The sequence below is a fragment of the Ictidomys tridecemlineatus genome, chromosome 14, assembly GCF_052094955.1.
Source record: "Ictidomys tridecemlineatus isolate mIctTri1 chromosome 14, mIctTri1.hap1, whole genome shotgun sequence".
Lineage (NCBI taxonomy): Eukaryota > Metazoa > Chordata > Mammalia > Rodentia > Sciuridae > Ictidomys > Ictidomys tridecemlineatus.
This window is the reverse complement of record NC_135490.1, coordinates 48,804,282-48,876,370: the sequence shown is the minus strand read 5'-3', so window position 1 is coordinate 48,876,370 and position 72,089 is coordinate 48,804,282. Positions and strand designations below refer to the sequence as shown.

Genomic DNA, 72,089 nt, shown 5'->3' with positions numbered 1-72,089 from the left:
CAAAACAAAATGAATGAGGGACAGATGTAGTTAGTGACATAAATTTAACATAATCTACAGGTATACCTCCAGGGTTGTGGCCAGGTTTGTTACAGATGTAGTAAAAAAATTAATTTGTGGAAAAGAGGACTTTCCCCATCATGGGGGCATGGGATTTCATGCTCTGCCTACTAGTAAGTAGAATATTGTTTTGCCAGTGTTCAAGGTTATTCTCTCAAAGGTTAAATTTCACTTGCAGCCTAAATAGTCCTTTGAACAGAATATTATATAACCTCTCAGGAGAGGGGCTGAGACAATGAGACTATATATATATATTTATATATATTCTTCCTGCTTTATGATAAATAGTTTCTCCTTACAATTTTGAGAAAAAATGGGGCCCATTTGTAAACAGTGTTACAAACTGAGCAGACTTACAGACTTCCCTCTGTGCTCCAAGATGAAAAGTTCTGTCTGGAAATCAGAAGAGTACTTTCATCTGACATGTGCTTCATAACTGCTTTGGGCTTGTATGGCAATGAAAGACCATGAAGAATATTAAAGATATGTAGGTTATTCAAACCCATACCTATCTTTGGGAGAGGGCTTGTGGGAGATTGTGTGTGTGTGTGTGTGTGTGTGTGTGTGTGAGATAGAGAGAGAGAGAGAGAGAGAGAGAGAGAGAGAGAGAGAAGGAGAGAGAGGGAGAGGGGGAGAGATTTGTGGAAGTAAAAACCAAAAATATACAGATTGTCACGTGGTCAATTCCTCTTTAGTGATAGTCCACTAAGGGTGTTAATTTTAAAGCCTCACTTTCCAAAAATGATTTTTTTTTAGAAAAATGGTTTTCAGTTGGTGCATTGTATGTATTGGAAAGAACTTCAAAAATCATCATGCAATACACCTTGGCACTCCTGAATAAAACCTATAGAAAGATATTCTACAAAAACTTTGATGGCATTGATTCACTTGGCAAATGGAAGTGAAAGGGAATCACTCTGGAAAAGCATAGATCCATAAGGTCCTCTTTTACAAAAGAATATTAGGGAATTTTCCTGTTCAATATGATATGTTTTTAAGTACAGAGAACAAAGATGGAGACGAAGTATAGCTGATCTTTCACAGTGAATCAAATGATTCCTTCTGATGGATATGAGACTCACAACCATCGATCTCTGTCCCTTCAATTTAAAATTTGGTGCTCCCAGTTGTAGCAGATAGCAGTGCAACTACACCCCTTTAAAAATGCTTCAAGTCTCTCCTTCTTTGCATCACTGTTGCTCACTTAACATAGCCTGGGCATAGTGGTTTCTGATAGGTTCATGTCAATACTTGTCTATCAGGACGAACTACTGCATGCATAAATTAAGTCCAAACTAAGGATAGAAGAGATTTAAGCAAGCTTCATTCCAATGTTCAGAAGGATATGGGAGTAATAAACTTGGTTAATTCAACCCACCCCTCTTTAAAGCTGAAAAGACCGCATGCTTTTCTATATGTATGAGCAGTGAGAACAGCTGTCCTATGCCAGCACATACAATGGCTAGAAACTGACAACAGTGCCACCTAAAAGGGTCTTCTACCTTCCAGAGGTGGAGTTTGTGTCAAAGCCTTAGCTATTTTTTTAAGTGTTTGCTTACCTATTATAAATGTCCTTATAACTCTTATGCCTACACATATGCATCACGCCATTTCTGACACATTCATTTTTCAGACTTATGGATATTTTAAATGTAGCTTTTTAAAAATAACATCGAATGCTTTCAAAGATTGATTATTCAGCAGTATTTCTTCCTTCCCTCTGTGGTTTTAGCCTACCCTGTGGAGTGTGTTGATGAAAAGTCTTGTAATATAGTGAGCCTTCCCTGAAATTTATTGTCCTTTTTAGATGACACATATAAATATCCTAAATGAAATGTTGGCACTACCATCAAAGTACTAAAATATGTCATCATTCCTATCTAGCAATTTCATATTTTATGTGTGTTTGATATTAACGTGAATGTTATATTCATGCTTAATAAATATATTGTACCCAGAAAGGTAAATGTCAATAGGCTTCTTGAGCCCTTTCATTAAATGGTTGTGTTGCATGAAAATACATCATAAACATAAAAGGCCTTGTAAATCTTGTTCATCAACATTACATAGCTCCATATATTTAAATGATTTATATTTGCATAAATGTGTATTTCCATAGAGAATGAGCTAAAGTTCTAACACAAATTCTTCAAAAATATCTGAAAAGAGGAATAATTTTATGTTAGTGGTTTTGCAACTTTGGTTGCTTCTGATAGTTCACGGTGTAACTTTTTCACTTGCCTTCTTGTTCTGTAAGATTCCATCCAGCAATGGAGAGATCCAACTGGGACCATGTTGGTGATATGATCTGGAGGTTTTGCTACAAATTCTCCTTATCGGAGGATTATGGACAGAGGCAGGGAAGGAGAGCTGGCTGAGGACTGCTATCTCCACAACCAGCATGGTCTACCTAATTATCTGGAGAATTAAAACAGACTCTGATTGAAGTCCTCAGGGCTACATTGAGGCCAGCTGCTTAGTTAACCTGGAAGATCCAACTAGCCAGACTGTAGGTAGGCATCCACTAATTCAGGGGCTGTCATTTTGGCAGCCCTTAGCTCCTTCTGTACTGTTGAACTCAAGAACATATGGAGAAAAAGAAACAAGATGATCTTCTTAGAATGGATATTCCAAAAGACCCTTTACCTCTGGAGTCCCTGGAAGGAGGTAGCCAAGAAGATTTCCAGCCAAGGCTTCCAAGCCCACGGGCATGCTTTTAGAGACCAAAAGATTCTGTGACCTTGTGTAAATCACATTGATAATGGACGTTTTCTCCAAGTTCCTACATTTCTTTCCCTCTGGGTTTCTAACTCCCACTGACTTTAATTGGGCTTCTCCTTGGGCTTGGAGAATCACCCCAGGAGAAAATGCCCCCTAGTTGCAATGGCTGATAGATAAAACTTCAAAGTTTCTCTGGTTACTATCCATTCAATGGCATGAAACAAAATATAGACACTCTTAATGACAGTATTACATCATTAAATTGAGAATGTTTTAATATTAGATATTCCTTTTTAAGTGGGAATCATTAACTTTTCTAAGCAGTGTGTGTGTCTGTGTGTGTGTGTGTGTGTGTGTGTGTCTGTGTGTGTGTCTGTGTGTATGTGTGCGTGTGTGTGTGTGTTGCATATTGATACCTTAAAACCCAATTATAAAAAAAAATTTCCTGGAAAGCCTAACTAGAGTTCTGCATTATGAAGCATAAAAGATAATGAAAACAGAAAAGAAGAAAGAAGGAATGAAATAAAAGCACAGCAGTTTCTTGTCCACCTCCGAACGTGTAGCCTGCAAACCCAGCCATTGTCATTGCATTCTCTGACAAGAAAGTTAGAGCTCCTCAGACTTCCTTATCCTTTCGGTTGCTGGGATTTTGCTGCCTAGTTAAGTTCATGTAACAAAAATACTTTATTGAATAAGAATCTAATTAAAATCTTTCTGATGTTTGCTCTCAAGAAGCTGCTATTTCAAGGCTTCCTTATCTCTGTTACATTATGAAAGCAGACTATTGCCAGTTCTTTTTACTACTTGCTATTTATATTACAAATACATCCCAGAGTCAAAAATATGGATCTTGCTCTCAAAAGACAAATCTGAATCTAGATCTGTCTTTTTATTACAATTGACATGTAGACTTAATTTTTATCATGTAAAATATTCTATATGGATAAAATTAAATGCATTAAAGAAAAAGGAAGATGTCACAGTATAAATGATTTTTTTGTTTTTGTTGCTGTTTTTCTCTTCTGTTAGATGTTATACGTCCTGAAGGCAGAAACCATGTTTTATAATAATGTCAAACATTTATATACTATCTGAAGGTTTGAAAAGCATTTCCATACACATTATCTCATTTACATCTTACTTTTTCTATGGATCAGATAATACAGATTGAAAAATTGGATCTAAAACAACTTAAGGGCTTTGTGAAGATTTACAGCTAGAAAAAAAAACAACCAGGACTTAACCATGTGTTTTGATATCAAAATCATATGAATTTTTTCAGAGCATGTATCATAATTTCAATAATAAAAATTTCAATTCTTTGACAACTGTCATTGTATAGCACTTAGGATTATCAAAAAACCCCTTCCTAGTACAATAGCACTAAGCTTTGTACATGGTAAGTGTGGAAACATGTTTGCTAGTGAAATAAATGACAATTTCAGAGCAGTGCATATTGGAATATTTTATAAAATGAGATGCTATTCTCTAAAGCCATTCAGTATTCCACATATAAGTATTTCTTTGTGCCTAAGTAAGGAACCAAGATTATTAGCCTTGGAGAATTCAGTTTTAATCTCATGACTAGCATTAGGGCATAACAAAAATGAAATATAATTAGCAGTCTGCATATGATAGGCTGTAATTTCTGAGCAGAAAACAGGATAAAAAGAATTCTAACTTGTGAAGTTAACTATATCATACAGTATAGAAAACTTCCATATACTCAGAACAATTAAACTAGAAATATAACACTCTCAATGCAAAAGCAAGCTCTTTTCACACAGGTATATGATTTGATCAAAGCAAAAATTATTTATGCTAGATTATATAGTACTTCATTGTGAATGTCTATGAAGATTTTAGGCAAATATGTGTCATAGTATTTCAGACTTGAAGGAAATAATTTCAACATATTAAGTCTCAATACAACAGACACTAGGATGGCAATATGTAAAGCAATGGAAGTGAAACTGATGTGAATCTGCAATCTGTATAAGGGGCAATATGGGAGTGCATAACCCACTTGAATCAAAATGTGAAATATGATATATCAAGAAATATGTAATGGAGGGGTAAGACAAGATAATACAAATGGAAGAAATGATTTACAGTAGAAGGGGTAGAGAGAAAAGGGGAGGGGAGGGGAGGGGAGGGGGGATAGTAGAAAATAGGACTGACAGCAGAATACATCAGACACTAGAAAGGCAATATGTCAATCAATGGAAGGGTAACTGATGTGATACAGCAATCTGTATACGGGGTAAAGTTGGGAGTTCATAACCCGCTTGAATCAAACTGTGAAATATGATGTATTAAGAACTGTGTAAGGTTTTGAACGACCAACAATAAAAAAATAAAATTAAAAAAATAAAAAAATAAAAAAAATTAAAAAAAAAAAAAAAAGTCTCAAAGTCCTTTTAGGGGCCCATCAATTCTTGTGAGATGATAAATAATGATCATGATGACTTTTTATAAAAAAGGGATTTGAAATACAATCCCTATTCTATGATATATGCACTGAGCATGTTACAAAATAATTCTTATACTTTAGTTACATAAAAATGTAACCCATCTCAACATGAACTAAAGTATAAGAATCCTTTTGGAAGAATTTAAAGTATATTAACCATGAGTAAAACAGAACAATAATTGCTATCTAGAAAATATTTGTATGGTGTATTTATTTTTAATTATGTGAATTCAAGGAATAGCCATAATAAAATAATTATCTTATTATATAATAGCTTTATATATCATTATTTCTAGTTATTTTCAGGGTAATTAATAGAAAAAATCTAATCTAGGTTTATTTCCTCATGCTTCCTTATCAAAAATCATCTCAACATGAACTTTAAAAAAGTATATACACACATATTTTTTAAGTAAGACATATTTAAAGTGTAGTTAACTTATATCTCAATTTTGAGAACTGAATGAAATATTTATAAGGACATAACCTACTAGGTTTGAGGTACAGGCTAGGACAGGAATTTCAGGATGTTACAGAGAAGGGAAAAGATTATGAAAAGTGGGTCAAATGACCATTATGCCTGGAGAACTGTTCATTTCAGGGACATCCCTATTTTCACTCTACTGGAAAATACAGTGACACACTAGAACTCAGTTCCATTTCTGAGGCCCAGATATCCCAGTCAGACTATACTAACAAATAAAATCTAGAAAGGTAAAAGCAATAAATAGACCTGTTCACTTTACCAAGGAAACTGCTAAGATAAATGGCAAAAAAAAATCAATTCCTAAGTCCCTGGAAAAGAATAAAGTACCAGAAAATGTCCATATTTAATCTCTATACAACTAAATCATGCCACCATAAAATATAACAAAGTAGCCATTAGCAAAGAATTTGCTTTTGCATCCAGTTGTGTTGCTTCAGCTAGATTAAATGTTCCTTATGGGCAGAATATTTTTGTCTTTCCCACAAAAATTGGGTTGTACACATCACAAAATTTTAATTCATAGTTTCATGATTGTTTTAGTTTTGTTTCCTTGTAAAGATTCATTACTATCAGAAGCCAGGTGCTTAAATAAGAATATTTTTATTTAGGCCAGGTTTCATGGTGCAGAACTATAATCTCAGCATTTTGGGAGGCTAACACAGAAGGGTTGAAAGTTGAGGTCAGTCTCAGCAATTCATGGAGATTTTGTCTCAAAATTTAAGTTACAAAAGGTCTGGAAATGTAGCTGAGAGGTAGAGAAACCCCAAATTCAATCCCTACAAAAAAGAAAAGAAAAGAAAGAATATTTTTACTTAAGATCAAGGTGTTCAAAAGTTGTTTGTAGACCTAATATTTATCCCCTCTTAAATCCTGCACTGGAAAAACCTATTGTTAATAATTCTTCCAAACCCTGCTACAGCACAGAGTTTGGTCCTGTCTAAATGTACAGGCTAAAATCAGATTGCATTTTAGCTAATTTGTAGCCACAGCTGTTAACAGTATCTGGCCTATGGCACACAGTTAATATTTATGGAATGGATTGACAGTTACTCTACTTCGTGTGTTGCTAGTCTCCTCCTCCCCACATGCAGTTTTTCTCTTCTTGCTCTCTGTAAATGTTTTATGTTTCCTATGTCTGCCTTTAAAGTCTCTCTCTGCCTACTGCAATGATCTGCATTCAGAGAACGTACATTGTTAAATGACTCAGGAAATTGGTTTAGTAAAACAGATATAAGTCCAGAAGTAGTTCTAGTCCTAAGAACAAAATGAGGAAATTGAACAGAACTGTGGCCCTAGGCCCTATTTCTCTAGAAGCCTGCCTGTCCTGGCCACATGGTAAATGGCATGCTAATACACAGTTATGTGTCCAAATGACAAGATCCCTTAACTTCCTTTGGCTCAAGGTACGAACCCTGGACACTTACAAGTTCTATTTTCCTTTTATTTAGCAAGAATTGGAAGCCCTCACATTTAGGAATGTGAGAACACAGATACCCCTCTCTAAGGATCTGGTCCAGGATGTTATTCTGTTATCTTTCGTGCAAACCTTTACCGCAAAATCTCTGTCCTTTAGAAGGGCAAAAATGTGGCCCTAGGAAATTGAACTGAAGTGTGCTGGAATTATTTTGTATTCCAGAGATTACACAATGACAATCTGTCCCAAGGTTTTTTCCACAAAACCATATGTGAACCATTTAACACAGCCCAATAAGTGAGGCTGTGTTTCAGAATGAGCCACGAGGACACCTCTGAAAAGTGCTCACCTCACAGAAACCTTTCTATGGCACTCGCAATCCTTGCTCTCTATGGCCCCTCATCCTCCTGCTTCCTTTCCCTCCTCACCAAGAGCTGCTTCTTTACTCTTGTCCCAGTGGCTCAGATTTTTCTTCACTTTGAGATGTAATCATACTCTCAGACTTCTTCATAAGAAACAGAGTCTACATTTGTGGATTGTGACTCATTTAAAAGTAGATCCTGTCTTCCAGTTTCATTTATGCTAATTTATTTTCTGTCCAGACTCTCATTTGTTTTGTGTGTTCACACCTCATCACCCTCTTTGTTGATTCTGAGTAAGGCAGCATGCAGTGAAGACTTTCTCACCCTCAGATTATCTGGATGGCCACATGGCTTCCATTTTATTGAGAAAAATAAGAACAAAATAAAGTGTAAAGATTACTTTCTAAATGAAGAAGCTATCTAAAGTAAACTGTCAGGTAATATACAGATTATCATGCCAGTGGGGAGTGAATGAAATGAAATAAATTGTGAAATAATTGTGTTTTTTCATCTCAACAAAGAGATTCAATATTGCTTTGGTAAAAATCATATTCCTTTAGAGAGAATTTTAAAAATGCATTTTCTGCTAACCAAAATATAAGCCTCACTTTAGTTTTTGAATCTATCCCCCCTTCCCGATTTTATTTACTCACATTTGTTTGAACTTATGGAAAGGCAATTGTAAATCTTCTTTTCTTTGTTAAACATTCAGATCCATTTCTCAGATATACAGCATTTTCAGTTAACCTAAATGATACAGAGTTCACTGAAATGATATTGGCTTGGGAGTATTTACTTTACCTGAATCATCCTAAAGTAATACCTACACCACTAGGTCTTCAACTTTTCTTCCAGGATCATGTAAGTTTTTCTATTCACAGCCTGACCCTTGTGAAGAGTTTTGTCCATATAAACTGACTATATCTGAATTCAGAGACCTACAATCATAATTTGCCTAAAGTTAAATGTCATATTAACCTGTAAGCCACAGAGTTGGCTTTCCCTAGATTGGCCCCAGGCTGCCTGGCTTCCCTGAGTGCCCTTGAACTCAGTTCTCTGTGGCTGGTAGGAAGGATGAGAATAGTACTCTGAAAGAATTAAATAACACATTAATGAGGTTTTTGCATAACAAATTATAAAGACAAGTAGATTCATAGATTGATTGACACAGAAAGAAAAGATCCAAAAGTCAGACTAATCCTTATCTCTGATTTAAATGTTGAGGAAATTGAGCCTAGAATTATTGGAAGACTTTTCTAAGAACACCTAATTAATTAAGATGGCTTATAAATTCTTACATTAATATCAGGTCTTCTGATAAAATTTGACTTTTGAGGAATTACAACACAGTGTATAGTGACTTTGTAAGAGATATTAATAAGATTATAGGAAGCATAGGAGCCATTTGTAAGAAATGCTATTCCAGTTAGAGTACATGGCTATGTTGTGTTTGGGGGCTGCTGCACTAGACTGTATATGCAGTGCTCTTGGAAGTCTAATTATTGAGGCCTGCTAATCTACATGGGTATTTGCTAATTTAAAAAACTTAGGGAGATATCAAATTTGAAATTTAAAATCAACCAAAAGCCATTAGTGTACTCCATTGACATAGAACTTGTAAGTAGCCCTGTTCCTCCTTCTTGAGGAAAAAAAAAACTTGATTATAACTGAGAATGTAAGTCTTATTTTGAGGCTCAGTCCCTACTTCTGCCAGAAATTAATTAGGTGTTGTTGGAAAACTCTCCTTTATTTTGAGGTTTACTCCCTAAGTCTGCCAGGAATTAATTAATTGAGTTGCAGTGTTCTCTTCATTTTTGTGTCATCTAAATTACTCTCAGCTGCTAACTGCTGGCCCCATAAGGTATGCCTTGTCTGTTTCTTTCAGGATTCTTCCTTTTCCTTCACCACTCTGTGGAATGTGTTTCTGCATTATATTTTCTCACTTGTCTTCTTACAGTCTACTTGCATGCCTGTAATTCCAGTGGCTTGGGAGGCCAAGGCAGGAAGATCATGAGTTCAAAGCCAGCCTCAGCAACAGTGAGGTGCTAAGCAATTCAGTGAGACCCTGTCTCTAAATAAAATACAAAATAGGGCTGGGGATGTGACTCAGGGGTCAAATATTCCTGAGTTCATTACCCAGTACATTCCCACGAAAAACATTCCTCTTCTGTCTTGCTTTTAAAAAACCTCCACTTTACAAACTCATTCATTCGAACTTACAATGATTATTATCTGTATTATTCAATTTTGGAATCATAGATACTTAATTGTGCCTTTATTATGTACAATGAAGATTTTCTCACACTCTTCAAGAAGAAAAAAAGTATTAAGGAGCAAAACAGTTATTTTAGGAAGAAAGAAAAATATTTTTACCACACTCCTTTTCTTTTCATTCAATTAAAACAAAACAAAAACAAAAAAAAACCTAACTGCCATTGCTAACATTCCTGCACTTAGGCATGCCTGTAAAACAAAGCAAAACTTTTGTATACATGTATATGCGGTAAAAAAAATATTCATCTCTATATGCATCCCAGATAGAGCGGTCTAATTGAACAGAATAGAATATAGAGCTGAGAGGTGGAGACAAAAAGAGGTCCTGCTCTAGCTATCCACATTCCCCAGAAATCAACAACCTTTTTAAAATAAAACAATGTAAGGACTCATCATTAAATCATAATATAGATACTCTGATATAAAAGAACTAATCAAAAGCTCTCCTCATGTAGTCCTGGAAGAAGGACTTGGAGAGCTATAACAATATTCTACAAATGGTCTTAGTTAGAGCAATTGAAGTAAATGGAAATTAACTGTCTCTATGGAGTTTATTGAACTGCACTCAAAGTTGGTGTTTGAAAGGCTCACCACTTCACAACTACTGACATCCAGCTCTAATTTGAATTCTTTCTGCTAGAGACAAGAAGGACCTCAATAAAAGTTAAGCAACTTATAAACTGCTTTGAACCTCTGCAGTGTTCTCATTTTGTTATCAGTTTTGCTCCTGTATGCTTTCTCTTAGCTATTAGTAGGCAAACTTTAGTGTGCAGAGGATAGATTCTTTGGTAATAGCAAAAAACCAAGAGGAACTGACCCTCTCTACTATCCTTCACCATGGAGTAAAATCCCCAGGGACAGTGAAACAGTGACAGTTTTATCATAAAATGATCTAGAAACAGATCTCACTGACTCTTCAGGACTTGGATGAAGGATCTCTCAGTGATTCAGACCGTGCCTGAAATGCCTTCAGTGGTTCATTCATTCTCCAAGAATCCCCGTATTTTCCTTGTCTTTCCTCTGGATGCTTGCTTTTGATGTCAGAAAGTCCACGGCCCTGAATCCTGTCTCTGGAACTAGCAAGTTGTGTGAACTGGAAAGTGCTTTTATGTATGCCAATTCATTCATCTACCAGGGAGGAACAATGATATTATTTGCCTCCTAGGTTTATTATGGCACCAAGAAGAAATGTTGCTCAGCATCATAAGCAAACTGAAATAGTTTATGAAAGTTATTCATAAAATAAACAATAATTAAACACCTACTGTGAGGGCAAGTGTTATGCAAAATACTGAAGTTATACCAGAACTCATCTTTCTGACCTGAAGTCTCTGAGTCCAGAGGGGTTTCTGAGAAGCCAGTGGATAAACACAGTCTACAGTTCAAGGGAAAATAATATGGAAATGTGGAAGAAGGGCAGTGTGGACTCTGCTCTGAGGAAGTTAACAAAAATTCAAGCCATGTATCTGTGCATATTCTCTCTACCTAAATTTAAATTGTGGCTTAAAAGCACTCAGAACATATCTAATTCTTTGTTTACTCTGTGGTGCTTCATGTATTGTTAGTGCTCAACAGATGTTTGTTATTAGCAATTATGATAATGTTCTCTTCCATTAAACTGTTTTATTACAGAGAAGGCAGGGTGTTTGAAATCTCTCACATGGTTCTTCAGCTAGTTTTAATTGCATGCTTTGCTTGCTTGATTGTTTTTTCCAAATCCTAGTGTGACTCCAATACAGGATATTTGATATTGTCAATGACAAAAAAAGTGTTTTTATAGAATGCTAAGCATTATTCATAGCCACAGTTAATGCAGCAAGTATTTGGAGAAAGATGGTATTCTCATTATGTTTGCAACTTCAAGAAGTGATAGACACATCTATCTGTTGCTGTCTCTTATGTTAAACAGTGCCATTTCCACAGAGATTGACTTAGATACTTCAATCATATTTTATAATTGACTCAGCAATACTAAATCCAGGAATATGTTCTGAAGAAATATTGGCCATTTGTGAGGTATGTAGGAGGTTGCTTATTGTAGAGATTATAATAGAAAAAAGGTTAGAAAACTCATAAATGTTCAACATGTTAGGTGACTGGGTTATTAAAATATTTATTATATGTATGGAATAATATGCAACAGTAAAAAAAAGAATAAGAACATATGATATGTATTGATACAATGTCTAGTGAAATGATAAGGCACACCTACATGTGTAATAAACTGTCATTAGTGAGAAAAGACATATAAGGACATAAATTCAGATATAAGTATGAATATAGATATATACATATAAACTCATATAATCTTATCCATTGTTGTCCAAAAATAAACCATCCCTAAATAGATACACAGGAAATAGTCACTGTGGTCTTGGAGAGGAGATGAAGTGCAAATATTCATTGTTTACTACATATTTTTCCTCATATTCCTTTGTTTTTTTTTTGAACACAATATGATGTGTATGCATTATCTATTAAAATGTAATAAGTGAATTAACAAAACCCCTAAAACTGTTCTTCCCAGCTGTAGTTGTAATTACTAGCTTAGAGGAAGTTCTTCTGTAAATTCACATGGGTTATATATGTTGATGAGTTCTCATATTAATGTACAGCTTGAATGTCTTTCTACAGGGAGAATATTTTTTAAATTCTTTAAATTACTTTCTCCCCCATGAAGTAAATAAACTTCAATTATTCCAAAAGAGTCAGCATCAGCTATAAAAGAGAGATGAATCCTATATTTGATAGCATAAACTAGGCATGATAAGCAAAGAAAAAAACTTTTAAAAGAAGAATGCATGAGCTACTGGATCCTTGGGATGACAGCAGTAATTTACACACCATTACTTATTCAAGGTTGCATTCCTAATTACTCCCTGGGAAACAAAGATAATTATTATACTGCAGTGATTACTCCTTTCATCATACAAGAGAAACAATGCTGATATAGGTATATCTTAAAGAAATATAACTCTCATTTATTGATAAAATTTTTTATATACTAGGTTTTAGTGGAATATATTAAGAGCAAAGATGCATTTCTTAAAGGAGCATTGAGGTTCCAGCAAACTCTTATACTCAGTTATTTCTAGAAAAAATGAACATAAACCAAATCAATTTAGAACTTGATTCTAGATGTTCATGACCTACTACCTTTCTAACAGATATTTGTGAAAGCACCTTGAAAAAAAACAGAATACTAAAACATCAAATAACCCATTTTAAAAATGGGTAATAGATCTAAACAGACATTTCCCATAAGAGGACATACAAATGGTCATCAGGTATATTATGAAAAAATATTCAAATTCATTAACTTTCAGAGAAATGCAAATAAAACTCTTAATATCACTCATTCCAGTAAGAATCACTATTATAAAAAAGACAAAGTACAACAAGTGCTGACAAGCATATACAGACAAGGGGAACCTTGCATATTGTTGGTGGAAATGTAAATTAGTACTGCCGAAGTCTGGCTTGGCACAAATCAGGAGCCACTTGTCAAAAAGAAACTAACTTTATTTTTAGAACTACAAACGCCAAACAAAACAGCTCCAGGGAAAAACCCTCAGAGCCCAACTGCCACCACTGGCTTCCACAAGCCTCTCTCCCCCACACCAGCCTCTCAACCTCCCACAATCCTCCTGCTCTTGAGGCCGATTGCCTGGGTTGTGTGGGCAGAGCCAAAGAAGTCACCCAATGAGAAGCTCCGTGGAGGAGCCAATCAGCTAGATGTTGCTGGGGCCGCTGTGAGCCAATCATCAGCTGGCAGTCTGAAGGGCAGGGAAACAGCCCAATGAACATCACCGCAGAGGAGCCAATCAGCTAGATGTTGCTGGGGCCACTGTCAGCCAATCATCAGCCGGAAACTGGAAGTTTGCTGGCAGCTGGATCATCAGCCGGCAGCTGGAAGTTTGCTGGGGCCCCTTTGGCTGTGGCTCTCAACATAGTACCATCATTATGTAAAACAGTATGGAATGGTCTCAAAAATTAAAAAACAGAATTGACATATGATCCAACAATCCCACTTTTGGAAATCCAAATGAAATAAAATCAGTATGTCAAAGAGACATTTGAACTCCTTTATTTATCGCAGTACTACTCCCAAGAGCCAAGAAATAGAAGCAACCCAAGTGTTTACCACTTCATAAATGGGTAAAGAAAATGTGGAACATACACAAAATGGAATACTATGCAACTATAAAAAGAATGAAATTTTGTCATTGTGACAACATGGGTGGAATTGGAGATGAAACAAGTGAAAGAAGCCAGGCACAGAAAATCCAGTACCGTATGATCTCACTCAGGTGGAATCTAAAAAAACTGGTGTCATAGAAATTGAGAATAAAATGGCAATTGTCTGAGAATACTGGAGAGAGCAGGGGAGGGCAGGAGAGTTGGAAGGTTAATCACTGGGCAATAAGTTGCAGTTAATAGAACAGCACCTTAAGTACAGATAGCAATTGTGTACTGTTTATCTCCAATAGCTAGGAGAAAAGATTTTGAGTATTTTTGTAATTTGATTACACAATGTATATATATTTATCAAAACATTACAGGGAACCCCATTAATATATATAATTTTATTTTACATATCAGTTTAAAAAATTAATTGAAATTCAAAATACAAAAAAATTGGCGTATAATCATGAACTGTATGCTAAAAAATGGTTAAGTTTGAAAATATTATGTTATGTTGCTTTTTAAAGAATAGTTTAGTGGGAAGCTAGTAAGAAAGATAAAAGAGTAAGAAAAATTTGCCTCTTTAGTTTGAACATTTATCTACATTCTAGTTATGAAAATCCTAAAACACATGCACTGTTATTTGCCCATAAAAATAATTGAGATATAGGCCAAAATCAAAGAACAAAAACCATGACTTGATTGCATGTATTCAGAATGCAAACTTTCATATTGTTTCATTTGCCTTAAATTATATTTAATTCATACTTTTGTCAAGGAATTTTAACAAAGTGGAGAAATTTTTAATATTCTATTTACTCTTCTCATTCATTTATAGACTATGTTTTGCATTTAATACTAAAGAGTTGCATACTCTTCATTTACAAGGCTTTCTTGTCTTTTAATTGTGTCATTCTTACAAAAATGTTGTTTTGTATCATCTTAAGCAAAATTCAGAATGTGAATATGCAGAAAAACTTAAGTGTAGGGCTGGAATTGTGGCTCAATGTCAGAGCACTCGCTTAGCTTGGGCAGGAATCGGGTTCGATTCTCAGCACCACATATAAATAAAGGCATTGTGTTGTTTACATCTACAAAAAAAAGATTCTCTCTCTCTCTCTCTCTCTCTCTCTCTCTCTCCTTTAAAAAAGGCTCAGGTGCCTTTAAAAGAAAAACTTTAAGTGTATATTCTAGAAGCAAATGTGTGTCTGTACTTTTTAGATAATGTACAACACTACCTCTTGCATTACTGTAGACTAGACTTGACTCAGGGATTTTACTAAATGGACCATAGAAGACTCTTTCCTTTCATAACTTGTCACTGTATGGCAAATGTCTAAATATGAAATATTAGAAATGGATCTTTCATTGTATTTTTAAATACACAGAGCATACTGAGATTAAGTAGTTAAATTCATATCCAACTGTATCTCCATAATGTATTTTAATAAGGTCATGAAAAATGAAGTAATTTCCATACAATGTGGAAAAAGCTGTGAAGTGCAGCATTGGAGTGATATTTATCTATGAGGTGTATCCATTTTATAAATTTTATAAATTTCATTTCCACTGGTGGAATTGTGTCACACACATACTAATTAATATGACGTATCCCTGTGGCCTTTATCCTTTCACCTTGTGCAAAATTATTATACCCCTCAACACCTCATTTGTCTCTCCTCTTCACCCTAGGGAGTCCCTTGTGCAGAACAACTAGGAGGTATATAAAGGGGAACAACAATCTGGCAGCCTCATCATGAAATGTGATATGTTAGCTATTTCCCTTTCCAAGGGACCATCCAGCTGAGACTGTAGGAGGCCTCTGGGCCACACATGCAAATGGAGCAAATTCACATCCCAAGAAAACTTCTTTTTGCCAAAAAAGGCAGAGGAAAATAGCTTTCTAACAGAGCTCTCTCAAAGGGGAATAAATTCTGATTTTTAGGAGGTTTTTTTTTTCCTGTAAGAGAAATAAACTGCCTTAGCCCTGTAGCAAAAAGAGACATTGTTACTGGACCAGATATACATAGAAAGAGAGTTAAAGTAAATGCATTTTTACTGTTAGTTCTAGGAAGACTGTTCATCACAAATATACAAAAGCCTCTTTGAAATATTTATTCAAAAACAGCAAAGAACAATTAGAAACTATATTATTAGGAACAGTCAGGTGGATTTTGCTCCTAATACATATGAAAATAGGCAGTGATGAGCACACACGTCAGATTTTCTGTGATGATTTTGGCCCATTTGGAGCTGTAGCTGGCCTTTGTATGTAGAAGGTTTTACTCCTTATTTATGTCCTTTAGTCATGTGACTTCCTTGTGGCCTGTTTTAAATAACGGTAAATTTATGCAGACTTGGTATTACCTGGGTTTATTCTTTATCAACAACAACAAAAAAACATTCTGAAGGGTTTTGCATTACTATTTCTGTTTGTTTTGGAATCACAAGAAACCAAGTGCCTGAACACTTGTTAGCCTAATACCTAATCCACATGTCAAAGAGAATTTGAAAAACACATCTGATCAGTTACCCTCACTTGAAGAAAATTGCACATGGGTTTTTGACATTTCCACAAAACATAAAAGTTTTCCAGAGGAAGACCTATCAACAGTGATAGTTGTAAGCTCCAAATGAATGAGAAATTGAGTCTGCATGGGTCCTGTTATATATCCAACCTCTAAAATAAAAATCTCTGTACCCTTTTAAGGATTAGATGCACATCACCATGCATAATAAACCATAAAAGAAAAAAAATGAGAAATTTCTTTGTTTTAATCAAATAACTTTTATCTAGCAAGTGTGATACATATAAATCTACTAGGTGACATGGGTTTTAGGCCTAAACAGTGAGCAATTCACATATGTGATTGAAAGGAACATTATTTTAAATAACAAACACCATTTTTTTCCTTTTCTTTTCTTTTGTTTTGTTTTATGATACTATTTTTCTTTTCTTTGACTGAGTTTTCTGGGATTTATTTTTAACCATGACTATTTTTTACAATATTATGTGAAAATTAAGTCATCTTTCACATCAGCAGTGCCATTAAATATTCTGACATTCAAACCTTAAAAGAAAAAGATCCCAATTCTCCAACTCTGGGCAAATTAATAGTCCCTTGACAGGCTTCTACCTCAACACACCAAGGACTGGTATTTCCTTTCCTCTGATATTCACTCTCTTAATCCTTGGGATAATCATCTTAATGCCTTACATTAAAATACTGTGTTAACAAGTCACTGCAATGCTTTCTTTGCTCCTCACATGCTGACACATTCATTCAATACGTACCAGGCATGTGGCTGGCATTGGGGGATGGGTCTGTACCAGCACACTGGGTCTGTGTTGAGTTCTGAGAAAATACAAAGATGAACTTAATTGCTGGTGAAAAGGTAAGGTATATAAAGGGTTTGGAACTTCCAAACTTTGCATGAAATAGTTCTCAGCATGAGACTACTGGTGATTTTTGCTAAGGTTAAAGATTTAGAAAACAGGTAAAATCCTAGGTACCTGGAACTAATGGGGGAAGAGTACAAAGGAAAAAAATAAAAACGTCACAAGCAGAGGGAAAGGGAATAGGGAATAAAAAATGTCATTCAAATTTAAAAGACTTCACTGTTTCTGTTTGACCCTGTCACATCTTTATATGAGCAGAGGTAGGTAGAGGGTCTGTCTTGGGTCTGTCTCTAAAACGAGTGGCTCTGGGTTCGACCTATTACATATCCTACGACAATAGAGCTGATACAGGAGTGCTTCCTCTTCCAAATTCTTCGTTAACCTTGACTCTAAGTCAAAACCAGCAGAAACATCAGCCAGTGTTAAGACTGTCTCCCAACTCCCTCCTCACTCGCCCACAGACCTTCCTCTCCATGCAGTCTAGAGTACTCATCATGTTATTTCCTGTCTTTACCTTCCATGGCACCCAGTAGAAGGCAGATCATGGCTCAGCTCCCCATCACTAGCAGAGCACTCATTTGCAAAACCTAACACTTGTTAGGTGACTGGATCAGAAAGTCATTAGAAGAGATCAGATAAGCCAACTGTTGGAGATCTTTAACAAAATCAAAAGGTGCTTTAACAAGAACTCAGCTTCATACAGCTGCAAGTTTTCCAGCAGAGAAATGCTGAATGGCAATCAAAGATTTACAATGCAGGTTAGTGGCTGACTCGATGCTCTCAAAAGCCCTTTAAATTACAGACTTTATATTCTATTCTGTCCCATTACTTCCCCCCCAATAAGAGTACACCCAAATATTACAGTTCTACATAGAACATGAGTCAAAATAAATAATATCAATGAAAAACCTTACTCTACAGAGAAGGACAAAGTAAATGGCTCTTTTTTTCTTTAGATGTTAATTCCAGCCTCATTAAATGTCTGAAAACAGTTTCATCCTCATAGCGTGATTTTACTCACTTGGGTTGAGAAATTGATAACAGCAAACAAAATAGTGCATGCCTATAGCAAGAAACTAAATAAGTAAGATAGTCACCTCAATAACTAATCTTGATATTACTAAATCTAGAAGAACAATTTATGTAAGCAATCCAGATTCTTTACTGATGATGACATTTACTGCTCATTAACCAAATTACCACTCTCCCCTTTTAAAATTGATATGTTATCTTTTTAAGTAACATATAATAATTATATATAAGTATGGAGTAAATCATGGTATTCAGTTGTGTACTGATCCAATTAAACCATTCCTGATGACTAACTTTTTAGGAACACTATAGTTATAACTAAGCAAGGTAAACAGGCTCATAATTCCTTACATAGCATCAACTACTGCTACATACTATTTGAAGCTCAAGAAAATGTTTAGAAAATAATACAAGTATTACTTTGTAGAAATATATTTAGCGTATTACTTAGCAGAACATTTGCCACAGTCTGCCTTGCAAAACTGCTTAGAAAATGCTCTCAACAAATATTTAGAAACATTAAATTTGCTTATGTTTGGGACATTCTAATTTCACTTGTAAAAACAAGTTATGAACCAAGTTGTTTTCTAAATCAGAACTGTATGTGTATCTGCATTCTCTGGAGGTTATCAGAAAATGTGTAACTATAGTTTCCATAAAATGGCAGGTCACAGTCAAAAACAGCTTTTAAAACCTTCAGTTTTCTATTTGTACCTTATATAGTCTCATGTAAGATGACAGTGACACAAATGGTTTCTCTTCAAGGATGAAAGATGTCTAAAGTCATCCCCTTGAACTTTATTTTTGTGTCAGATCTATTAGCAAGGAGCAGAATGTCAGAGATCTGGATCTTAGTTACACTCTCTCTACAAAGAGAACTTGTACAAAGAATTCAAACTTTCAGGACCTCTAGTTGCTCATCTTGAAACTGCAAATACTGGAGTAGGAATATGCCAGGTGCAGTAGTATGTGCCTATAAACCCAGCTAGATGGAAGAATCACAAGTTCCAGGCAAGCCTGTTTCAGAATAAAAAATAAAAGGGCTGAGGATGTAAATGAGGTGGAGAGTGCTGCCTAGCACTTACAACGTCATGGGTTTAATCCCAAACACCATCAAAATATATATATATATATATTTTTTTTTAAGTAATTGGAGTCAGAGTTTTCCTTCTTAAAATATGATTTAAGCTGTTATTTATTGAAATGTAAATGTATAATAAAATCCGGATTGTTTGGAGGCTGCAGCACAACCTAAGTGCCACCAGTAACAAGTCTGGGCCAAGCTCTCCCGCCTTCTCCCCTCTCCCCTTTGTGTCAGCTCTGCTTCCCAGATTCCCTTCTAGCAGGAAATGGAGAAGAAAAGAGAGCAAACAGATAACATTGTTTAAAAACGCTGTGAAAGATTAGACAACACTAATGATGGTTGAAATAAGGTCCGGAGATTACCTGTGAGTATCATTTGAGCATGAACACCTATTAATCAGAGCTGACTAAGTCAATAGCACCTGGAGTTCTGCATGGTAGTTCTTACAGATCATTTTGTCTCTGTACATAGGGTGACTCTCCTTCCTGCTGTGATTGAGAGAGACTCACTTTAAGCCTCTGGAGTTCTGGCATATGAGTAGATATCCACTCTACTCTCAAAATCATCAATGTTTCCATGTCTTTGGTCACCCTATAAGCACTGCAGATAAGATAAGATCAAATATCTCACTTTAGTCAACAGATTCTGTGAAGCCAACTTCAGTGAGCTCCACTCCATCCAGCTCAGGAGCATCCGAGTGGATTCAGATGAGTGAGGGGCCCATTGCTCCATTCAACAGTAGCACAGCAGACTCCAAGGAACCTACCATATACCTGTCCTTGAAATGCATGTCTTAAGAAGCATGCAGTGGCTCAAATCTTCACTCAGCTAGTCATAAGGTATTAAAAAGAACTTAAAAAGTCAGGTTTGCACTAAGACTAAAGGGTTTTTTCATTATTAAAGTTTATTTTAAAAGATGAAAAATATTTATTGGAGAGTACTCCACCAATCTTAAGAAAGAGTAAAAACAATAAAAGAAAGAAACTTGAATGCCAGTCATAGTATAAAGTCATGTTATCAATTCAAAAAGCAGGGGTTTTTTTGTGTGTGTGTTTTGTAACAAGGATTGAACTCATGTACAACTTATGCTTAACCTAAAGCTTAAACACTGAGCCACATCCCCAGCACATTTTTTGTATTTTATTTAGTGACAGGGTCTTGTTGTGTTGCTTAGGGCCTCTCTAAGTTACTGAGGCTAGCTTTGAACTCTCAATCCTCCTGTGTCAGCCTCCCAAGCAGCTGGGATGTCAAACATGGGCCACTGCACCTGGCTTAAAAAGCTGAATTTTAATATGAATCCATAAATGTCCTTTGAATGCAAACTTCCACTTTCCAAGAATCTAACTCTTTAGGGGTTGCATGCAACAAAATCCTATGGTTCATTACACATGGCCAGAGGAAAAGGACCAGAATACATGAGCCTTCTGTAGTTTCATCTACCTCACAAGTCCCAACAGCATGAACTAGATTCCTGTCCATCTTTTTTAGGCTTTTTTATGAGTTTCTTTTCATATTTAATCAGGGTAGTTTCACTGCATTGCAACTATCACTAATAATGATAGCACCATTTTGAGTCTCCTATTAGAGAACAAATTATAGTATTTTTTACCAGTGAAAGGACTCAAACACACATTTTAAGCTTCCTGTAATCACACAAGTCACCATCAACCATAATACCGTCGTAGGAAAAGAAATGTAGATCTTCACAGGCAGAAAAATCAAATTTTTCCTTATGCAAAAAAAAAATACCTAATTATTTATGTCATACTTATTTTAGCTCCAAGGTAACATATCTTTGAGCTCAAGATATTCAACCAGAAGAAAGTGGATTTGTTTTATGCTAGATGAGTTAAGAACTGATATAATTAGGATGTAAACATATTTTGATTTGGGGTTCAGTTGTTTCAAGTATGATGGCTTGCCCAGGAAAACAATGCAGGAGATTTTGTCCTCCACTTCACCCAAATTGTATGGAAAGTCATTATTGTTTTTAAATTAAAAGTGGAAGCCACAGGCAATCTACAGCATGTATTGAAATGCCATGATGAGACATCAAACTGCAGTTGTTTTTCTCATGTTTTGTATCATTGATTGCTGTGGAATTTGAATATTTGAAATATAAAAACTATATTTAAAAATAAACATTAATATTCTTTTGTATTTTAAGGTAATTTTAAGGTTCATAGCCTAAGGTCATAATACACAGTATCATTACCTCATATTTTTATAATGTAATCCCAAGAAAAAGTGTTGGGATATATTTTTTATGAAAAAAATTATTTTTACTAAGTAATATTTTGTTGTTCCATGTATCATACTTTTCTAAGCAGTATATGTTTGGCATTAAAATTAATAGAAGTGAATGCCTTGATGGGGCTGCCAAAAGGTTTATATTATCTTGTCCTGGTGAATATTGTGGAAAAATATGAGGATGAATGAGAAGATTTCTGAAATTATGTGTTTTTGTGGCTGGATACTGTGGAAAGGTACATCATTGTTATTAATGAAAAAGACTGACTAAAAACAGCAATGTTCTTTAAGCATACATACGTGAACAAATTCTTTGTTAAGCAAAAATGATCTGTGAAGCCAGGGATGGCTGAAATACATTATACTTAGACTCTGGCAATCTCAGTTCTTTTTTTTAAACTCTAAATAGTAAATTTTTCTAGCTCAATAAATCTCTATTTCTTTTCTTGCTTTTAAAACCAGAGGAGCAATACTTTCCTTTTTAAACTTTCTGGATTGTTTCCCAATTTGACTGCAATAAAATATGCAGAAAACTTTGGGAAAATATTACAAAGCATAAAAATGGAAGTGAATAATCTTTGCTTACTTTGTGACTCTTTTTCTTTCAAATGCTGTTGTAGCTCCAAGTGAGTAACTTATCTTTCTTCAATTACCGTTAACTGATTATATGTCCATTTTCCCCCTAAACTGCACTTCATCCACTATTGATCTCTTGCTTAAGTCTTTACAAGTTTTTATTTCTATATTGTTGTGTTTATTCAATTGATTTTTCTTCTCATTTATTGTAGTTTCAGGTATAATTAAATTGGTATAAATATGTCTATATTGGAAGTGTACAATGTCCCCAGACTTGTTCTTAGGCATATGTTGCTGTAAACTCAGTTCTTCATGAATTCTATGTAATAAAATTGTGAATGATATTCAATATGATTTTTGTATGGATTCTGTGTATAAGAAGCTTTTACCCTATTGTAGCTGAAAAGCCAACATTTTATGATAAGTAACGTAATCTTTACATACAACCTTCTCAGTTTACCTCTTACTACTTGGTCCTCAGAAAATGAGACTATAAAACATACTCATTGATTATTTTGTCATAAGTATAAGGCCTCACTCAACCTTGACTCTACATCCATTTCTCTAATTTCTGCCCTGAATTAACACTACCTATAGAATAACAAGGATGTCAGAATTTACTAATGTACATGAAAACATTGATCATTGACCTCATTCACAGAAAAGTGAAATGTCTCCAATGAGGATGAAGTCTAGAAAGGCCATTATGCACACAAGAAAGATAAAGCTCTTCTCTCCTGTAAGAGCTACCTTTAAGTTTATGGAAATTCAGGCTATTAAAATCACTAGGAAATGTTAAAAAGTTAAAATTTTAAAATTTATAAATCAACATATGAAAATCTGGGGCTTATTTTCCTATATCTATATCCTTCTTATAACTCTTAATTTCACCATAAATACAAACAGAAAAAAAAAATAATGATCTGACTTATGCAAATTGTATTCCACATTAAGTTTGATTAAAATGTGTAAAAGTATTAACAGATGCTAAAGTATTATTTACTCAACAGTATGTTTTACTGTTACATAGAACATTTAGTCAAGTGGAACACTTTTATGTCTGTCATTTAACAACAGGATGCAATACATGAGTGTTAACATATAAACAAATATTCAGTTATAAAGACATTTTGCATACATAAGGTAAATATAGGTAAAAAAATGCACTGTAAACCTGGCATGATGGTCCATGCTTGTAATCCAAGCAAATTGGGAAGCTGAGTAGTTTCAGAAGTTTAAATTCAGCCTCAGCAACTTAGTGTGGTTTCAAGCAACTTAGCAAGACAGTCTCAAAATTTGAAAAAGTGGAGAGAGGGCTTAAGAATATGGCTCAGTGTATAAAAATACCTTAACATAAACTGAAATACAAAAAAAAAACCTTAAAGTTTAAAATATTACACTTCAATGTTAAACATCAAAAATAGATTTCATATAATTCTTTTCTCAGTATTCAAAAGTGAAAATAGTAATTTTTGATTTAGAAAAACAATTATATTATTTCAAAAATGAGGTTTCTTCACTATGCATGTATGATATTTATGACTGATATTTCTATAAAATAACTTGATAACGCTTAATAAATTTAAGCAAAAGTTAAAGACAACTACTTGCTTTTTAAACTTAAATGAGTTCTGTATTTTACTGATCCTCATATACATCAAATTGTAATATATATAGATAATAACTTTACTATACTCTCACATTTATTATAAATGTTTCATTATTATATAAGGCATATATTTTGGACAAAATCCATTCAATTTTCACTACTAGTATAAGTTTTCAGATGTTCAATGAATTTAAAATTTAAATACATTTTGGATATATTATTTAATAGAGTTTCTGATCACAATGAATTCTCCAAAAATAAGCAGTGTTTAAGAAACATGTAGCTACAATTTTTTTTTTCCATTTGTATTTTCTCTAACCAGTATTTATCCACAGGTTCTTAGTATTGGTGAATAAATTTTGGAGACATTGTCACATTGTCAATTTTCACATTTCAAAACTTTCTCAATACTATGCTATTGTGGTGAGGATTAAATGTTGTCCCTTTCTTAGAATAATGGTACAATGGTCTCATTTGTAGAGCTTCTCTCCAGTGTGTTTTCTCTGATGTCTAGTAATATATGATATATAATTTAAAATGTTTCTACATTCTCTACATTTATATGTCTTCTTTCCAGAATAAGTAGCCTAGTGGTGAAAATAATTAATTAATTATTAAAAGCTTTCTACATTGTTTCAATTTGTACAGATTCTTTTCTGTATAAATTTTGTTGTTAATAAGGTTTAGTCTTTCTTTTTTAATGTTTATTTTTTAGTTGTAGTTGGACACAATACTTTTATTTCACTTATTTATTTTTATGTGGTGCTGAGGATCAAACCCAGGGTCTCACATACACGAGGCTAGCACTCTATCACTGAACCACAATCCCAGCCCCAAGGTTTAGTCTTTCTTTAAAAGTATTATAACTTTATTTACATTTCACATTCACCAGAATGTCTTCTCCTGTGGTGAATAACATTTTATTTTTTATTAAAAGCTTTTCCACATTATTCACATTTGTAGGGCTATTTCTCCAGTGTGAGTTCTATTGTGGCAAATAAGGCCTGTTTTATTGCTAAAAGCTTTGGCACATTCCTTATGTTTGTAAGGATTCTCTCCAGTGTAAATTCTTCTGTTGCAAATAAGGTGTAATATTTGAGTAAAAACTTTGTCACATACTTTGCATTTGTGAGACTTCTCTCCAGTGTGACTTCTGTGGGGGAAATAAGGTGTGATTTTTGACTGAATGCTTTCTGCATTCTTTACATTTGTAAGGCTTCTCTATAGTGTGAGTTTTCTGTGACAAATAAAGCCTGTTTTTGTGTAAAAGCTTTGCCACATTCTTTACATTTGTAGGGCTTCTCTCCAGTGTGAGGTCTCCTGTGGCAAATAAGGTTTGATTTTAGACCAAAATCTTTGCCACATTATTTGCTTTTGTAGGGCTTCTCTTCAGTGTGAGTTCTGCTGTGGTAAATAAGGTCTGATTTTCGACCAAAAGCTTTGCCACAATCTTTACATTTGTAGGGCTTCTCTCCAGTGTGAGTTCTGCTGTGGTAAATAAGGTTTGATTTGACACCAAAAGCTTTGCCACAATCTTTACGTTTGTAGGGCTTCTCTCCAGTGTGAGTTCTGCTGTGGTAAATAAGGTCTGATTTTCGACCAAAAGCTTTGCCACAATCTTTACATTTGTAGGGCTTCTCTCCAGTGTGAGTTCTCCTGTGGCGAATGAGGTTTGATTTTTGACCAAAAGCTTTTCCACATTTTTTATATTTGTACGGCTTTTCTCCACTGTGTTTTCCTCTGTGGTAAATAAGACCCTTTTTTACTAAAAGCTTTGCAACATTCTTTATATTTGTAGGTCTTCTCTCCAGTGTAAATTCTCTGGTGGTGAACAAGGCCTGATTTTTTATATGATTTCTGGTGTTCACTCTCACTTGTAGTTTTTCATATTTTCTTTTGTGGTAAATAGTCAAGATCACAACTTCTATATTTTGCACTTATCACTTCATGAAATATATGTTTTAGGTCCTTTTCTGGTGAATATTCTTGGGTATGATTAGGACATACCCAAGAATATTCAAACAAAAAAATACCTATTAGACTGGGATAAATATATTTTGCATACATAACATGAAATTAAGGTAAAATAAGTACATCAGGAGTGTAGCAGATTAGTAAGTCCAAAGTCACCATAAATCCAAAAAACATATTAGTTGAATAAAAATGTACAGACAAAATTACTTTGAGAATATTACCAAAATTCTTGTAGAGACCACAGTATCCCAGAGGAGTACATCATTAAGAAGAGTAATATAATAAAGTATAGAAAAGTATCATTAACAGCCTTTTGTCCTTCATAAAATAGTATTGTGTATTTAGGAAATATCTGCCAGCTACCTGCACTGTCAGTAGAATAAGAGAAATGTAAAACATATACAAACATTTCTGGCTTTTTCAAAGAGTGTCCAAAAAATGTTTTTTGTCTAACAATACATAGAGACATGAAAATAACTAGTAGATTTTGCGTGATAACACCATAAATATTCACCAAGTGTAAAGAGGCAATGGACTCTTAAAAAAGAAATATGAACAAAAAATTTACTAAGTAATATACACATATATGTCTATAAAATTTATCATAAAAACATTTTTTAAAAGACTATAAAAACCATGCATAGCCTATGGCCATAATACTTGGATGAATTCAACACATGACAGTCAAATATAATAAATTGATTTTTATATTTTTACATTCATGTGATATGAGAATCTCCTTTATTTTCAAATACAACTTTGTTTATTTATAAATATATCATGGTATTTTATACTATATATTCAAGGTAAAAGGGCTAATTAGAATGAATTAATACAATCATTATTTCATATAATTATCAATTTTTAACTTAGATGGTATTCTATTCCTTCTACTAGTATTTATGAAGAACATAATACACTCACTATGTGGTAAAATAAAACTCTTGACCCAACTATAAAATAAAAATATGGAGACTTTGACTATAATATCAACCCTACACAAAACACAGTGCCTGGTGAGCAAAATTTTGCTCACTAAATTTCTGACTTCCACATGTAAATCAAATGCTCCTACAACTTAATATCTGCCTGCCACATTTCACTTAATTCAAAGTCCTGCATATATTTCTAATAAAACTTTAAGAGACAAAATATTTTGTAACTAAATAATAATAGTATATAAGTACATATTTTTACACATTTGACTTTGATGGGCACACACATTGAGTCCCTAGCTTTAATACTGAGAAAAATGTTTGCACTAAGCACAAAAGCAGAAGTATCTCTTCAATTTTCTGATTTAATTGTTCATGGATACATATTTAGTACTGGCAGTTCTGAATCTTTAGGTCATCCAATTTTAATGTTTCATGTATAATGCTTGAGATTACCTCAAAAATTCTATATAAACAACTACAACACAAGTCTTTTTAAAATTGTTTGAGCAATGTTATTTGTAAATTTCTGTGACTTCTCTCAAATGAAGTACTTTTTAATGGCCTCCCAATTAGCAAATATTACAAGAATGCAGCACTGTTCTTGCCTATTTTTATTTATTTAAAGTTTTTATACTTTTTTCCTGAAAATGGACTATATAATCTACTGATGGCTCCTTTAATGAACCAATAAAAAGTAGTACAGAAAATGTAAACAAAGATAAGCATGGCTAAATCCAAGTGACAAAAAAAGGAAAAAAAAAAACATTAAGAATTTAACATAAGAATACGGAGAGTTATGAATTACTCAAAGAACACTAAATAACTATTTTTAAAAAAGTTTAGAGAGTGAAATTGAAAAATATTAACATGAATGAGCACAATGTTTATGTGAATAATTCTTTTTTTAAGAGAGAGTGAGAGGAGAGAAAGAGAGAGAGAGAGAGGGAATTTTTAATATTTATTTCTTAGTTCTCGACGGACACAACATCTTTGTTGGTATGTGGTGCTGAGGATCAAACCTGGGCCGCACGCATGCCAGGTGAGCGCGCTACCACCTGAGCCACATTCCCAGCCCCCTATGTGAATAATTCTTTAAGAAAAAATGAGAGGGGCATTCCTAGTGTGCAAATCTGAAATTCTACCAATATGGGAGAGGCTTATCAAGCAGTACCAAGTTGAAGACAAGTCTAAGCAACTTGTAAAATATTGTAAAAATTAAAAATCTATAGGATATATAAAGAGAAGTGGGATACACACACACACACACACACACACACAGTGTTTTGTGTAGGGTTGATATTATAGTCAAAGACTCCATATATATTTTCACATTTCATATATATATATATATATAGTGTGAAAAGAATCCAAGCATACCACAATAAAAAACAATGATCCAGAAATTAAATCACTAATCAAAATTTTAAAAAATTAAAAAAATATAAAAAATTACAAAGTAGAAATATAATGATTTATTCACTTCAAAATATTTATGATTACCAATGCATTATTGCAAAACACAAAACGAAAGAAAAATATTTACTAACAGAATTGAATCTATAAAAGGAAAATGTCAAGTCAGTTCCAGCAGAGAGCATGGAAAGAAACCAAGCATGATCTGCTTCTAGAGGCCCTATTTGTTTAAAGATGGATAATGCTCCTGCCTTTACATCTTATCCTTTTGCACAATTTTCAATCAATAAGATATAGTCTTAAATCATAAAATTTCTCATAATTCTTTTGGACGAGCTTTTGTTGAGTGAGCAAATTGTATCCTAATACGTTCCTTTTAAAACAGAAACAAAAAAAGATCTAGCCTCTCTTATGTTAATATGCATTATATATTGTTTTATTTACAGTTACTGTGCTCAATATACAACATAAAGTTAATACTCATAATTGGTCTTCTGCATTGAATAGACATTTTATTATCAAACAGCCATTACCAAAAAAATAATGTAATATATGAGGTTCCACCTGACCAGCATGACAAGATCCTATGCTTTTGCTCACATGGGGAAAAGCGTAGACTGCTACACTTATGCCAACATATCCTGTTTGGACTCTAGCTTCATGCATGAAAAATAGCAATTATAAATGTACATCAAGGACTTCACAAGCTGATTTCTAAGTTTCATTTAACCCTGGAAGATAAGAGTTCATCCAAACAAGAGAATAATCATTCTCCTCAAAAGAGGAGAATCATTAAAATACGACCCCAAGATACATGAATTCTAGTTACTGGGGGGGGGGATATAAAACCATTAACAGCCTCAGCTAAACAGTTGTTGGCTAAAATGGGGTTAGAATGTACTCTAGATAACTTTGTTACTGCTTTGATTGCTAAACTCACACAAAACTCTGTAAATGCTTTGGTCTTAATAACAATTTTGCTCTGTTTCTGTACACCAGCTCTGGGAAATTCAGTACTGTCAGATCCTGGAATTCTAGAACCCATTACAATATCTTGACTCATTTGCATAAAATTGTTATATACCTGCAAAAAAGTCTCATGGTATTCATTGTTGTCTTAGCATATTAATGTATCCTTACCATCCACATAGTATTTAATAGGTCACCATCCTGTGCAATTTATTCATAAAAGGTCTATTCCTCTTGATAAAAACTGTGATGATTCAGTGAAGCTTCTCTCTAAGGCAAAATTTAATGCTTTGACATTCTCCTTAGTGGGTTTACCTGGACTAGCTTTACAAGCTTATAAAACTTCTACGAAACTTGCCTAAGCTATCATAAACAGTATTAGTCATGCATCCATGAACGTAAATATGTTTAATGAAGAACAAAATCTCCATTGTCAAGCCATACTTGCTGCAATTGATTGTCTGTTATTATTACATCATAAAGGATATCAGAAGTTTAATAACATGTGTTCCTTCAATTTAAGTTATAATAATAATTTTATTTCAAAAGACTTAGATTGCCTTAAAGATATTATTAATAAGGTTGAACAAGATGATGGATTTTGGACTTGTTGGATTGGTTAACTTCATATTTACTCAATTTCATCTGCGTAAAAAATATTCATAGGTGGATCTTTACTGATGTTGGAACTTGCTGTTGTCTATGCCTGCCCGATTTTCTGCCCACACAAGCATTACGGAGATAAGTAATATTATTTATTCAAAAGGCCTTTAAAAAGAGGGGAGGTATTAGGTATTCTGACCTTGGAATTGACAGGAAAGTGTGCGAGTGATTGTAACTGGCACCCCGAGTCCCAAAATTGTAATGCCTGGGGTTTCTTCCTGAAGCTATTAAGACAACTCTACAGGTGCACTATCTAGTTTCTGTGATAATGTCCTTAGGGAAAAGGGGCTCTCTATTTGTATTAACTGTACCTAATCTTGGTTAGCTAGCACTTGGGGTTAAAGAAACACTAGGTTAGATTGTAGTCATGGTATCAGAAGGTATGTAATTTTGGAGTATTATATGTGCAGCTGTTAAGAGGGGTGGCCAATTATTTTTTTTCTTTTTTCCTTTTCACTGTGTGTGTCTCTCTGTCTTCTGTTTGCTTCTTTAAAGGTTTCCTCACAAGAAGATTTGAAACAGATCATGCTGGCCCTCACAACAAAAGGTAAGTTTTGATGGTTAATCTGGACATCACTAAAGAAGAAAACAGAGAAAAACAAGGAATTTGAAAATGTGATAAATATAGGGCAATATGTGTTCAATAATTATAATCAAAATAAATAAACCTAAGCTTCTGAAAATTTCTTCTCCTGGATAACTACTCTTTCAACATTTTTCAGTTTGGTTTTCTCCTTGACATTTTAATGACTCAACTCTGTCCCCTGCTATTTGTAGTCTATGTGTAGTCTACAATAGTTTACATCACTAAATTATAATAGGTACTACTTATCTAAAGTGAAGGATGTGTACCACACAAAGCAAGAGACAGATTAAAGAGTAAAATTATATATATATATATATATATATATATATATATATATAGAGAGAGAGAGAGAGAGAGAGAGAGAGAGAGAGAGAGAGAGAGAGAAAGAGAAATATCTGTACTAAAAATGCCCTTTTTCTTTGAAACAAAAATCTGAAACTCATTCTTATAGAGAAGTTCCCAGAAGATACTCTGCACCAAAAGTAAATTAAATAATAATTAGTACTTAATAATTTAAAGGGAAATTAAACTTACCCAGAAAGGCAAAGTTTCTATAATTCTCTAGCATCGCATCTCTATATAAATTTTTCTGAGCAGGCTGAAGGCATTCCCACTCCTCTTCAGTAAAATCAATGGCTATATCCATAAATGTTAACAGTTCCTAAAATAAGAATAGGTAAATGAATAACACATTGACCACATGAACATTTACACAGTCTGTAATGTAATTAAAGTTGAAATGAGAGTTAGTAAACTATCATGTAGGTAGTGTTTTGGAACACAGTGATACTATTATCTACTTCTGCAGAAAAAAGTGATTGAAGTTCAAAAAAGTATACATACTCCACATTTATGAAACACAATATAAAACTCAGGCATTATCACAAAAAATATATTTTGTAATTTTGTATATCTTGATCTAAATTATACATATCTTTCAGATGAGAAAATCATGGTAATTAAGAAAGGGAATCCTCAAATTTTAATTGTACAACCACTAATCAGAGATTTACTAATGTGTAGAATCTTATTTGTTATTTCTCTGATAGAGCTGGCTATTCTGAATGTGTAGTGAGATCTCTAGTAATTCCAACATCAATGGTATAAGAGGAATTTTGAAATGTAACAAGGTAGACAGACCACTTAAAGGAAATATTTAACAGTTTATTTAAGTTCAAACATTTTATGGTTTTTATGTATGTTATTAATATAAAAAATAGCAACAACAATCCTGTTTGAATTTTCCTTTTTATAATTTTAACATTATATATATATATATACATATATATATATACAAACTTTGATTGATGTTTATATTGTATGATATTTATAATAGAATATACATATAGCTCTTCAAACAAATATAATTTGTTTTTTATTTTATTTTATTTGTTCTTTCTAGTTCTACCTGACAGTAAAATTGATTTTTATGGTATTATGCAAGCATGGGATATATTTTATCCTAATTAAAATCCTGTTCTTTTGGTGGCTACGATGGTAGGATTCACTTACAAATATTTATCTTTTATATTTCTATCCTTGTCCCTTTTCTTTCTTTCTTTATTCATTTATTTATTTATGTTTACCATTGTGCAATCTACTGATCCTCTTTTCTGACCCTTCCCCACTTTATGAGCTTTAGATTTTACATATCAGCAATAACTTTCAACTTTTGGTTTTAAAGAAATTGATTGTTTTACTTAGCATAAAATCTCCAGATTCATCCATTTCCTGGCAAATGTCATAAAGTCATTCTTCTTTATGTTCGATTTATAGTTTATTGTGTACATAAGCAACAGTTTTTTATCCTGCCATCATTGAATGGACCCATTCATCATTGAATGGTTGGTTTCACAGCTTAGCTATTGTGAATTGTGCTGCTATAAATATTAATGTGGCTGTGTCAATGTAGTATGCTGATTTTATGTCGTTTGGGCATATACACTGCAGTCAAAAACTGGGTAAAATTGTGGTTCCAATTCTTTAACAATATTTATACAGGTTATTATGTTTCACTTAGACCTCCATATAGCTGGAAAAATTGGAATTCATCTATACCTGAGGTGAAAATAAAACATACAAAAAATTAGTAAGCCATAAAATGACTAGAATTTATTATCAAATTATCCATCCCAATAAAAAGTAATATTTAAAAACTAAAAGTAAAGAAAGTCTTAAGCAAAAGAGCAAAATTAGAAGCTATTAAGAATAAACATAACACAGAGTTACCAGTATCAATGTTGGTGCTTTTAAAAAGCAAATGAGCCCATTCTAGCGATCGACAACTCTAGTTCCAGTGACTGAGGAGGATTAGAAAAAAGGATCATAAATTCTAAAACTATATTATATATAATATTGTCTTATATATATATTGTATTGAGCAACTTAGTGAGGCATTTAGCAACATAGCAATACACTGCCTCTAAATAAAATACAAAAAAAAGGACTGAGGATGTGGCTTTATTGTTAAGCACCCCTAGGTTCAATCTTCAGTACAAATAAAAAAGGAGATACAATTGAAAAAGCACTAGCAAATTTGAAAATTCAACAAATAAAAATTATATCAATTATACAGTATGTAATAGCAAATATAGGCATATATAATGATTTCTCACTTTATGGAAATACACTCTGGAAAATTTATCCTAAAAATTTTCTGTAATTTTCTAATTCTCTGAGTGCAATGACAGAATCTAGACGGTATAGTCTAGTACATGGCTACAATATTTGCTAGATCCATGGTTGTACATAAGTCTACTGTAGACCAAAATACCATGATGCCACATGATTGATGTTATGAAGTAAAATCAATCAGGGTAAAACTCATAATAAAATAAATGGTGGAACTACAGAAAACACCAACAACAAAACTTAAAACATGCTAGGATATTGGGAAAAGAGTGTGATAATAAAATGCTATTTTATCCCTTCACTCATAAAACATAACAACATATTTTGACACATTAAATGCTGAATATAAATTATTAATAAATAATACTGAAATATATAAGAAAGTACAAAGATCAAAAGTTTACATACAAAAGATAGGGTTCATATGGTGGTGCACACCTAAAATATCCACTATTCTGGAGTCTAAGGCATGAAGTTCAAAATTTAAGGCCAACTAAAGAAATTGAGCAAACCCCATCTGGAAATAAAATTTAAAACAGAGCTGAGAATATGCTCAGCATTAAGACACTTTGGTTGAATTGCTAATATCACAAAAGAAAAAAAATAGTTTTTTTGGTTTTGTTTTCAAAATTATACAATATAGTAGACTTAAACTTATGAATTACAAAATATTAATACAAAAAATCTATTCATCAAATTATTGCATTAAACGCTGAAAAACTGACAAGGTAAAAAAAAACCCTACTTTCCTCACATATAATCAAATGCTTATAAGAAGAATAAATACAACATATTACAAAAGAAAAACAAAAAAAAATTTGAAGAGTCACTTTAAAAATGATATATCTAAGTGTTCAATAATCATAAAACTCAAAATCTTTAGAAATTAGGTAACATTGAAAAAATCACATCATATAGATGAATTAAATAGTATTGATGAATATGTGAAATAAATGCATTCACAAAAAAAGGAAAATAATAATTTAAGCTTTTATTATCCATTTGTAGAAACTGTTTTGTAATCATATGTATATGATACACCCACACAGGAAACAGAGACTAAAATTACAGCAACTGTACATGAGAATACAGCCACATTCTTCCAGAGTTGAAACCAAGGGGCATGGCTAAAGAGGAAGAAATAATTATTAAATTTTGTAAAATGTAAATTCTAGGAGCTAGAATTTTTGTTAATGTATCATATCCAGTTTGACAAATACTATAAAATACCATGTATGTTTTATGCTGATGTCAGATGAATTTTGCATTTCATATGCAAGTATGTTTACAAAAAGAATATGCAGTATTTGAAAAAAATAAAAGTACAGAAAAGAACACAAAAGACTCAAATATTCAACATAATTACAAAGAATAAAACTATTATAAAAATGATCATTTTTCCCAAGGTACCCTTTAATAATAACTGGTCATAATTTTATCATTATTTACTTTTTGTTAAAGAAGAAATCAAAGCAAAAACTACTAAAATTTTCCTGGAAAGTTGAAAGTATATAAAATTAGACAAGAACTCTCTCATATATAAGAGCAAATATACTAGTGATTATTACCTGACACTAATGCATGTTATAATATTACAACAGGGTAGTAATTTTAAGATAAAGAAATCACAATACAGAAAACTACATAGGACAATTCATATGTATGTAAATATCTTTTTATTGTTAATTATTGTAAGTATATAAATCAAAACATATCAATAAAATATTTAATGTGAGTTAATGCTACAATACAACCTCAAGGTAGATGTTAGAATAAAAGACATAGATTACAAAAGCGACTGGTGTGCAGAATGTGTGTGACACTGGGATTATACACAAGCATCCACCAAACAGCAGATATAAAGAGAGATAATTTTAAAAAATAAAATAAAAATAAATAAAAGCAGATTATAAGCCTCCCTCCATTTATGGATACACCAAATAAATATATCATCCTGTTTTGAGTCCTTCTAAAAACTGTAAAGAATTAGAGGCACACAAATTGGAAAACTGAAAAAAAAAATATTGACCAAGAGATAAGTAGAATGCACTTGAAGATTTTCCTGATTTGAGCAATATGCAAAATTACTGGAACAAAATGCCCAAATCCAGTGTTAATATAAATAAAGGAAGATTGATTTGGGTTTGAAATATATTATTTTACTCTAATTTGCCTGTAGTTCAAATGCTAATTTATCTGTACACACAGAGGAAGGAATAAGATATACATGAGTATTTACTCCAGGTGGGAAAATAAGTGGTTTTATATGGCCATGCAAAATCCATGGGCTTTATTCCATTAGACCAGAGTGGAAGAGGTGTTAAATCTTAAGGTAACTCCTTAATCCCTTAGAGGGATTTGCCAACATTCTCTAAAAATGCAAATAGCTGTTGCTGACAGTTGAACTTTTATCTAGACAGTACCAAAAAAATTAACAGGGAAATACAGACCACCACTGAAAGCCAAAGTGGCAATTTAGCACTTCCTGAGCTCTCTCACCCAGATCACTTTACTAATAACACCAGACCTAACCAATTCTTTCTGTAAGTAATTTGTCCTGATATTTACTTTTTCCATTCAATGGTCTACATTTGACACATCTTTTCAAAGCATTGAAAGCACTGGTAAATGTGCACATGCAAATCTACCTAGAACAAAAAGGAGAGTTTTCACATTGGTGTGCAAACATTGTAATGAGCTAAAATCTCGAATATTAGTGAAGAAAAATGGCTACAATCACAAATCCCTCTTCATTTCTAAAATAGGTGCACATCATTTTTTTTTTCCAGTGAGCATAAGGCACCCTGGATTCTGAAAAGCTTGCATCAGAATTTTATTGCACCATCCAACTATAAGATCTTCTGCATGAGCACAGCTGTTAGAATGGCTACTCTCAAAAAGTGGAATAGTAAGTAGTACTCCAATTATATGAATATGGAAGAAAGAAACACTGTGCTTGACTATAAAATTAGTGAAGACATTTAAAAAAATGGAAGCTGAGAGTTCTCTCAGTTATTTATTTGAGAAACTAAGCTCTCTACATTCATACTGCTCTTGAACAAGAAAAGCCCCAAGTACTTGTCTGGACTTATGAGAGGCATTAGATGTGCCAGTTGTGGGATCCTCATATTACATAGTTCTGAAACACAGTTCCAGGAAAATACAAGAGTGGGGTGTGCAGTGAAATTCTGAGTCTGGTTGAAACTGGCTGCACTAACTATGGTGGGAACTGGCAATGGTGGGCTAGAATCCCTGGTGTAATCTTTGTTTTCTGCAGTCCTGTGTCTTCTTCTGAGAAAGGTCAGCCATGAATTTCCACTGGCCAGTCAACTGGACCATATATTAACAGTAGACACTGAAAGTCCTATAGTATCCTATAGAATATTTTCAGCCCCTACCTTAAATTCTATGTGAGAACATTTGTGGCAATATTTCTGAATCTTCTCAGATTGTGTTGTGGATTCTGGAGTGAGGAGATCATCATAATCACAACTCCATGTGTTTTTTCCGCCAGGAGGGGGATGAGATACTCTATAGGTATCTCAGTTTTTCCTTTCCTCCTGAATTCATTCTCCTTCTTTTTGTAGATTGTGGTATTGTGGATTGAGCCAGAGGTACTGTTCCACTTAGCTACTTACCTGGCACTTTATTATTTTTTTATCTTCAGAGAGTTGCTGAAATTTATATATAAAATTTTAGCTTCCTGTTCAATGACAACTTCCCCCTTTCCCAGTATTATCAGTTACATTTTTGCAGTATTATCAGTTACTTTACCCATATTATATTTCAAATAAACATGATATTTTCAATTGTTATACCAAAAACTGAATGAGACTTTAAAGTAGTTTTTTCTCTCTGGGTGCGATGATACATGCATATTAATTCCAGAGACTCAAGTGGCTATGTCAGTAAGATTGCAATTTCAAGGTAAACATCAGGAACTTAGGTAGACTAATTAGACAATTAGAAAAACCTGTCTCAAAATTTTAAAACATGGCTGGGTGTGTAACCCAGAATTAACATGCTGCTGTTTCAAATCCCCAATACTATAGAAAAAATCAAAAGCAAAATTTTTGTTGTTGTTGTTTATGAGCATTTTACATGATTGAAAAATAAAGAAGAATCACATGACCTTGGAAAAATCATGTGTTTCTATACTTCCTTTGTGTTTCCAAAGGCAGACAACCTGTCAGAGTGTCTTTATGCTCAGATTTCCTTTTGTGGAATGTATATGAGCGCATTCTCATTTACTCTATTTTTAGGAACCATGTGTCCTCTCTATAAATCAGAAAGTACCTATACAGGAGAAAAAAATCAGGTTCACTGAACATAAGTGAGGAAGCCTAGAAGTGGATACCCACTCGGGCAGACTTCACACCAGATGGTCAAAACTTGCTTCTCTTTACTGAATATGTGTAGATTGGACAATGCTTATATGAGGGGTCCTGATTGGACACAACTTGTGTCTTCATATGCTCAATCTGAACCTCAGTGAGATTTTTGAGAGTCAGGAGATAACCTCAAATCCAAAAATAAATGATGTCACAATTGTAGGGTCTTGTCTGTACATTTATTTATTTTCTTTTGAGGATCTAGGAATTGAAATCCAGATCCTCAGGCTGCAGCGAAATTAAGGCAAGGTATCCTTGGAGAAGTAAAATCCAGCCAACCCAGAAAAACATTTGCATTTAAACTTGTATATGAGGCATTTTGAATTTGTAGATTATATATGTTAATATATTATTTATGGATGGAAATAATACAGTGACAATCCTGTAAAATTTCAATTAACTTCTCTTGTATGGAAACAGATTGAACATTAAAATTATATGAGGTGGAAAGATAATTATTTTTTTTAGAATTTATATAAAAATAGTAAAATTAAATTTTATAGTATAACCCTTAATTTCCACTATGTGAAAATTACCATTATGTATTTAAAATATTACTAATAAAGTATATGTTTTTTTGGAACAGAACCCTCAAAACTATGTCAAGACTCCAGAAAATCTAAGTTCACAGAACCATACTTGAGAGTTATGCTTGTCCTGAGTTCAGGAAGATGAAGGACATGATCACTTCTTTTTATGCTACAGGTGAAAGATACATTTACTTTTTTAAGAATATTTCTCCTGACATATAAAAAACTAGAGGGAAACTGCCCTGAGCCAGGGCAAGAAGATTTAACCAGAAAGTAAGTGTATGGTGTGTGTGTGTGTGTGTGTGTGTGTGTGTGTGTGTGTGTGTGTGTGTAATATATATATATGTTTTTCTCCAGATCCAAAGATTTGAGTCTATTATTTAAATTGATTAATGGTATATTCCTTATTTTACCACATGGCCTTAGACCCAATGGCCTGTCTATAACATTTTCTTTTGCTTCCTTGGATGAAAGCCCCTTAAGAAAGTGGACTTGAAATGAAGATGAATTGTGTTGATATCATGATCTCATACACCTGTAATCCCTACCTATCTGTAAATCTGGCTTCATTACCATGGATATGGCTAAGTAGTACAGTATCCCTGAGTTCACCTAACTTTAGCAAAATAAAAATAATGAAGAAAGTAAAAATAAAAGAATGTCAAAATGAAAATTAGCTAGCTCAAAAGGAAATTAGGTACCACAATGACAAAATGACAGCTCCTCTCCTGCAGGTAAATGGACCTTGGAGATTTGATTTTGATTAATTATTCCACTTGTTAATCTCCAGCCACTGGTAAGACACTGGGCTGCAGGAACACACCTGCCACGTAGTATTTTATGCAGATTCTGAGAATGCCCTTTGAGCTTAAGGAAGGCAGCAAAGAGTCTCTGCCACTGACATGTCCCCCACCTAGTTGGCAACTTAGTACATAGTGGCCCAGTGGAGGACTTAAGCCTGCAGACTCCAGAGACTGCCCAGAGTCCGAATCTGCTAGCTCCTGTTTTCAACACAGCCAGTCTTGTTGTTCCAATAGTCTTCCTCCCCCAGCCTCCTTGATAGGCCAATGCACACTCACCATTGCCTGGTTCTCAGGAGTAGGGCTACTTGGGATCCTCAGTTCCTGCACAGAAGAACAACCTGTGACTCTGAAGTGTGAGACTACAGATGGCAAAAATGGAGGACTCGGGAGATAAGAAGTGAAAGCCCACCCTTCTACTTCCTGATGACACACATGATTGGACGGTTCCCACAAAATACTCTTGATTAGAAGGGGCTTCAGATCATGAACATTGAATCTGAGAGAAGTGAGCCCTTTTTTTGAGTGACAGGGAATATTATCCAATCCAGACATGAATAAGAGCTAGAATCTCAGGTCGTTGAGTGCTGTTTTTTGTTGTTGTTGTTGTTGTTGTTGTTTGTTTGTTTGTTTGTTTTTAATCTGAGAAATTTAGCCCAGAGTCTCAGGCTGCTGTTATTTTAAGGCAAGGTTGTTTTCCCATAAGTGGGAACTAACCCAACCAGCAGAACATTTTCATTTAAACTTACATATAAAATCATTTCAGTTTATGGATTATATATGCTTGTATATTATTCAGGAATTAATATAAAATAATGACAATTATTAACAAAACTTATTTATTTATTTATTGATCTCTGTTCTTTTTAGGTGACAGATTAAATTTTGAACTGGGAAGTAAAAATGCCCAAAAAAACAACACATAAGGGGCTGGGATTGTGGCTCACCAGTACAGTGCTCACCTCCCATGTGCAAGATCCTGGGTTCAATCCTCAGTACCACATAAAAATAAATAAGTGAAATAAAGGTATTGTGTCCAGCTACAGCTAAAAAAATACATAAAAAAAACAAAGTATAAGGTGAGAAACCAGCCTCTACCTCAGAGCAAAGACTGTCCAAGGAAGGGGGCATGACTCTTGTCCTTGGAAAGACACACAGAGCACTCCTAGGCTCATACCCACCCTGCTGAGTTGTTTATCTACAAATAACAGAACTGCTGAGCCTGGTGTCCCAGACTCAGTCAGGCTAGGTAGGGATCCATAGCAACCCCCTAGCAACCACCAATCAGCATGAGACAGGGAAAATTCCTGGGATTTCAAATGACCCTTTCAGTAGTTTATGGTGGTTGATAACATTTTGGGAAACCATATAGTTCAGAATATATTCCCCTCATGGCCTAAGCCAATCTGTTCAAATGAATTCCCATGTTGTACTAACCAATCATGCTTACCCAACTTGTTCCCACCAGTGAATGTGCTAATCATGTTTTAGAGTTGTTTATGATTTTCCCAAGGTGTGTGATGATTTGCTAAGAGATGCTATGATGTATGTGGGGTACCAGCCTTCCACAAAGAGTGTACAAAACTGCTGAAAACCCCGGGCTCAAGGCTTCTAAGCCACCAGTTGCTGTGTGTGTGGAGGACTGAGCTAGCTTGCAATAATCACCTCTTTGGTGATTACATCGATCTTGGTCTCTGGTGGTCTTTCAGGGGTCCCACATTTGAGCATAACAGTCTCTCCTGAAACCCATGGGAAAAGAAGACAGCACTCCAATTCTCTAGGACTGTAGTTTTATAGCACAAAACGGTGCAAAAGGGGGGTGTCTTGAGAACTTACACGAATAAGGATTTTCACAAGCATAATACAAAGGCAGGTAGTAGGTTAATGGTCTAAATGGTTCAGCACTTAGGGAGTAAACTTAGATCACAACATCAGAATTTATGATGCACCACTAAAGTTTCAGAGTGAGTTGTCATTTGGTCAGGGAAAACCACACATGGGTGAGTTCAAGGCACTGGAAGGCATTGCAAACAAGGTTACAAATCACAGTAATTTATAATGAAGCAGAAATTAAGTTTTCATGCCTTTGTGATGAGATGGCTTCCAATCTTAAAAGGAAATTAGGCTGGATTTTTCACTTGCTATAACCATAGATTTTAAAGTGTATGTTTTATACTTTAACAAGCATGAGAATTAAATTATTAATATTAATTACTACTAATTTTTTAAAAGACTGAATTAAATAGGAAATTAGGTATTTGTTATTAAATGCATAAAAATTTTGATTAATATATTGACAATATAAATATGGAAAATTTTGACAATGATAAAAAGACATTTAATATAAGAGATTCAATATTATAAGTCCCTCATGTTCAGAGTGTCAGTCCTTCAATGATTTTTTCATTTTTTTGGGTCATTTTGAATTACACTTCTGCAAATGTTTGTTAAGTATACAAATTTAAGATTTTGTATTCTGTAAAGTCAGAAAAATGGCAGATTTGAGATCCTGTCAGGATTTTAAACTTCTAAGCCATGTGGGGCATCTTAGCACTTTTTTTTTCATATTTGCACACAGTCCAATTCTAGAGAGGAATGAGTTGGAGACATAGTCTACTGTCCTGAGAGAAGAGAAATTGCCTTAGGCTATTTCTAAAGCTTTCAACTTTTCTAACTTTTCAGAATTTTTGGTGATTTGAAAAAATTTTTTATTTTAAGAAATGAATTGTTTGAAATTAATTATTTATCTTTCCTGCATTATTTTTCACTTTCACTGATTTTTTTAGAAGAACTAACAGAATAGAATTCCAAAAGTGTTCCATGTAAATTTAAAGGTATGTTTCTAATGATCAATATAGAAAGTAGAAGCAAAACATCATCTAGTTTGGTGGTTCTGCCTCACACTAGAGAGTTACTTATTTATTTCTGCCATTATTCACTAGGTTCCTGAGGTTGCAGAAATCACCAACCAACACAGAGAAAAGTCTTTTTAGTTTGTTTCTCACAACCAATTCAAGCTAAAATACACTAGTATCATTGTAGTTTCAGACCAAAATGTGTTTCTAAATTATAAAATATGTATACATAAATATATAAATAAATATAAAATAAAATATAATATTAGAGATAATCATTTTGTTAATATTTCCCTTTAGAAACAGTTCTGGGAACAAAGTGTCACAAATAAGACATAAATCCTACATTGCTACACAGAGTAATTAAGGCACATACTAAGAGCTTGGTATAAAACATAGAGACATAAATAACTAGAGAACACCATAGAGAATTATACCAGTGCTAAGCAGCAAATTCATAGTCTTTAAGTACATGAAGAGACAAGTTATCATAGCAAATTTTATAACTCAGTTGCTGCTAATATAGAGATAATATTTTCTGCATTTAGTACCTTCTTTGCAGATATATGAATTACATTTAATCCCAACCAGTAAAATGCAGAAATAGTGTAAAATTATTCACCATGAGTAAAACTACTTAAAGAGAGAACCAAAACTTCCATTCCTGCCCAAATGTTTATTCCTGACAAAAAGACTGCTTCTTTTGAACCATTTCTGTGGATGATTTTTTATAATAAATATTTTGGTGATTTTTTTGCATATTACTTAATATAATAGCTTCACATTTTCTCTTTTGTCCTATTTTACTACCTATATTCTGAAAGAAAAATATTCTAACTCCTAAACTACCTTGATATTTGAGCTATCTTTTAATTTTTAAGCTTATATCATTTGTATAATGAATACTGTGCTTTCAGTAAATAATGACTATTTTTATGTACCTGGCTCATTTACAGGAGTTTTGTTGTGTTCTTTGGTTTTATTTACATTGAAGTTTAAAAAAAGGTTAATTTTAAACCAAATCACAAAGAAAAGACCACCAACTCCAATTTTAAATCAAATTAAATCAAGATTGTATTGTGTACACAAAAGCTGGCCAGGACTGTCTCTTACAAGATTCCATGCTAGAGATCATCCTGCTGATCTTCAGGAAAAAGTTTTTAAAGCACAAAAAGTTACAAAGGAGGTAGGTGTATAGGGTACTTACAGCTAACAAGATTTTGACAATCATAATACAAAGGCAGATAGCAGGTTAAGGATCTACATGGCTAACATTTCAGGGGAAAGAATAAATTCAGCTCCAGACATTAGAATTTATAAGTTGCCACTGAGATTTAGAGATTTGTTATTTGGTAAGCAGGAGCCAGGATTAATGAGGCACCAGTAAGGTTTTAGAGAGGGTTGTTATCTGGTAAGGGATACCCAGGCATAGGTGAATTCAAAACACAGGTAGAAATTTCAAGCAAGTTTAAAACATCAAAATATTGTCAGGCCAAAGAGAAATTTAAGTTTTCTTACAGAAAACAGAAATAAACTTTTTACCTCTGAAAGCACTAAGAGAAGATTTTATTTTTTGTATTTTTTCACATCTAATGGCTTCTGGCATTCCTTTGTTTGTGAGCATAAATGCTTTCCTTTTGTGTTTATGGGGCTTCCAAAACAACAAATATATATATATATAAGCCCTTCTCATAGGGAAGATGTTTTTAGCATAGCAAGTAACTACCCTTTAACCCACAGGGTCTGACAACCATATTATAGGATATGAAAGACCCTCAAATATGCTTGTTCTTCCAACCATTGTTCGCAAAGATTGACAAAAGTCAATTCATTGCACAGAATGAGTGAGGTGGGTCTCTGCTCTGCAGTCAAGAACAGGAGGTAAAAGAGCCCCCAAAGTGAGTTTAGACAGGGCTTTACATGACATACTTGACAAAATCCTAAAAACAAAAGAAAACATAAATTCAGAGAGAACCATACCCATATAATTTCGTTTGACAAAATCAAATTCATAAGAGGAACAGAGGACAGAGGCAAATCTAAAGGAATTTAACTATATTTTCTTTTTCTAAATTGCTATTAATGTCTCCCACAATTATAGAGTTCTGGATCTCCTCAGTTCTACTTTCTCATTACCTTCAACCTACAATACATGAGGCACACTGAATTTACCCTGCTCATGTACTTATCACTTATTTTTTTCTATAGAAATGAATATGAATATGAATATATTTTTCATACATTTCCAAGATTCTACCCTGAAAATTTCTGTGATATCATTTCCCTGAAATGCATTTTCATTATTTCATGTCAGTTCATCTAAGTATTCCATATCATGCGTTGGAAAAGATGAGACAACTCTAAGTCCCTTCTTATAATTAAATGTCAACCTCAGTACCTCCACAGAACTTAAGTCTCATTCACCTTTCTCATTCATAGTGCTTTATTTTTTAAGTAGGTAGCAGAAATTTTATTTTTAAGAAGAGTAAGTCATTTTTAGCCATTCAGTGTACTTTAGAGGATCCCAAAAACCTATGGTTGTGGTTCTTAAACAACCTTACCACTGAAAGATCTAGATTACACTCCAGGTTGGACACTGATACTATGCTTCCATGGGAAATGGTTTCTTGGTTGTGAATATTGTCTTTTCCTTTCCCCTATAGTCTTGAAAATGTGTGGATTGTGCAAACTTTTAGAATCACTATTTTCAACACACTTAGCACATTTGATAATAGAAGACATCTAAATTCTGAAAAAAAGAAAAGACTCTTCACCAAGCTCTAAAGAAGTGATAAAATAATCTCTGGAAAAAATAACAGTCATCCATTAGATTATTTTAAAAAAATACTAAGAATAAGTTTAGATAGTAATACATTACTCTACTAGGAAAAGTGATATAAATGCGATTTTAATTTTTAAAGTTGTTTCTGATTACTACAAAGAGAGTATAAAAAGCTGGGTACATGAGCTAGAGTTGTGTCTCAGTGGTAGACTACTTTGCTAGCATGTGCAAAGCACTGAGTTTGATTCTCAGCAATACATATAAAGATTTTTTTATTTTTTAAATAAATGACAGCAGAATGCATCACAATTCTTATTACACATATAGAACAATTTTTCATACCTCTGTTTGTATATAAAGTATGTTCACATCAATTCCTGTCTTCATAAATGTACTTTATTTTTTTAAAGAGAGAGAGAGAGAGAGAGAGAGAGAGAGAGAGAGAGAGAGAATTTTAATATTTTTATTTTTTAGTGTTCGGCGGACACAACATCTTTGTTTGTGTGTGGTGCTGAGGATCAAACCCCAGCCGCACGCATGCCAGGCGAGCACACTACCACTTGAGCCACATCCCCGGCCCCATACATGTACTTTAGATAATAATGTCTATCACATTCCACAATCCTTGCTAATCTTTACTCAACACTCCTACACTGGCTACTTCACATAAACTGCCTCAAGGATTTAATGCAGTAATCAAATAGATATTCTTCAGCCTATGCAGTGCTGTTGGAATAGCTATTATAAAAATATAAAATTGTCATGTATGGTGGCAGATGCCTGAAATTCTAGAAGCTATGGAAAATGACACAGGAGAATTGTTAGTTCAAAGACAGCCTCATTAACATAACAAAGCTACAAACAACTTAATGAGAGCCTATCTCAAAATATAACATAAAAAAGAATGTGGATGTATCTCAGTGGTATGCACCCCTGGGTTCAATACTCAGCACCAAACCATACAAAACCAAGCAAATGTCTCATATTAATAGGAATTCCAGGGTACACAAATATGTAAAAATGTTGGTGACATTTTTAAATAAATTTAATAAATATATTTTAAATAAATTTAATAAATATATTTTATAAAAGGGTTAAGGTTCTTTAAAAGCCCGAAATAAAAATGCCACATAATCCACTAGTAATAATTTGGGGTAGCAGTGCAAGGTTGTACATGCCTGTACTCCCAGTGGCTTAGGAGGATGAGAGGTAGATAACTAGAGGTTTATTCTCAAATTAAAGACAAGCCTCAAGAACTTGGCAAGGTCCTAAAAAACTCAGTAAAACTTTCTCTCAAAAATAAATAAATAAATAAAAGTTTTGGAGACTGGGTATGTAGCACACTGGTAAAGTGCCATGGGGTTAATTTCCGTTATTTAAATAAATAAAAAGATATAAATAATAATTCTTGGTTAAAAAATGCCATACAATCCAGTAATAATAACTCTGGGTATATATGTAAAAAATTTGGAATCCTTTTGCTAAATATTGCCACACGTCTATTTTTATTGTACCTTTATTCACAGTATCTAATTAAAGAAAACAAATGAAGTACCTTTTAGATAGAAAGTATATCAGAAAATGCCTTCCAACTGCAAAGCATCTAATTACTCTATCGCTTCAGAAGCTACACACTTAAAATTCAAACTGGTCCCTAGAAGGCAAGACTCAGAGAGTGGTGTTTTCTAAATACTCCAAAAAATTTGGAATCTCTGGGAACCTTGTTTCAGATATTCTAAAACTCAGAACTAGGTCATATGGGGGGTCAGAATGAGAACACAACACACAGTAAACTCTTTAATGGGGAATCTGAACTCAGACACTGTCATAACCAAAAGCAGTGTTGGAGATAAAAAATAGATTCTGTTTCACTGATTTCTGGGTTATGGATTCAAATCAAATATATATTAGAAAAAAGTTAAAGCTACTGGTTAAAATCTACATAAAACAGTATTAAATATACCAGGGGCTGGGTGTGTTGGTGCAAGCCTGTAATCCCAGTTGCTGAAGAGGCTGAGGAAGAAGTATCAAAAGTTCAAAGCCAGCCTTAGCAGAAGCGAGGTGCTAAGAAACTCAGTGAGATCCTGTCTCTAAATAAAGTTAAAAAAAATCCTGGGGATTTGTCTTAGTAGTCAAGTGTTTGTGAGTTCAATCTCCAATATTCCCCATAAAAAAAGTACCAGGGGGCTAGGGCTGGAGCTCAGTGGAGCTCAATTGTCTGGCACATGTGAGGCACTGGAATCAATTCTCAGCTCCACATATAAGTAAATGAAATATAAGGTCTATCAACAACTTTTATATATAGTACTAAGATATTGACATGGACTTTGATCTAATTTGCTATGTACTTTAGCCCTTAAGATTAAAGTTGGCCAGGCATGGTGGTGCATGCTTGTAATATCAGCTGTTTACAAGACTGAGACATTAAGGATCATGAATTCAAAACCAGTCTCATCAATGGTGAGGCACTAAGCAACTCAGTGAAACCCTGTCTCTAAGTAAAATACAAAATAGGGGTAGGGATATGGCTCAATGGTAGAGTGCCCCTGAATTCAATCTGTGGTCTCCCCCCCAAAAAATAAAAGGGGCTGAGTAAATAGCTCAGCTTGTAGAGTGCTTGCTTTCTAAGCATGAGGCCCTGGGGTCAATCCCCAGTACTGAGAGAGAGAGAGAGAGAGAGAGAGAGAGAGAGAGAGAGAGAGAGAGAGAGAGAGAGAGATTGATTTAACTTGCATGTAATTTAAATTCAAGTTAGTCCCACTTTTATTTTTTCCTGCCACACCAGAATAAAAGAATTTCCTGAAATGTTTGGAACGTTTCTGTTGGTTATTTATTAACTTATTTATTATTTACTTATTTTTATGTGATGCTGAGGATCGAACCCAGGACCTTGCACATGCTAGGTGAGTGCTCTGTCACTGAGCCACAACCTCAGCCCCTTCTGTGGGTTATTTTAATGAAATGATCTGACCATAAATAAGTAAATAAACAAATTAATTAATAAATGAATAAATCCTCAATTGATGACCCATTACATTTTTAAAAATCCTTAAATGGGACACATAAACCTCATTTAGGATTCATTCTTTTTTAATGTCACCTAATTTTATTCTGCTTTTTTCTCATGTGAAAATCTCAGATGATAAATTAAAATCTTTTAAAAATGCCCTCCAGTTCTTGAAGAAAAACATTGTAAATGATGCATACATTTGAAATAAAACATGGGAAAATAATGATTAATAATGCTGAAAGTGCAGTTTTGAGATGAACCAAAATTTCTCAGTTTGCCAATTGAATCTGTGTGCTTGTCTCATAAATTTTGAAGAAAAAAATCTATTTAAGCAAGAAGAAATAGAATGACTACCATGTGGTATGAGGAATGATACCAGAAAAAAAATTATTTTTGTGTGCCATCTTAGAAGTTTACTGATGGTTTTGGGCAGAACAAGGAGCATAATGCATTTAGAATAGGCTTTGGAAAAGGCATCCTGACTACCATATGGGTTCACTTTTATTCTTTCTGTGACCCATCTTTTTTTTTTTCAAATTCAATCAGGAATCACCACAGGGACTAAGGACTTTGTAGAAGGTGTTCCCACAAGTGGGCTTCAAGGTCTTTTACATTTCAAATAGGCCTTAATGGTGCTCATTAACATATCTTTCAGTTAGCCACCAGGTGTGTTTGAATGAGGCCCATTATTCCAATTACGTGGTCATTATATCATCAATTCTATTTTATACTCATTCTCTGTGAACAGAGAACCCTAGTTTTGGATATGTGAACAGAGAGCTAGAAAACTAGGGGTTTATTCTGAGACCTATGGAGAGCTGAGCTGAAGTTCTGGATTTCAGACTTTTGTTCTGGATTTGACATACTGCTTCTGCTACATTTAAAAAATCTCAGGACTCATGAAGAGAATGAGTTAAAAGCCAGAATCATCAAATTCAAAAGGACCCTGTCTCTAAATAAAAATATTTCTAAAAAAGGGGGTGGGAATGTCAATCAGTGGATGAACACCTCTGGGTTGAATTTCTGGTACCAAGAAGAAAACAACACACACACACACACACACACACACACAGAGAGAGACACACACTGACACACACAAAATAAATAAATAAACAAACAAAACCCTCATGAGTAACAAGCCCTAAAATCAGCAGCCTCTCTCATGCATGAATACAATAAATGGATTTGTAGTTCTCTCCTGGTAATTATCTCAGTCTTCACTATGCAATCTGGAGACATGCTGGACTCATGGCACATGGAAGCCCACAAAGGGCTTTAGAAAGAAGCTGAAAACACCATACAGTTATGTAACAAAATGCCCAGGTTTTCAACTGCTGATCTAAGCCTCACTAGACTAGTCAGAGGGAGGTGAAGGCTAAGCTACCACAGAGAGACCCTCTGGCCACAAGATTCTGGAGAGGACCAGGAGGAGTCCCTAGCCATGACTCCCAGTTTCCACTATTGCTACTCCTGTCAGCCTTAAGCCACCTTCCTACACAGTCTCAATATAACAAGGCACTTACCATTTCCTGGCTCTCAGGGTTCTCAGCATTCTCCCTGTGGTTTGTTTTCAGATTCTGCACAGCACAGACACCTGGGCTCCGGATCCAGGACAGAAGCCTACAAAAAGATTGAAAAAATGGCGGGCTCCATACGCAAAGGGAAAGGAAGATTGTGGAAGCCCGCCCCCTCATCACCGGCTGCGTGAGGATTGGACAGTTCTCACCTAAGTGATTGATTGGTCAAGGCTTCAGGCCCTGCCTCCAACCTGAGCCAAGTGGGCACACAATCAAAGTCTGAATGACAGGCTGCTCCATTGTCACTGTATAAAGACTACACATCTGGGGCTGGGGGTGTGGCTCAAGGGGTATCTTGCTCGCCTGGCATGAGTGCGGCCCAGGTTCAATCCTCACAACCACATACAAGCAAAGGTTCTATGTCTGCAGAAATTCTCTCTCGCTTTTTAAATTTTTTTTAAAGACTCAAGATCAGGGCTGAGGATATAGCTTAGTCAGTAGAGTGCTTGCTTTGCTTGTATAAGGCCATGGATTCAATCCCCTGCACTACAAGCACACACTCCCTCCAAAAAAATAAATTAAGAACTTTGGGGACTAGGGTTATGGATCTGTGGTAGAGTGCTTCCCTACCATGCGTGAGGTACTGGGTTGAACACCCAGCATCACATTAAAAAGCCAACCAACAAAAAAACTACTAATGGTATTGTGTCCATCTACAACAAAAAATATTCAAGAAAAAAAAGACTGTGAAAAAAAAAAGACTACAGAACCCATAAACACTTTTTATAAATAAAAATATAAAATATGGACTATTGATGTTTTGATGGAGGGGATCTCAAAGTGGTTATACACAAGGTAGGAAATGGATATAGTAAGACATAAGACTGGTGATTGCTGAGTATGTAGATTTTGCTATACAAAAGAAGTATTGGTGGATGATATGGGGGTAGGGAGAAAAAGAGCAATGAAAAAAGAGAAGAAAAACTTGAACAGTAGAGGGATTCAGATGCTACAAGTCTACAATGATAGCGTGAATATAGAGGGTAATGTTCTTGGAAGCAGCAATAAAATTTGAGGGGAAAGAAAACAGTAATTTTTTTGCACAGTTCCCAAGTGAGAGAGCCAGGTGAATGGGTTCTGTGTTCAACTCTTCCCACCTAGGAGTGGAATTTATAGTTCATAGGGTATGTCTCAGTAAGTAGTAAAACACTATTTCTATGTACCTTTACACTTTTTCATGGCTACGAGCTGACTTTGACAATTCCAGTCACATTACATCTTTGTACTTGTTATTAATTAATTAATTAATCCATTACATTATTTATTTGTTTTTTTATTCACTTTTTCTTTAGTTGTCATTGTTCTTACATTACTCGTCATTACATAATTGCATAAATATTCTGAATGTTAACTTTTTGTTAAATATTGTTTTATGTGTTTATTCATACATTTACTTTTCATTAAAATGTTTTTTTCTTAGCCAAGCCTGATTTATATTAGATCTCAATTTTTGTTTATGAATACTAGATAAAATCACAATATTTCAAATAAATCAAGAATTTATCATCTTGGCAGAACCCTAATGACCCACTAAAGTTGACCCAGTATGGGTCAACTAAAAGCTGTGTCAAAACTCCCCTTTTTTCTTATACACACCCTAATAAAGAATTTCTCTCTCACTTTTATATGTTGGAGAACAGACTATCTTTCCAAAGCATCAGTTAACAACCTAGATGTGTTTTCCAACTAGCTCACTATTACTTTTAAATTATTTACATACTTGACACTAAGAGTGTCACTGATTATTTTTTTTATTTTTGTAAGATCTCTCTCATATTACAAATTGAAATCAGATATGCTTTTTTGCTAAGAAACACTCTCAGTCTTTAATAAAATATTCTATAAAGAAAAAGGGTTTTGTTGATTTTCTTACAGCTTCACTAAGTTGCTGAGGCTGCTGACTTTAATGTTTTAAAATATAATGTTATAGTAGTTAGCATTATATATATAAATAATATAAATAATATATATATATAATATATATATATATATATATATAAAAAACCTTCTTCTTTTGCTTCTACCTAATTTCTGCCTCCAAATAAATTACCCCTTACCCTCATGCTACTATTGATCCACCACTAGACGTTTACGATCTGAACACTTGGGCTTGTCATTTTTTTCTTCTCTCCTTCACAACACTTTTTTTCTCTTCCCCTATCTATTCCACCAATACTTTTTCATGAATACTCTCTAATACATACTCAGTATACACCAATCTCACATCCTGACTCATCCGGATCCTGCCTTTTCCATGGATCACTTTGAAATCCCCTCCACTCAGATATCAATAGTCCAGAGTAAGGTCAGGTTAGGGTGTTATATATGCAGGTTTTTAGAAGTCATTTACATAACAATAAGCCTATAAAAAGTGGGATGTATTTTAGCTGAGGTTAAAAAGAAAATCTACAGACTGCACTGTTAAACTGAAGTGCCTAAAATTCACTAATCTCAATAATTTGGAAAAAGAAATTCTATAAAAAGGAGAGTAAAGAAAAGAACATAATACATAAAGTGACAAATTTGAAGACACACCAAGTATATATATCCAAAGAGTGTCATATATTGGTGCTTTCAAAAGACAAATTAATTTGAAATCAATATTGTTAATGTGAGATGTAGTAATCATGTATTAATTATATAAATTGGTAGTATATATGTCTATGTACCAAAGGCATCTCATATGAGTATATGTTGCAAGAAATGAATTCTACAGTATTTTTTTAAATTTTGCTGAAACACTATAAATACCTAAATCTTGGTTTTTGTATTACCAAAATTTGCAAAATTGAATAAAATAGGAATTAAAAAAGCACTTTTATTTACAAATAACTGAGAACTGTATTATCCTAGAAAGACAAAAAATAATAATAAATTTGACCATTGAAATTTAGTTCTGAGTTAGAAAAATGTACTAGTATATATTAATGTTTTTGACCCCAAAATGAAACTAGCAGTTGTTAGTATCCAAGGATCATACTAATGTGATATTAATGACTATGTATTATAGTCATATTTCAGAAAAGCATGAAGTGATTTTATTTTTGCCTTTTTTGGTCTTTTATATTACTGTTTAGCTTTGTCAGTATAGCTTTGAATTCATCCATTTATTTATTTCAAATTTATGTTATCACAAGACTTCAAATTGCATGCATTAAGAATGAAGTGTAAAAACATTTGAAATTAAAATTACAAAACCCTGATAAATTATACTGTACAACATTCTTTGTTTATATATCTATCTATTGTTTATATATTTATCTATTGTGTGATTTGTAAGCAATTAAACAACCAGCCTTGAGATAAGACATTTATGTTCATTTTGTTTCTAGAGCAGATAAGATAGCATTTTGTAGGGAATGCAGTAGAATATATGCCATTAATCTCACCTTCTCAGGAGGCTGAGTCAGAAGAATCACAAGTTGAAGGTCAGCCAGGCAACTTAGTGAGACCCTATCTCAATAGCCAGATATTTTACTTTTTATTTTTTGAGACTTATGAAAGATTTGGCCAATGGCATGAACTCTCAGATCTGCATTTGACAAATGCATGACATTAAATTTATAATACACATTGATGAATACAGGTTAGGATTCATGGATAGTATCCTAAAAAAGGTATTTTTGCTTGTTGCTATAAGGTCTACTATGATCATGTCAGAAATTTATCTAAAAGCCCTCATCATTTCCTATCTAGATCACACATGATTTTACTTTTGCATACAGCATAATTTTTTTGTTATAGAATTAGACTTATTTATGAGGTTTCACATGGTTCATTCCTTTATATCTGCAAAGTGTTTTGGTTTTGCTGCGAGATGTATTATTTTGAAGTTTGGGTTCAGAAATGTAGAAGAAAGAAACATTAGACCATGGAGGGATAGAAGACCAAAACAAACACACAAACAAAAAGCTAAAAGTGGAAAGAAAGAAACAATCTCAGAAACCCATCATATAATTCACCATGTAGACAGGGGTGGGCTTGACAGGAATTCACACTTTTTATCCACATAAAAAATCCATTTAATGAAATCTCATTTCCTTCATTTAAATTATAGATTATTTTTATTAAAGCAATTCCTCTAAATTACCTTATACTAAGGAAGTACTCAATAAATATTTGCATAAATCAGATCTTAAAAGTTTTGTTAATGACTGCATTATAAACAATGATTTAATCCAGCTTCTTATTTTATGGATAATCAAATTGGGTTATAATGGGTGAAATTATTTGCTGATTATATCAATGTTAGAGGGATATTTTAAAAATGGTTACCCAAGTGTCTCACCAGTAATTCAAGTATATATCAACAATTCACCATATATGTTATTAAAATGAGTAGGAATAACATATATATATATATATATATGTTTGTGTGTGTGGTGGTGTGTGTGTGTATTTGACACTATGGATGGGACTCAGGGGAACTTTACCACAGAGCTATATCCCCAGTCTTTTTATCTTAATTTTGAGACAGGGTCTCACTAAGTTGCTAAGGATATCTTTAAATTGCTAATGCTGGCCTCAAACTTGAGATCCTCCTGCTTCAGTCTCCTGAGTCACTGGGATTACAGGCATGTGCCACCATGCCTGGCTAAAATGATATTTTAAAAGGAGAAGAAGCATTTATTTGTGTTCATGTTTCTTCGAAATATAACTTCTTAGAGTTGGTGGCAGCAAATTCAGTCAATTGTCTTTTTTAATGATGGTATTATGCTGGTAACACTATTGCAAATGGCTGATTAAATCTTTCAGTTTTATAGGGAAATTTAGTTCCATTTTACACATCTATAGAATTAAGAAGAAACTCTGCTGATTAAAACTAATTACTTTGTGTCTTTGTTTCAAGATGATATGCTATTTTTTCTTATTCTAACTTTGTCAATAGACAATTTGTTTACTGAATATTTTAACTTCAAAAGTCGGCTTTTTCTTTCAACTTTCTTTTAGGTATGTTATAGAATTAATCAGTTCCAAAAGAAAAATTCAGTCCACTGAATGCAATTTACTATAACAAAACAAAAGCATGACACCAGTTTTCATAAGGAAACAGAGATGATTGAAATATAAAGCATAGTTAATTTAAGGTTAAAATATTTTAAATCAAAATCTGTGTGCTTTACCATATTCAGAGCCTAAAAACAAATACTATTAAATCTGACTTTAATTGAGTTTCTACGGCCAAATTCTTACTTTTGATTGATCCTGGACTTCTATTCACTTTACTCTTCCTGTTCCTCTAGATAAATTTCAGTATTCTTTTCATTTTTTCATCACCATCCCTCTTCCTGAGAAACATGTCCCTCTTCATCCGGAAATATGTCTGTCCTGTTTATTATGTGATCTAATAGGTATTAGAAGGCTGACGATATGTGCCATATGATGATCTCATACCATCTTCCAAATAATTCAACAAATTTATGTCTCAGGGAAAATTAAGAGATCATAATTTCCTGTGTTCATTTCCCTTCTTCAATAACCCAACTCTGAGAGATGATAGCTTAAAAAATCTGGAAAGGCATTATGGCAATGAATGTTTTTCCCCCCAGACATACACTTCAAAAACTCTCAGTGAATATTAGGTCCATAATGTGCAATAAATCATAATCCCTATATCATGAAACACTATAATCTTTAGTCCAGGAAACAAAAATGTAATTTTTAAAAAATTAAATGCAATTATTAACAAGTTAATGATCACCCATGTAAATACACCCAATCCCACCATGAGAAAATCACTAACAATTGTTTACCATTCAGTTCTCTACCATTCAGTACCTTTGCTTTAATCACACATGGTAAATTTTGTCCTTAATTTCATGGGACTCATTCCATTACTTTTAAAAGTTATGTAGAAATGATGTGTATGTTAGCAATGTTCTGTTTATTTAAGTATATTTTGAAACTTACAAAATTTACTCTAATGTATTTTGCAGTGAACGAATATATTTCTGCTTATCAAGTTATTCTAAAACTTGGCTTAAAAGAGTCATCTTTCTTCTGATTTCTGTGGACCAATCTTTAGAAATCTCAGTTGGAAAGCCAGGCTGTGACTGTCATGAGCTTGTTGGATGTCATCTGTATTGTGATCATTTGAAATTTTGACTGAGGTTTGAAGGTACACTTTCAATGTGGATTACTCATGTGTTTGATAAATGAATGCTGGAAAATTTATTGCTCCCTGTTAACATTTCAAAATGGAGATATTTGAGTGTTCTTATACACATGATAGAGGATTTGTCCCTTAGCAAGATACATAAAGATGAAGGCTAAGGTTGCAATCTGTTCAATAACTTAACCTTGAAAGTTATGTATAATCTCTTTGACTTTAATCTGTTCTGTTGGTTACACAGAGGGGACCGCCCAAAGAGATGGAGAAGACCCCATGACCATGGGGACCATGTTAGAAGCTGACTCTCTGCATATTTGCACTTGAGTTTCAGTGATTAATTTTTGTTGTTGTTGACAGTGTTGGTGTGGACAGTATTGCACAAATCTCCTTATATATGCATACAAGAATTTATATTGATTATTTTCCTAAAATGAGATGGTTAGATCATGGAGTATATAACTATTTAACTTTATAAGATGTTGCTTTTGTATTTTCAAAAACTCCCCAAATTATATAGGTTATTACTAGTCCATATGTTCTACAACACTTTGTGGCATAAGTCTTCTTCCTTTATAATAATACTATGTACATAAATGGTATCTCATATCGTCTCCATCAGTTTTTCTCTGGCAATTAATGACTTGAAATAGCTCTTCAAATTTTTTTTAACTACAAGCATTGCCTTGTGTTTATCACTTAATGTCACTTGTCCATTTTATTAGATTTTGTTATTGATTTATAAGTAGGTTTAAATATCATTAATATTTGTCTATTGTCATTTCCATATCTTTTATAATTTCTTCTCCTATTTTTATTGTGTCTTTTCTGTCTTTAAGATGTCTTGATGAACAGAAGTAAATAAAATAATTCATAAATTTCTTATGATCATGGATCTCTCACTAAGAACAGTGCACCAGTTTCCCAAGAATAATTTATTCCCAAATTTATTTATATAATTTTGTGCTGTTCATGTACTCAGTAAAATCCATTAAGGCCATTTAATGACAAGCATTTTCCTCTCTGGAAAAATCTTGTTTTGAAATGTAGATTCTAGTGTCACAGTTTCTACATTTGGATTCAAAACACCTGGAGGTGCTAATAGCCCAGATGGTCTAATATTATTTTTAAAAATGTTTCACTAATTTTTATTTTGAAATAATTTCAGTCATTGGCAAAATTGTAAAATGAATATAAGAAACTTTTTTATGTCCTTGACTCAGATTCAATTAATATTCTGCCTCATTGGATTTATTTTATTTTAGAAATGCATGTACAAATACACACATACACATATACACTAACTTTTTTCCCCTGAACCATTGAGGGTAAGTTGAAGACATCATGACCTCTAAATGTTTCGATGTGCATATCCCATGAACTGTATCTACATGTTTCTTTTTGATGACATTGAAATTATTAAAAGTATATTAAGCATTCCAAAATATTTAAGATAATTATAAAGTCAAAAAGAAACATATAAACATTAACTGTATCTTAAAATAGGAAAGGGATAATATTCTTATTAGACATATTAAGGAAAGAAATTTTATTATTCTTAAACTGTGATAAATTTTAAATTTTTGGCATTTGTCATTTAGAATCAAAATTATTTTCTCACATGAATTGTGTGGAGAATACTGAGAAATTCTTTGGTTTCCAAACATCTGCTTTAAAAATTAAATGTCATTAAACATTATTAGTTCATCATATCTTTAATTATGACATTATTATGTTATAAATTCAGAAATAACATAGGTCATGTTTCTTATTTTACTGCTCCAATTCAAGTCTTAGTGATGAAAGTTTTACTGTGATTCTATACACTCTTTTATGGAGAATTGGTTCTAGATAAATTTCCACATTGCAAATATTACATTCTTCAGCATTTTCTTTATTTAAGCACAGACAAAAAAAAGTGGACTACGAATGCTTTGTCTGGCTCTCCCTGAAGCTGCCAGATGTCACATTTGGGTCCCATTTAGTGAGGGACCCAAAACATTGCACTTTATTTCACTCTCTTTTCTCCAGGGTGAAAATCAAGTGATTGCTGTAAACTCTCCTGTGGTTAATCTACTGGCCACTCCACAGTTAGATATTTAATGTGGTCTTTGAAATTAAACCCAAAACCATAAATATAGGACTCCATCCATAATATTAAAAATTGTGAAATAAGAATTCAGCGTTTACTTTTTCATTTTCACCAACTATTAACCTCTAAATGCTTATATCTTTTTCTATATTAATCTCATAAATTTAACCATGTCACTATTTTTTCTTGATGGACATATTTGGCTCTGGAAAACACATGTAAAAGTCACCTGCCACTTTCTCTGTCCACTCAGTAACATATATCTTTTTTATATATTGAAAATATATTTGATCCCATTTTCCTCAAGGTCATATTAAAGACTGTTTCTACTCATTCATGTTGTTTTATTTTCACATATTTCACTTTTACTAATAATCACAAATTTTAAGGAGGAATGAATCTGACATAACTTTACTGTGTACATATATGAATACAACAATTATATCTCACCATGATTTACAATTATCAGACTGGGATTCTAATTAGAATAAGATATATTCCAAGCTTTAATAAATATATCAAAATGGATTCTACTGTCATACGTAACTAAAAAAAAATAAAAATTTTATAAAAATGACTCACAATCATCTTCTCTTGAATTTTCAAGTACAATTAAACCCAATCCACAAATACTTCTCTATTTAACAGAACTCTATGTACTCATGTTTCTAATCTGCATATTATTATATGGTTAAGTAGTTTGATAATATTTTTGAATCGATTATAACTTGTTTGATGACATTTTGACTGATTCATTATAAACAATATGTTGGCCCAGCCAGAATCATTTATATACTCTCCTTCATGAGATATAGTTTTCTCCTCTCCTACATAAACACACATATACATACTCTGTTCTCTCTCCCTCTTTCACCCCCCACCTCTTCCTATACTCCATATGATCATTCACAGTAAAGGGATGTAGGCAAATATTACATAAATGAATAATTTTGTGTAATAAATAGTAGGATGTTTTTAATACAAATAAAAATTCATAGACTCAGAAGTCTTCAGTTATTTGACACTAGTACTTAGTATCAAGAAGAAGAAGCTGACTTCCTGAATGATTATTTTTCTGGACTCTGCAGTCACTTGCTTGCTCCTCACAGTGTGCTCTGAGAACAACTCAATCAAAATTTCCATTTTAACTACATCTCCCAGTAATTCTCCCACACTCTAATGTTCAAGAAGCAAGGGTCCTCGCTAAAGTTGCAACAATCTAAACCCTAACACTATTTTATTTTTTCATATTTACTAGTGCACTTGTTTTAGTATGGTATAATTGTTTACATATCTGAATAGTTTTATTATGAATATTATGTTTTCATTCATGTGGTGCTTGAAACAAGGTCACTACAATGATTATATTCTTTGACTGTCAGAAAAAAACTTTAAAAGGCCCTTAGTATAACCAGTACCTACATATAAGGTAATTAAATGAGGATTTAATAAGTAATCAGTTGATTAAAGAAGTAATAAGGGAGCAAAACAGAAAGGATAATAAGAGATTAGGGAACCTTTTGAAAGGATAGTAATACCTGTTTTTTTTTTTTTTTGGCTTAGATACATGTCTTTGTGCTAAGGAGGATCATTGGTTCAATTAATGGCATTTCAATCTAGTGATTTCTTGAAGTCTTTGAGCAATGTCATAGCCACAGTGACCCAAACACATGGAGCTGATGAGGCCCTTTAAGACAATATTATTCATTTAGATTCAGATGCCCCTTTAAAGTTTTACTCAAAGACCCCGTGTGTCAAAAAAATGTTACTAATTACTATCATTTGGAAAAAGCACCACACAGTGTAATTGTGGGTCCTTATTACCCTGAATTTACTATCCAAGATATGCAGCCATGAACAATGCTAAACTATAAGTGAAGTGTGATAATTATGTGATGAATTAAAATGCATGCATATACTCATTTATATGATTCTTGATCATATCATTAATTACTAAAGTCTATTGTTAAAAACTTAATTGCATATCATTAAAAATGTTGGCTATTGCATTCTGAGCTGTTAAGCATGTACATTGTGGTAAAATGGTATGTAGCCTTTTCTAGAAGGCATTTTGCTCTTTCAGGCTCCATCTATAGACTTTTCATTTGGCTTTCAATTCTGGAGTTTTGTTTACTTCTCTTTCTCCTCTGTTGTGCCTAAAGACATTGTGAGGTTCTTATTTTTCTCCCTTCATCCCTCTTCCTTGCCCATTTCCCTCCTTCCTTCCCTTGTTTCCATCTTTTTCTTTCTACTGTCCTTCCTTCTTTCTCCCTTTTAAGAACTCCAAGATCTACAAATTTACAGTCCTCTCCCCCAACACTTTATAACTACTGACTACTATTTATTAGCACATGTGTGTGTGTGGGGGGGGCAGCATGGATTTTTTTTCTGGTACTTCCATGGTGCACTGTTCAAGTTGTAGCCAGATGAAGATGCAGCTGGAGTGGAGACTTCTTGATATCTTGCTTGGCACCCTTGTTAGATCTTGGAGATGTGGGGAAGCAGAAGCCTACCACCCCTGGAACAGGCAGTACCAGGGTCCTTCCCAGAGCCAGAGGCCATCATTAGCAGGGATTGAGGAGGAATGGGGGATTCAGAGTGGATCTCAGCTGCATGATACAAGATGTGAAGAAAACTGAATCAGCATCATTCACTCCTATACCCTTGTCTGCCTAGTGGACACACCCAATTAGACTTTAAATTTAATTCTTGATTTAAGGATTAATTTTGAGGTGGACTGGAGTGGAAAGGGTGGGGGCAGGTCATGTGGCCCAACCTGCCACACAGGTTCAGGCTAGGGCCCAGGGGAGTCCAGGCACAGGATCAGTGTCCACCACCTTGCTTCCTGCTGGGGAAGTTGAATGTAAGCACAGAGCCAGACTCAAGCCCAGACTTCAGTGCTAAAAAAAAGCTTTTGTACTTTTCCAAACCTTCATTAGCATAAATTTGGACCAATAGCATTAATACATTTTCCAAGTCTTGATTAGCATAAATCTGGACCAATAGCATTGACCCAAGGGGTAAATATCACCCTAGCTGAGCACACTCTAGTGTCAAACTGCTATGGAGTTTTTGAAGATTCCTTGTGTCTTTGGATTCAGAGCACTCCAGACCTATAAAAGAAAACTAGCTGTGGCTTCTGTATTCTGCCAGAATTAAGAGCTGCTTGGCTGAAGAAGCCTGCTGCTTTCATGGAATCCACACACCTGCAAGTCCAAATAAGAAACTCTACTTTCACTATTGTGACTTTTTAGCAACGTATGTGGATTTACATATTTGTATCAATAGAAATAAGATTTGTTGATATGAAAGGTTAAATAATGAAGTTTAAAAGTGATGCCAGGGTCCACTTTTCATTGAATCCCCAAAAATCATTCAGTAGGGTTTAGGATAGATTCCATACTTGAGATTAGACCAGGAATTCATTGGTTTGGTGTTTTTTTTTTCCTTCTTAAAATAAACCATATTGGAAATGGCCACATCATTAACAAGATCTTAGAAAACTAACAAATTCATATTTTTTTCTAAGAGCAGAAGGAAATGAACAAAGTGTTGGTCAATAAGGGGGACAGATTGCTGTAATAATTGTTTTTTCCCCCCTCAAGATTGTTTTAGATATTTGAAGTCTTGTTATTGCACACAATTTTTAGGACAGTATTTGAACATTGTCACTGCAATTTTTGTGGATATTTTTAAAATAATTTTATACCTATTAAGTAATAAAATAATTTTATATCTATTAAATGACATCAAAGGAAGACATCTTTGATGTCTTTTATATATGAAATAAGTGTTAATTATTTGTGTGCAGAAGTGCTACTTATTTTCATATGTTGCCTTTGTATCCTGAGGCATAATGGAAATCATTAGATCTGCATATGTGTGGGGGGTGTCTTCATGCTATTTTAGATATGACATCATGTCATCTGCATGGGTCACTTTTATTTGTGAACTTGAATTCATCCCCCACATATAAGCTCTTTTAATTTTTTTCTTCATTTCTTTTGCCTTCCTGGAATATGATTTGGTAAGACTGGGCATCCTTGAAGTGATGGCCTCCAAGCAGTTTACATTTTTGACCAGAAACTGGAAGTACTATATAGCTGAGTGTATTTGTTATCTCTTGTTGTTGTTGTTCCACAGATTGAAGCTACATAAGCCTAAAAATGGAGCCATAACCCCCGGGACTTTTATGTTTTATTTTGACACAGGGTTTGCTAAATTGCTTATGGCCTCAAAGCAATAGTATTAACTTTATTTGCAGTTTCCAAGGAAAGAGAAACCCCCTCCCAAACTTCCTAAGTTGACAACTATGAAAATGGCTAATGAATGATTATCATTCTGGTCCAGTTCCTTGCAGACTGAGTTTTCTCTATAGCTCCATTCAGCTGTCATTTGGATCTGGCCTACCCTGAGGGCACAGGTCTTAACAATAGCTATGGTCTACTCTGAGGGGTGGAGAGCCAGCTAACTTCAGTGGCACACTGGAGCACAAGCAGGCATTGGGGGCACAGAAAACAATATTCGATTACTGCCATCTAATAAGAATTTGGATTGGTGACCAATTTCAATGCAGGGTTTTTTTGTATGTATTTAAATATCATTTATCCTGAGGAGCACACATCTCTAAAATGAACAGGAGTCACCAGTGGAACTGAATTAGAAAAGGTTGAGATGGGAAGTGAATGTCTATGCTGCTTTGAAGCTGAGCAGGAGCCCTTGATTCTTACTTCTGTGTTATGCTATTAATATCTGTATCTAGTTTGAGTAGAAGTAGTAACTCTTGTAAGACACATTATTGCTTCTTGGCCCAAACAGGAACATGCATATATTCCTCTCCTTGCTGTTATCTCTCAAGTTGACAGGTTTCACCTGCACCTGGAGACATTACATGTTCAGGAAAGCAGTTGTTTCCATATGTCTTTCCTCTGCATATACCAGGTGATAGTCATTACAGCATTCCAAGTACATGCCCCTGATGTGAGAGTTGAAGATTCTATAATACAGAGTTAGTATTTATTTATTGGGAGAATGGGTTGTAAAGCTGCTTTTGTATCCTGACATAGTGCCCCAGCTGCTCAGCATCTCTATATACCAATCCTACAAATGAATTTAGTAGGAGTAGGAGAATGTTAGTTAAGGACTGCTCAGAGAAAACTATCATTGGAATAGGAAATCATCGACTAACTTCACAGTATCTTACATTTAATTTATTTACCTACAATAGAGAACAAGGATGATACTATGTTTGTTTTTAATCAATATTTTTTATTACAGTTTGTACTCTCTAGGCTACTCATGCATCCCTTGTTAAAAATTCTGGCTCAAAACACAACTAAATTATGAATTCCAGTTGAACTGCAAAAGTCTGCACTAAGTTGTAAGAAATTTCTTTCCTCTTCAGCAACTACAGACTATATTATAATATATATATATATATATATATATATATATATATATATATATATATATACATTCCTTAGGTTTTAAATCAGTTATAGATCAACAGAGAAAATGAACAGAAAGTGCAAAATTCCCATATACCCCCAACCCTGCACTATAACCAAGGTTTTAAATCAGTTATAGATCTACAGAGAAAATGAACAGAAAGTGCAAAATTCCCATACACCCCCAACCCTGTACTTTAAACAGTGTCCCTTATTATGAATCCCAAATGTGGTGCCTTTGGTGCAATCAATGTGCCAATTTTGATAAATTATTATTAAGTGGATTTTCATTAGCATTCACTCTTGGCAATATTCCTTTTTTGCCATATGTATAATGATACTTACCATTGCAATATCATACTGAACAGTTTCATGGTCTTGAAAATCTTATGCTTCATCTATAAGACACTTCTACCCAAAAATCCTCGCCCAGGAATTACAGACATTTTATTAAAGCTTGAGAAGGGAAACTTGATTTCTGTGGAAGGGTGTGCTACTGAGCAAAGTTTCGGGAGTATGCACCCTGATATTTTTATTGTGTTCTTTTTCCAGGAAACCATACAGTTGGAACTATAAATGGTGCAGTCATTGCAGAGGGATGTTTCACTTAAGAGCATATGCAATGTGTGTTTTGTCATGAGGTAAGAGGTCAATTCACTTTATTGTTGCATAATAGTCCATCATATGGGTGATACAATTTGTTATCCATTCACCAACTTGAACAACATTTTGTCTGCTTCCAAGTTTGGGTATTACAGATAAATATGTTAAAAACATACACAGGGAGGTTTCACTGTGGACATAAATTTTGACAACTTTAGGTAAACACTGATGAGCTCTCTAATATGGGGAATATAGAATTAGTTCTATGAGAAACACCAAAACTGTCTTCCAGAGTGGGCGTGTCATTTCACAATCCCCGCAGCACAGAATGCCGGCTTCTGCTACTCTACATCATAGCCAGTGCTGGGTTTTACTAGTGTTTTGCATCAGGGATATTCAACACACTTGGTCATGGTGCTCTTTATTACCCTTTTGATGTATGTGAGATCTGCAGTGGTGTTGCCTTCATCATTTCTGATATTAGTAATTTGTGTCTTTTCTCATTTTTTTCTTTGTTATTCTGGATAGAAACTTAGTGATTTTTGTTTTCAAAAAACTCAGTTTTTGGTTCTGATGATTTTCTCTTATTGTCTTTCTGTTTTTTATTTCATTAATTTTTTCTCGTTTTATTTATTATGTATTCAAATTCCTCTTCTTTCCCTAGTTTCTAAGGCAGAAATGAAGATTAATAAATTTTAGACTTATTCTTCTCTTCTGATACAATAATACAATGCATGGATTTTTCCTCTCAGCACTGCCTTTGATGCATTCTATATGTTTCACTAAGCTTTATATTCGCATTTTGGCTTTATTTCATAAAATTTCTGAAATTAAGATTTTTTCTTTGATCCTTGTGTTATTTAGTATCTGTGTGTTTTGAAAATTCCAGTTTATCTTTCTGTTAATGATTTATCTGTAGTTAGTTGGCATTGTCATCTGAGATAAGAGTTTGTAATATTTTCATTATTTTAAATGTGATACAGTGTGTTTTGTTGTCGAGAAATTTCAAACATGATGAGTGATCCTGTAGAGATGGAAAAGAGAATTTTTGCTGTTGGATAAATTAATTTTTAGATATGAATGTATCCAATTTATTGAAAATGATGTTCAATTTAAATATATTCTTATCGATTTTCTGCTTATTGGAACTGTTGACTTTTGATAGAGGGGTGTTGCAATCTCTAGCTATGATAGTTTATTTATCTATTTTAATTTGGAGTTCCATAAGGTTGTGTAGATTGAAGCTTTGCTGAGCCCATATGCATTAGAGTAAACATAACACGAAAATAATGGTGAAGATTTTGTTTTATTTTTCAGTAACATTGTATAGTATTACAAATGGGCTTGACAGGCAGAAAGGATTCTGAGATAAAGAGTAGACTTAAAAAATCTTGGGCAGGCAATCAACAAATGGGCCAAGGACCTGAGCAGACACTTCTCAGAGGAGGACATACAATCAATCAACAAGTACATGAAAAAAGGCTCACCATCTCTAGCAGTCAGAGAAATGCAAATCAAAACCACCTAAGATATCATCTCACTCCAGTAAGATTGGCAGCCATTATGAAGTCAAACAACAAGTGCTGGCGAGGATGTGGGGAAAAGGGTACACTTGTACATTGCTGGTGGGACTGAAAATTGGTGTGGCCAATTTGGAAAGCAGTATGGAGATTCCTGGGAAAGCTGGGAATGGATCCACCATTTGACCCAACTATTTCCCTTCTCAGACTATTCCCTGAAGAACTTAAAAGAGCGTACTATAGGGATACTGCTACATCGATGTTCATAGCAGTACAATTCACAATAGCTAGACTGTGAAACCAACCTAGATGCCCTTCAATAGATGAATGGTTAAAAAAGTGACATTTATACACAATGGAGTATTACTCTGCACTAAAAAATGACAAAATCATAGAATTTGCAGGGAAATGGATGGCACTAGAGCAGATAATGCTAAGTGAAGCTAGCCAATACCTAAGAAACAAATGTCAAATGTCATCTTTGATATAAGGAGAGCAACTAAGAACAGAATAGGGAGGAAGAGCATGAGAAGAAGATCACCATTAAACAGGGTTGAGAGGGGTGGAGGGAAAGAGAGAGAGAAGGGAAATTGCATAGTAAAGGAAGGAGACCCTCATTGTTATACAAAATTACATATAAGAGGAAGTGAGGGGAAAGGGGAAAAAATCAAGAGAGATAAATGAATTACAGTAGATGGGGTAGAGAGAGAAGATGAGAGGGGAGGGGAGGGGAGGGGAGGGGGGATAGTAGAGGATAGGAAGGGCATCAGAATACAACAGACACTAGTATGGTAGTATGTAAAAAAGTGGATGTGGAACTGATGTGAATCTGCAATATGTATACGGAGTAAAAATGGGAGTTCATAATCTGCTTTAATCAAATGTAAGAAATATGATATGTCAAGAGCTTTGTAATGTTTTGAACAACTAATAATAAAAAAAGAATAAAAAAAAATCTTGGGCAGGGAAAATCACTGTGAGGTAAAAGTGTAATTTGGGAATAGGAACATGTGCAATTGGTTAAGATTTAGAGAAAGAAAAAACTGTTATAATAAGAGTTTTCTATTAAGCCTGCATTAAAACTTATTTAGGAAATGTTCCTTTAAAGTTTAGAGAAATGTATGACTATGCATTACCCTCTTTCTTCCTGTAGAGGGGAAATATTATGTATCGTTGTATTCCTTAAGATGAGTTAAGGCTGCATAAACATTCTTTAGAGTGCTAATTTCCCATTTGTTTCTTTGGAAGAACAACAGTTATTTTCCCTTTTTTTTGTTCTAATTATTCATACACGAGAGAAGAATGCATTTCAACTCAATGTACATAAATAGAGCACAACTTCTCATTTCTCTGGCTGTACATGATGCAGAAACATATCCTTTATGCACTCACTCATACGGTGTTAATGTCCCTCTTATTCCACAATTCTTCCTACACCCACACTCCTTCCCTCCTCCCATTCTCCTCAGCCCAATCTAAAGTTTCTTCATTCTTCCCTAGCCCCACCCTATTATGGATCAGCTTCTAAGTATCTGAGAAAAATAATGGCCTTTGGTTTTTTGGTTTTGGATTATTTCACTCAGTATGATAGCTTCCATTTCCATTAACCTGCAGATATAATATTTTAATTCTTCTTTAAGGCTGAGTAATATTCCATTGTAAATATATACCATATATTTATTGTCCATTTATCTGTGAAGAGCATCTATGTTATTTCCAAAATTTAGCTATTGTAAATTGAGCTTCTCTAAACATTCATTTGGCTTGTCACTGTAGTATGTTGATTTTAAGTCCCTTGGGCATAAATTGGGATGATAGCTGGGTCAAATAGTGTTTTCATTCAAAGTTTTCTAAGGAGTTTTCATACAGCTTTCCAGAGTGGTTGCACCAATTTGCATTTCCACCAGCAATGCACGATTTTTAAAATGGTTATGTTCTTATAGAAACCTTTTTCATTTTTTCCAGCTAGAGTGAGCAAAAATATGAACTTTGATTAAAAAGAATCAAGGATCCTCCAACTGTCTTCCCCCTTCACTGTCAGTCAGAAAACCAAAACCAAGCAGGCAAGCAAAGTGCCAGCAAGGCAACTGGGCATGTTCAGAAGCCAGGCAGGCTTTGTGTCAAACAGGAATCTTGTGCATAACATCAGTGCCAGCAGCGCTAGGAGGAGGAGCGAAAGTGGAGTGGGAGAGGAAGAGTTCTTGGAATGGGACATACCCTCTTACAACTTGGAGTGTCTTCTGTCTGCTTTTGGAAAAGGGGAATCTGAAAACAAAAAGAAAGGAAGAAGAAGGTAAAAAGTGTGTGTGTGGGGGGGGAGGAGAGTGACCAGAAAGGGCCAGAGCATGCCAGGGAACCAGAAGTGCTGGGGGTGACTCTTTGCAGGCCAGAGGGCTACCATGTGAGAAGGGGTGGCTGTCTCTGATGCACAGTGGAATCTGCCCATGGGTGGAGGGCAATTGGAGCCAGGAGTTAACACTAGGGGAAAAGTCTGTGCCATCCAGGATCCCACTTCTGGGAAGACAGGCAAAAAATATAAGTGCTGCTCTGGGCAGAGAATGTAGCTTAAGGTCAGTGGCTACCTAAAAGCCACCAAGAGGCAGAAGACCAAGAACAAGCGAACAAGACCCCAGCTTTTGGGAAGGCATGAAGACTGGCTTGGGATGGCCATTGGAGCTCAGCTTCTAGGTAAGACTGCTCTCACCACTTGGCACTCAGCAAAACAGGTGGCAGTAGCAGATGACATGGTTTCATGGTTTATGTTTTTGCTAAAATAGTAAAATGTCTTTGCTAGACGAATTAAAAGAAGGAACTGCTGAGGGAACAAAAAAAATGTTGTTCTGACAATTTGGGGCTGGGGTGAGGCTTGAACATGGAGAGAGCTGTCTGCTTGATCGTTGGAGCTCCTGGACTGATGGGGGGATATGCCACTTTGCCCCCCAGGTGGAATGGGACGTTAATGAGGTGAGAAGTGGCCAGGAGAAATCTGGGGTCAACCCACCCAGCTTACTTTCATTTGATTTTCTCTCCCTCTTATGCGGATCCAAAGTACCAAGCCTGGAGGAGCTTCTAGTGTGTGTGTGTGTGTGTGTGTGTGTGTGTGTGTGTGTGTGTGTGTAATCATGTGCAAGCTTGTGTACAGAGTGCCAGGTATGGCCCTAGTTTGATTTCATAGGGTGTTTGTGACAGCACCTTCTTAAGCCTCCTAGAGGAGATGCTTCCTAGAATTAACTTAAGGGATCAATGATGTAAAATATTGCTCTTAAAATAAAGTAGCTGAAGGTACTTAGCCTGGGTGTGCTTCTTTACTCACCCATCCAGTCTATATTGGCTTAGTGATGGCTATTGAATTGCACCAGATCTCCTCTAGAACCCTCTAGAGGTACAGCCTCCTTACATCAGGGCTAAATTCTGTTTTTTTTAAAGGGCAGAGGCTTGGAGGGGAAGATTTACTGGAGCAGATTGCACTTGTCTACTTGGCTGGGTGCAAGTTGGAATTGTGACCTTGATCTACATGCTCATGCATATGTGCAGCTCTTCTTGCAAGCAGGTTAGAAGTGAAGAGAAAGCAGGCATTTGGGTATTGCATCCATATGGACAGATATCAAGCATGCAAACCTTCATTTCTATACAAGTGTTGTATGAACTTGTTAGAAATCTGTGAAGATATGTGCCCCTACCCCATGCCACTGATCATGTTTGCAATGGGAATGGAAAGATCACTTGGGAGAAAAATGTTTTCATCAGAAAAATTGTGTTGTTAAGGTCTCTGATTATTTTCCTGTGTGCTTAGCACAGACCTTTCCTTTTACCCTTGACTTCTGAGTTCCAACAAGACAATTAATCTATGCCTTACCCTGTTTTAGCCTTTCTTCAGGGTTACTATTTGGAAAAAAGTCATCTTGGTTCCTAATTATGTAGCCCAAATAATTACATATTTTGAAATCATTATATTCCTTGAACCATTCATGACTAGTTCCTGTGTTTTCAACATTACCCTTCTATTTGCTTCAGAAAGAGTTCATGAATAAGTATGTACTTTTCAGAAGGGGGGGATTAGGAATGTAGAAAGTATACATACACGAAGGCAGAATTGTTGTGGCTACATACAAAAAAAAATCAACTACTTTTTGTCTCAAATACCATGAAATAGACATGGTGTTGAGTGAACCCTCTTGTAACAGAAGCCAATAGTGTGAGGTGCCCATGTACATGGTTCCCAAAACTAAATAGCCTTTCTTTTGATTTTCTTTACATGGTTCAACTCAATTAGCTGAATATATACTTAGTGATGATTTTTCTTTTTTATATAATTAATGGTTATGCAGCTACAAGACATACTATTTTTGAAGGGGTTTGCATATGGAAAGATAATTTCAGATTACATTAAAAATTGAAAAATAATTTTGTTGTACGTCTGATTTAGATGGATTCTCTAGGCCTGGTGTATATGACATGGAGCATACTATGAAAATAGTGATGATGATTTTATGTGCTTTTTTCAGTAATGGTGAATAATAATTAAAATGGGCTTGATAGGTGGAAGGGATTCAGGATGAAAAGTAGACTTAAAATTTTTTTTTTGGCTATTACCATAAGTCAAAAGTTTAATTTGCTGACAGGAACATGTGGAATTGGTTAAGATTCAGAGAAATTAGAAGTGTCATAATAGGGTATTTTGTATTAAGCCCACATTAAAACTTATTTATAAATTTGCTTTAAAGTGTAGAGGAATGTATTAATATGCTTTATTGTCTCTCTTTCTTGGGAGGGGGGATACTAAAATATCCCTTTATTTCTTCAGATTAGTTAAGACTGCATAAACATTCTTTAGAGTTTTGCCTATTAGAACATGACAGTAGAATGCATTTCAACTCATTGTACACAAGTGGGGCACAGCTTCTTATTTCTCTGGCTGTATGCAATGCATAGTTACACCACTCATGAAATCATACATGTACGTAAGGTAATAACGTCCCTCTCATTCCACCATTGTTCTCACCCTTCCTCCCCCTCCCCTTCTCTCACTCCCCTCTGCCCAATCCAAAGTTCCTTAATTCTTCCCTAGCCCCCCCCAACACACAAACACACACACACACACACACACACACACACACACACACACACATACACACACATTACGGATCAGCATCCACATACAAGAGAAAACTTTTGGCCTTTAGATTTGGGAATTGTTTATTTCACTTAGCACAATATTATCCAACTCCATCCTTTTACCTGCATATGCCATAATTTTATTCTTCTTTAAGGCTGAGTAATATAGTCTATTGTGTATATATCCCAGCAGAAACTTTGACTGTGGTGAAGATATCTCCTACTGGAACATTTCAGCTTCTGTAGCAAAGACAATTTCTGTGATAGTTCTCTAGTTTTTCTATTTAAAAAATCATTTAAATAATCCTGTGTTCACAGGTTTTCTTCATGACTGAGTGCACAGTTATTTGCATATTTGACTAAACCTTTTCCTAAGCTATCTATCGTGCATGGTTTATACATTTTTTTTTATCATGATCAAAAGAAATACCATATGGATACCCCAATGATCAATGAGAGGTCATCCAAATAAAATGCATTTTGTTGCCAGGGAATTGAGGTCAGGACTGAGGGTTTGAGTGACCTAAGCCTTGGGACCTGTGTGGCAAGAAACTGTCACTACCTTTGTTATTTTCTAATCCATCAAGGCCTTTCAATAATAATAATAATAATAATAATAATAATAATAATAATAATAATAATAATGTCTCTGTCATTCCTTTTATTATTTTGACAACAGGATCAATAGATGTGGCAAATCTTTTGAGGGGTGGAGGGATCTACAGAGAGTCTGTGATGTCCATATGTGGTGAGGAATAAACTAGATTGTGCAATATTCATCACTTAACAGTTTTATCAGAGACAGAACCAGTGAACCAAACTTTAACATCAAGGGACAAAATAAAAACAAAACAACGAAAATTGTTGTATCTACCACATTGTTGACTCAGAATGTGGTAGATACAACAGTGAAATGTATGTCCTGTGACTAAATAATATTAGCCTAAATAATAATTGAGAATGAATACAAAACATTTATTACACAGTTTCTAGCTACTAGGCACTGTACTGAACACTAAGAACAGGCAATCCAGGCCATTTATTTTTTCCCAGTTCAGTTATAGAACCAGAAAATGACAAAGATAATTTCACACAGTTATAGAGATACAGGAAAAAGGAACTCATCTATCTTGGAAATAAGAGGACGGTTTTTAGAAAATTATATACCATTTTCAAAAAAAATGAAGTAAGGCAAAGAGTTTATTATAAAGTGGTGTAAAACATTGAGAGGTAACACACCCTGTCCAGAGCCTGCCCATCTGGTCTCAGCAAGAGAATCCGAGAACAGAAGGGGAGGGATAGCAAGGGGAAGAACCTGCCCAGGACCAGCCAGAGGGTTGGAACAAGAGTAGGGAGCAGAAAAATTTAAACTGAAATTTAAAGCAGCACAATGATAATAATTGAGGTCTATCAAACTCTTTCTTACCACACCTGGCACTGCATGGAACATACCCCTTTTATCACCAAAGGCCTATCCTTATTCCAAAAGCTGGCACTTTTATGTAACAGGACCATTTTATATAAAGGAAAACTAAGGCATGGATAAGTTCAATGACTTGCCTCATGGCAGCCGACTGAAAAATGGTCAAATCAGGGTTCAAATCTGGGGAATTTTGATGGGACATATAAGTTAGGTGATCACTGTACCACACTGCCTCCTACAGGTGGCTTCTGCCCTACATCTTTGGCAGTATCATTACTGACAAGCATGAGTTTAGGACCCTGCAGAGTCTTACAGTGAGAAGCATCCACAGAACACATGACAGACACACATACACACAGTCATCCCTTTTACTCTTTCTGGGGTCTCTGCCTGAACACCCCACAGAAGTGGCCATACTTCTCTTGGACAATGATGTTTTCATGGCACCATTCAAGGCACTGTGGGAAGCAGAGCTGGGGTGCACAGAGGACCCTCCCAGCCTTTCCCTCCTTCAGTGCTTGGGAATCATTAGCTGTTTGTAACTCTCAGGGTCCTGAGATAGAGACAGGTTACTGGAGGCATAGTGACAGGAGAGGTGGTGTTTATTATTTATTATGTATTGGAAAGTACTTTTTCCCCTTCAGATTTCTTGCTTTAATTCAGGTGTACCAAGTACTCTTCCATGCATAACACCTGGTGATTTTGAAACCAGAGTAATGAGCAAACCCACCACC

At 34.3% G+C, this 72,089-nt stretch overlaps 1 protein-coding gene and 1 pseudogene across 1 annotated transcript; both read right to left on the bottom strand.

Moving 5' to 3' along the window:
- Positions 1 to 16,015: 16,015 nt before the first annotated feature.
- Positions 16,016 to 49,145, bottom strand: LOC144370373 (zinc finger protein 519-like). The gene is made up of 4 exons (XM_078031113.1): positions 48,993 to 49,145; positions 31,005 to 31,131; positions 17,272 to 17,332; positions 16,016 to 16,302 (listed from the first exon to the last, which is right to left on the bottom strand). Exons 1-4 carry the CDS (start codon positions 48,993 to 48,995, stop codon positions 16,266 to 16,268), a joined length of 228 nt encoding a protein of 75 aa, XP_077887239.1. The 5' UTR covers positions 48,996 to 49,145; the 3' UTR covers positions 16,016 to 16,265.
- On the bottom strand, positions 24,776 to 25,811 carry LOC144370643 (uncharacterized; annotated as a pseudogene).
- Positions 49,146 to 72,089: the final 22,944 nt, after the last annotated feature.

What these genes read in the sequence shown, in the direction of transcription:
- LOC144370373 (XM_078031113.1), bottom strand. An exon ending in TAGAAACTTTGCCTTTCTGG is followed by an intron (nt 17,333 to 31,004) that starts GTAAGTTTAATT and finishes GTATTTTCTCAG; the next exon opens with AACTCAACACAGACCCAGTG. An exon ending in CAATGCCAGCCACATGCCTG is followed by an intron (nt 16,303 to 17,271) that starts GTACGTATTGAA and finishes TATTTAAAACAG; the next exon opens with GCCACAAGGAAGTCACATGA.